At 36.4% G+C, this 65,630-nt stretch overlaps 14 protein-coding genes across 22 annotated transcripts; 6 read left to right on the forward strand and 8 right to left on the reverse strand.

The window, feature by feature from the left end:
* The first annotated feature begins 243 nt into the window (after nt 1-243).
* LOC108862763 (probable pectate lyase 13) lies at nt 244-4,030 on the forward strand. Its single transcript, XM_056986665.1, has 4 exons — nt 244-657; nt 735-1,632; nt 2,215-2,423; nt 3,659-4,030. Exons 1-4 carry the CDS (start codon nt 527-529, stop codon nt 3,873-3,875), a joined length of 1,455 nt encoding a protein of 484 aa, XP_056842645.1. The 5' UTR covers nt 244-526; the 3' UTR covers nt 3,876-4,030.
* Nucleotides 4,031-4,645: 615 nt separating this feature from the next.
* On the reverse strand, nt 4,646-6,607 carry LOC108862764 (serine/threonine protein phosphatase 2A 57 kDa regulatory subunit B' epsilon isoform). Its single transcript, XM_018636996.2, has 2 exons — nt 5,326-6,607; nt 4,646-5,181 (listed from the first exon to the last, which is right to left on the reverse strand). Exons 1-2 carry the CDS (start codon nt 6,493-6,495, stop codon nt 4,876-4,878), a joined length of 1,476 nt encoding a protein of 491 aa, XP_018492498.1. The 5' UTR covers nt 6,496-6,607; the 3' UTR covers nt 4,646-4,875.
* Nucleotides 6,608-7,908: 1,301 nt separating this feature from the next.
* On the forward strand, nt 7,909-9,881 carry LOC108860379 (probable cysteine protease RD19D). Its single transcript, XM_018634266.2, has 4 exons — nt 7,909-8,444; nt 8,879-8,998; nt 9,107-9,350; nt 9,440-9,881. Exons 1-4 carry the CDS (start codon nt 7,989-7,991, stop codon nt 9,712-9,714), a joined length of 1,095 nt encoding a protein of 364 aa, XP_018489768.1. The 5' UTR covers nt 7,909-7,988; the 3' UTR covers nt 9,715-9,881.
* Nucleotides 9,882-13,826: 3,945 nt separating this feature from the next.
* LOC108805092 (patatin-like protein 7) lies at nt 13,827-16,095 on the reverse strand. 2 transcript variants are annotated; one of them, XM_018577053.2, is made up of 3 exons: nt 14,470-16,095; nt 14,053-14,378; nt 13,827-13,978 (listed from the first exon to the last, which is right to left on the reverse strand). In XM_018577053.2, the coding sequence occupies exons 1-2, from the start codon at nt 15,670-15,672 to the stop codon at nt 14,064-14,066; spliced, it is 1,518 nt and encodes a 505-aa protein (XP_018432555.1). In that variant the 5' UTR covers nt 15,673-16,095; the 3' UTR covers nt 13,827-13,978; nt 14,053-14,063. The 2 variants fall into 2 exon arrangements, with proteins under 2 accessions (XP_018432555.1, XP_018432553.1); XM_018577051.2 differs by having other exon boundaries at nt 13,827-14,378; nt 14,470-16,094.
* A 1,627-nt stretch (nt 16,096-17,722) lies between these two features.
* LOC108861628 (protein disulfide isomerase-like 1-3) lies at nt 17,723-20,944 on the reverse strand. Its single transcript, XM_018635531.2, has 11 exons — nt 20,315-20,944; nt 19,890-20,019; nt 19,517-19,682; nt 19,288-19,406; nt 19,119-19,199; nt 18,830-18,991; nt 18,650-18,718; nt 18,479-18,559; nt 18,262-18,396; nt 18,129-18,185; nt 17,723-18,039 (listed from the first exon to the last, which is right to left on the reverse strand). Exons 1-11 carry the CDS (start codon nt 20,878-20,880, stop codon nt 17,872-17,874), a joined length of 1,734 nt encoding a protein of 577 aa, XP_018491033.1. The 5' UTR covers nt 20,881-20,944; the 3' UTR covers nt 17,723-17,871.
* Nucleotides 20,945-22,091: 1,147 nt separating this feature from the next.
* Nucleotides 22,092-24,047, reverse strand: LOC108861630 (uncharacterized). Of its 2 annotated transcripts, none has more exons than XM_018635534.2 (6): nt 23,348-24,047; nt 23,137-23,254; nt 22,946-23,052; nt 22,781-22,866; nt 22,525-22,670; nt 22,092-22,399 (listed from the first exon to the last, which is right to left on the reverse strand). In XM_018635534.2, exons 1-6 carry the CDS (start codon nt 23,896-23,898, stop codon nt 22,346-22,348), a joined length of 1,062 nt encoding a protein of 353 aa, XP_018491036.1. In that variant the 5' UTR covers nt 23,899-24,047; the 3' UTR covers nt 22,092-22,345. The 2 variants fall into 2 exon arrangements, with proteins under 2 accessions (XP_018491036.1, XP_018491035.1); XM_018635533.2 differs by having other exon boundaries at nt 22,946-23,055; nt 23,348-23,997.
* Nucleotides 24,048-24,115: 68 nt separating this feature from the next.
* Nucleotides 24,116-27,052, forward strand: LOC108861629 (pentatricopeptide repeat-containing protein At3g54980, mitochondrial). The gene has a single exon (XM_018635532.2). It carries the CDS (start codon nt 24,116-24,118, stop codon nt 26,681-26,683), a length of 2,568 nt encoding a protein of 855 aa, XP_018491034.1. The 3' UTR covers nt 26,684-27,052.
* A 1,055-nt stretch (nt 27,053-28,107) lies between these two features.
* LOC108861631 (AP2-like ethylene-responsive transcription factor SMZ) lies at nt 28,108-31,479 on the reverse strand. The gene is made up of 7 exons (XM_018635535.2): nt 30,909-31,479; nt 30,736-30,761; nt 30,241-30,271; nt 29,947-30,034; nt 29,655-29,806; nt 28,696-28,772; nt 28,108-28,461 (listed from the first exon to the last, which is right to left on the reverse strand). Exons 1-7 carry the CDS (start codon nt 31,316-31,318, stop codon nt 28,217-28,219), a joined length of 1,029 nt encoding a protein of 342 aa, XP_018491037.1. The 5' UTR covers nt 31,319-31,479; the 3' UTR covers nt 28,108-28,216.
* Nucleotides 31,480-34,311: 2,832 nt separating this feature from the next.
* On the reverse strand, nt 34,312-35,098 carry LOC130494945 (uncharacterized). The gene is made up of 2 exons (XM_056985802.1): nt 34,692-35,098; nt 34,312-34,608 (listed from the first exon to the last, which is right to left on the reverse strand). Exons 1-2 carry the CDS (start codon nt 35,028-35,030, stop codon nt 34,312-34,314), a joined length of 636 nt encoding a protein of 211 aa, XP_056841782.1. The 5' UTR covers nt 35,031-35,098.
* An 11,067-nt stretch (nt 35,099-46,165) lies between these two features.
* Nucleotides 46,166-50,249, forward strand: LOC108861632 (protein TONNEAU 1b). Of its 7 annotated transcripts, XM_018635536.2 has the most exons (15): nt 46,166-46,259; nt 46,665-46,896; nt 47,021-47,080; nt 47,225-47,347; nt 47,492-47,559; nt 47,698-47,723; nt 47,810-47,864; nt 48,387-48,496; nt 48,669-48,804; nt 48,934-49,022; nt 49,124-49,249; nt 49,462-49,577; nt 49,705-49,730; nt 49,809-49,942; nt 50,038-50,249. In XM_018635536.2, the coding sequence occupies exons 8-14, from the start codon at nt 48,410-48,412 to the stop codon at nt 49,916-49,918; spliced, it is 690 nt and encodes a 229-aa protein (XP_018491038.1). In that variant the 5' UTR covers nt 46,166-46,259; nt 46,665-46,896; nt 47,021-47,080; nt 47,225-47,347; nt 47,492-47,559; nt 47,698-47,723; nt 47,810-47,864; nt 48,387-48,409; the 3' UTR covers nt 49,919-49,942; nt 50,038-50,249. The 7 variants fall into 7 exon arrangements, with proteins under 7 accessions (XP_018491038.1, XP_018491043.1, XP_018491041.1 ...); XM_018635541.2 differs by lacking the exon at nt 46,166-46,259 and having other exon boundaries at nt 46,304-46,896; nt 50,041-50,249; XM_018635539.2 differs by lacking the exon at nt 46,166-46,259 and having other exon boundaries at nt 46,305-46,896; nt 47,021-47,088.
* Nucleotides 50,250-50,762: 513 nt separating this feature from the next.
* Nucleotides 50,763-52,810, forward strand: LOC108862296 (phosphoribosylformylglycinamidine cyclo-ligase, chloroplastic). The gene is made up of 8 exons (XM_018636382.2): nt 50,763-51,231; nt 51,335-51,429; nt 51,501-51,602; nt 51,668-51,727; nt 51,812-51,984; nt 52,058-52,160; nt 52,256-52,414; nt 52,501-52,810. Exons 1-8 carry the CDS (start codon nt 50,940-50,942, stop codon nt 52,672-52,674), a joined length of 1,158 nt encoding a protein of 385 aa, XP_018491884.1. The 5' UTR covers nt 50,763-50,939; the 3' UTR covers nt 52,675-52,810.
* A 73-nt stretch (nt 52,811-52,883) lies between these two features.
* On the reverse strand, nt 52,884-58,226 carry LOC108862294 (uncharacterized). Its single transcript, XM_018636381.2, has 19 exons — nt 58,167-58,226; nt 57,946-58,043; nt 57,602-57,671; nt 56,832-57,401; nt 56,531-56,710; nt 56,319-56,432; nt 56,157-56,215; nt 55,813-55,879; nt 55,625-55,676; nt 55,461-55,553; nt 55,209-55,292; nt 54,658-55,067; nt 54,445-54,506; nt 54,279-54,348; nt 54,004-54,084; nt 53,818-53,919; nt 53,451-53,575; nt 53,257-53,374; nt 52,884-53,146 (listed from the first exon to the last, which is right to left on the reverse strand). Exons 2-19 carry the CDS (start codon nt 58,014-58,016, stop codon nt 53,036-53,038), a joined length of 2,439 nt encoding a protein of 812 aa, XP_018491883.1. The 5' UTR covers nt 58,017-58,043; nt 58,167-58,226; the 3' UTR covers nt 52,884-53,035.
* Nucleotides 58,227-61,441: 3,215 nt separating this feature from the next.
* LOC108805197 (CDP-diacylglycerol--glycerol-3-phosphate 3-phosphatidyltransferase 2) lies at nt 61,442-62,973 on the forward strand. The gene is made up of 6 exons (XM_018577170.2): nt 61,442-61,888; nt 62,047-62,144; nt 62,225-62,275; nt 62,361-62,474; nt 62,552-62,608; nt 62,697-62,973. The coding sequence occupies exons 1-6, from the start codon at nt 61,777-61,779 to the stop codon at nt 62,895-62,897; spliced, it is 633 nt and encodes a 210-aa protein (XP_018432672.1). The 5' UTR covers nt 61,442-61,776; the 3' UTR covers nt 62,898-62,973.
* A 222-nt stretch (nt 62,974-63,195) lies between these two features.
* On the reverse strand, nt 63,196-64,998 carry LOC108805196 (glutathione S-transferase L2, chloroplastic). Its single transcript, XM_018577169.2, has 9 exons — nt 64,739-64,998; nt 64,585-64,644; nt 64,432-64,492; nt 64,261-64,347; nt 64,052-64,150; nt 63,873-63,975; nt 63,699-63,775; nt 63,512-63,619; nt 63,196-63,431 (listed from the first exon to the last, which is right to left on the reverse strand). Exons 1-9 carry the CDS (start codon nt 64,933-64,935, stop codon nt 63,333-63,335), a joined length of 891 nt encoding a protein of 296 aa, XP_018432671.1. The 5' UTR covers nt 64,936-64,998; the 3' UTR covers nt 63,196-63,332.
* Nucleotides 64,999-65,630: the final 632 nt, after the last annotated feature.

Here is a 65,630-nt window from a genome sequence, read left to right on the forward strand (position 1 = left end):
ATCATATCCATATATAAATTAACTTTACTATGCAGTTTTCAAATATTTTTTAATTTATATAATTTATTTGTTATAATATTAAAAATCATTTACTAATTGTATATGAATTTTTTTTAATAGTAAAGGCAATGCCAAAATACTAGTTAACCTTGCTTATTAACCTTGCTTATTTTGGACAGAAAGTCTAAATTAAATAATAACTCAACGCCAAAACAATCGAGAACAACAAATCCAAAAGCTTAAAAAGAAAACCAACTAGCCTTGTTTCCAGCCAAGGGTAGAAGCAGAGATAGAGAGAGAGAGAACACAGCTTCTTCTTTCTTTCTTTCTTTCCCTCTTTCTTCTTCTTCAAAGCTTCTCTCCCATGTGGATCCAAAAACCTTCACTTCTCCCATTCCCTCACATTTCTAAACCAACATTCTCCTTCTGACACTCACTCACCACCTACAAGACTACAACTTCCACACCAATGCTCTGTTTCCTTCCTGCATACTAGAAAAAAAAAACTCCAACCTCACCAGTAATTATGCTGCTTCCACGCTTCTCCACCACCATTATCCTCCTCTGCCTCTTCCTCTTTACACTCCTCGAAGCCACTAATCTCACTCTCCCTCACCAACATCCTTCCCCTGACTCCGTCGCTCTCCACGTCTTAAGGTAAGACAAAATCTCAACATTTCTCCAAGAAAAAAAAACAAAGTCTCATTTTTTCTTCTTTATCTCCACTCTCACAGTACTATCAATGCATCACTCTCACGGAGACAACTCAGCTCCTCCTCCTCCTCCAGTTGCCGCACCGGAAACCCAATCGACGACTGCTGGCGCTGCACCTCCTCCGACTGGTCCTCCAACCGCCAACGCCTCGCCGACTGCTCCATCGGCTTCGGCCGTGGCACCCTCGGCGGCAAAAACGGCAAGATCTACGTCGTCACAGACTCCTCCGACAGCAACCCATCAAACCCATCCCCGGGAACCCTCCGCCACGCCGTCATCCAAGAAGAGCCCCTCTGGATCGTCTTCTCCTCCAACATGCTCATCCGCCTCAAACACGAACTCATCATCAACAGCTACAAAACCATCGACGGCCGCGGTTCCGCCGTCCACATCACCGGCAACGGCTGCCTGACCGTCCAGTACGTGCAGCACGTCATCATCCACAACGTCCACATCTACGACTGCAAACCCTCCGGCGGCGCCGTCATCGCCGCGACTCCGACGAAGTCCGGTCGGCGAGGCAGGTCCGACGGCGACGGGATCTCCATCTTCGGGTCCCAGAAGATCTGGATCGACCACTGCTCCATGAGCCACTGCACCGACGGGCTCATCGACGCGGTGATGGGGTCCACGGCGATTACGATCTCGAACAACTACTTCGCGCACCACGACGAGGTGATGCTGTTGGGTCATGACGATAGTTACGGTCCGGACACGGGGATGCAGGTGACGATCGCGTTTAATCATTTCGGACAGGGGCTTGTTCAGAGGATGCCTAGGTGTCGGAGAGGGTATATACATGTGGTGAATAATGATTTCACTTCGTGGAAGATGTATGCGATTGGTGGTAGTGGTAATCCCACGATTAATAGTCAAGGGAATCGTTACATTGCTCCTTCTGATCCTAGCGCCAAAGAGGTAAAAACTCTTTCATTTTTGTTTTTAAAATTATCCATATCGAAAAATCAATTCCTTTTTTAAAGTAGATTTTGCTTATAATTTGTTTCAGAACATTTTAGGGTTTTAGTTAGTTTTGTGGAAAGATTTAGGCTTCCTGAGTGACGAGTTAACTTTTTCGAGTAAACCAATGAGGAGCTCTCATTCGTCGATTCTGGTTAGTAAAGATAGTACTCTTATGAATCCAGCTCATCTTTCACATGGACAGTTGTGAATTCTTTTTTTTAGGACGTAGGAAGAAGAAAATATCTGAAAATATCGTACACTACAACTACAATGTTTAAGTTTGTATGTAATAAAAAAAAGGTTTGTATGTAATGAAAAGTATACAACACATAGTAAAAGAATCTTATTTTCAAAAGATTTGGTTCGAAGAGGAGTGTGGGACAGTGATGGGTATGTATAGTGCATGACAGCCATGTGGGCTGCTGCTTCTCACTGTCCACACACTTTTTTCTTCATTACACTTTTTAGCACCACGCTCTATGGCGGAGCGTGAATCATGAAGAATGCTGAATGTGAGAGTTTTTTTGGTTGGAGCAGGTGACGAAGCGGGTGGATTCAAAGGACGATGGAGAGTGGTCGAATTGGAATTGGAGAACGGAAGGAGATCTGATGGAGAACGGAGCTTTCTTTGTGGCGTCTGGTGGAGGAGTGAGCGCATTGTACTCTAAAGCTTCCAGTGTGGAGCCTAAAGCTTCCGCTCTTGTAGACCAACTCACTCGAAACGCTGGCGTTTTTGGCGGTCCCAGGTACTTTTTCTCCTTTACTTTTTATGTACAAAACATTTTTTTAAGTTGATGCATGATTTAATGTTGGTATATAATTAAGATTAGTTGTGAAAGCGCGTGATTAACGCATTGATTTGCTAACGTTGTCAAGTAATCAACATAAGAACTGTATTTTTTACTATTTTTGTTGTTGGTGTTTGTGTGTTTAGTTTAGCTCTTTCCTTTGGAATCTACATATCATTAATAATCATAGTGATACATACTCCCTCTGTTTTTAAAAGATTCATGTTTTAGAAAAAAAATTTGTTTCAAAAAGATACATTTTCTACATTTTCAAGACATTAATTAATGAAAAATTGTATATTTCCAAAAATATAATTGTATTTATTAAAATCTTATTGGTTCAAAATTTTGGGGAATTGTTAATTAATAAAAACAATGCATTGGTAACTAAAATTTTATGTTTTTCTTAATAAGTGTGAAAAATCTAAAACATGGATCTTATAGAAACAGAGGGTGTATAGTTTTGTAGGTTAAGCTAATAAGTGATCTATTGGCAAAAGTCAGTCTAAGAATAATAGGATAAAAAAACTGGTCCTTTCTCTTTTGAAATTCTAAACTACATTTTCATGTACGATTATTCCTTAAAATAGTGAGACTGAATATAGTCAGTTGAATTAAGGGTAATTATGCTAACAACTTAACCAACTCATAGGTTTTGGTAAAAAAAAAAGTAGTTTATTGAGAATAGTACTATTATTCAGGCTTTAGAATTTGGCAGTATTCCAGAATTCAAGTAGATGCACGTGATCGTCTGCGCAGAGAACCGACCAACTTGACTAGTGTCTGAATTAAACCCCACTTGCCATTTTTTATATTTTAATTATTTTAGACTATACTCTTTCAAGTTTTTGTTTGTCCATTTGGAATATGGGCGGTCTAAGTGTGTCATAATTAAAAAATTTAATTAACGTATTGTTGATGCATCTACATTTTTGATTCATGACATGTCAACATTTTGTCCCCTAGTCAGTTTATAATACGAAAAGGCCAATAATTTTTTGGGAGTTAATGATGCAATTATGATGGGGAAAATGTAGTTAAGAGAGATGGGACCCTTACGTAGAAAAGGATGATTCCTTTTTAATCGCATTCATGTATCCTTTTGACTTTGTTTCTGTATGTTTGGATTTAGCATGATGCGGTCGATTTTATTACGCATAATAACTTAGAATGAAATTTTTTGGGGGAAGCAGGGATGATCAAGGTCAGAGTGGCGATTCTTATTCTGGTTATGGAGGTGGAGGTGGAGGTGGAGGTGGAGGTGGTGTTGGTGGTGGTGGTGGTGGTGGTGGTGGTGGTGGTGGTGGTGAAGGCGGCAGCAGCGGCAGCAATGGAGGAACCAGTGCTATTGGCGGAACAACGAGAGGAAGTAGCACCGGCAGCAGCGATGACAACAATGTCTTCGGATGATCTTCGGAAGCGATGCACCGCCTCGACCACGTTTAACGTGTGTGTTTTCTTTGATAATGATTTGTGTTTTGTCATTATCAACTCTATTATTGTTGTAGTCCGCAAGGATAACTAATAGGATTTGGACCCTTCAATTGATTGATTGGTTGTTGGCTTGTTGGTGTACAGTTTCTCTCCATTATTTTTTTTTTTGGGTTCACAACATTACAAAACTAGAATGAAATGTGACGGGTGAGGGGTAACATCAAAGACGAACTTTGTCTCCTCATCAAGTCAAATGCAATGGTTCAAGTTGTAGCATCTTCATCTATCTGTGACTCCACTATCTTATACGCTTTTCATTTTCGAAAAAAAAAAGCTTTTCATTTTCTTTTTCTTTTTTGAAAATGAAAATGTGCTTTTCATTTTCTTCCACAAGTATAAAGTGTTGTGTGTAAGCTGTAAAGCGTTGTTATGAGGTTCTTGTCAATTAAAATTTGTACATCAGTACATGGTTTAAATCTCTTTAAAAAACATAATGCAATATCGACTAAACTAAAGTGGTGGAGGTTCAATGGTAAAGGTTTATTTGGACAGGTTAGAAACAAAATTGTTGTTTATACTTGAGGTTTTATTGAAATACTTGGTATGGAACTAGTCGTCGGCACTATACACCACACCACGACAGCACGGTTATAAAAAAAAAAACTCGAGCATTAATATAGTATATGCTTGTAAAGTGTAAACCCCTTTTTTTTTGTAACACGTAAAGTGTAAAGTGTAAACCCTTAATTGCTACCAAGTTATGTGGAAGCAGCAGTGAACAGTACTAAACTTATCTTCTATGACATGATCTGGTCCGCGACATCTGAATTCATATTCCCGGTCGCTATGCACAAGAGACCCAAGGAAATGAAACGAAAAAAAAAAGAACAAATAAACAAATTATTAGAGTTTCTAAAACATTACTTTTGCAAAAGAAAGAAAATAGCTAAAAAAAAGCCATCATCAAAACGTGATTTTAATTTGCAGCTAAAGAAGCAGCCTCCTCAAGTCTCTTCCACGTCATCTCTCTTTGTTCCAACAACTCCCAAGTCTTAGCTTCATTCTCTTGATAATGTTTCTCACACTCTTCAAAGAGGTCATTGTCCATCTCCATAAACATTCTTCTAACATTCTCAGAGAGACCATGCACCGCCTGGTTCCAATGTCCTTTCATGTTCCTCTCCAGTGCTTCAAATATTATCGGAAAAATCACGTCCTTGTTCTCAGCAATCAGGCCAACGATATGCTCATTGTTCCACAAGAAAAGAGCTCTCTCTGCCACCTGCAAACCTCACATTTCTCCACTTAAATAATTTTAAAAAATATAATTTGGAGATCTATGCATATGTACAAACTTCTACAAATTTAAGTGGGCAAAATTAATGTTGTGGTTGTTACCATCCCTGATAAGACAAAACATACAAACCTGGAAGTGTGAGCTATTAAGACATTTCCCAATCTGTGTAAACAAAGGAACAACACAATGCTGAAACTCTGAAGGCTCTGTAACATCCAAAACCTCTTCAAGCTCTCCCAGGTACAGAACCTCCTTATTACAATTCGTAAGCGGCCAGTACTTCAACAACCCACGTATCACAGTATCAGCGAGTTTATAATCTTTCTCCACAAACAGCGTCACGCAATACGACAACTGCTGGTGGTAAACAGAGATGCTTTTAGACTTGTGCAACGGCAAAACGGCTTTCACAAGAAACAGCCTATGCTCCTCTCTCATCGGTACTGTAAACCCATTGATCACACTCGCTATAATCTCCAACAGCTCTCCTATCCCAATACACCTCTCAGTCTCATACAAGAACTTGTAGAAGATGTTGTAAACAGAGCATCTTATAAAAGGTCGGTGAAATATAAACTTCCCGTAGATCCTGTGGAGAACAGTTTTCAAATATTCCCTCTCTCTAGGATCCTCGGAGTCAAAGAGATCGAGTAGTCTCGAGACAAACGTGTGGTTGATGAATATTTTAGCAGTCTTGGGCTCTATCTCAGAGGAGACGACGTAACGCAAGAGAAGCTCGTAGACTAGCTGCAAATGAGGCCACCACGGCTCGAGATAAGGCTCTTCCTCTTCTGGATCGTTGCCTTCGGGAGGAGCTCCCGTGTTCTCGTAATGGGCAGGTGGGAGAGATCTGAAAATGTTGGCGGAGACCATACGTATAAGCTCGCTCTGCATGGTCTCGTTGACTTTACCTGAGGAGGAGTGGAGAAAATCCACGAGTTCGAGAAGTGTCTGTCTTTTGATCTCTTTCTCACGTGGCATGATCAACGCGTCGGAGAAGTCGCATTGGCAAGAACACATGTGTGACTTTTTCATGAAGAGGAGGGGACGATCTGATGAGGACACGTCTTTTAATAACGGGAGGACTTCGAGGGTTGGTGCTGATGTGAACATTGGGTGGTTTGGTGTCTGGGAAGGTGATGGAGCTGGTGTCTGGGACTCGCCATTTGGTAAAGGAGATGCGGTGGTGGCTGTGGGGCGGCTGCTGCGGACGACGTTGGTGTTGTTGTTGTTGTCTTGGTTGTGTTGATCTGATTTGTTGAACTTTTTCTGGCTTAGTTTCTTGATTTTGTTCAACATCTTTGGATTCTTTGATTCAAAATGCAATCTATCTATCTTTGAAATGAGATTGTTTCTGTTCTTCTTTTCTTTCACCAAGAATTGAAGGAGGAGATCAAATTTGGGGGAGATGTATTTTTAACCATTGTTCAATAGGTTAAGAAATTAACTTCGGTAATCATGTGTTTTATCTGTTCTTTATAAAACAAATTATATTTCCTATTAGCTTGCTAGAATCTTAAAATTTTGTATTTAATATTGTTGTTATTTTAGTAAATTAATAGTTACATTAAAACCCAACATAAAATAACTATTTGAAAAATATAAAACTAAAATGAAAATCGAAAATGCATTAGACCATCTCCAACCTAACTCTATTTTTTCCTCTATAATTCTCACAAAATAGAGTAACTCCATTATAGAAGAGTAAGTTTTATTCCAATGGTTTACTCTATAATAGAATTACTCTATTTTTGTAGAGAAAATAATATAAACCTATTTTTCACTCTATATTTGGAATGAAATAATGGTTTTACTCTATTTTCTCCAAAAAAATAGAGTAACTTTATTATATAGTAAACCATTGGAACAAAACTTACTCTATAATAGAGTTACTTTATTTTCGTAGAAATTGTAGAAGAGAAAATAGAGTGCCATTGAAGATGCTCTTATAACTTTGCATAATAAAATTTAAAAATTACATATTTTCTAAATATTTCTTTTTGCCAATAATAGGTTAATATAAATTTTTATTTCTTGATTTACGATTGTCAAAATTTTGAAATTAATTTCTCATACAGCATCATAATACAAAACAAAACCCATTTTTAGAACAAGAGAAAATACTCTTTCAAATTTGCAACTCTATTTATTTGCGGAATTGTAGAACCATTTTCCAAACTTTATTTTGAACTAATATACTATTCTGGTCAAAGGTTTAAATTCTGAGTATACTATGCAAATTACACAAATTCACACTTCTCATTTGAATAAACAAAACTAGTAAATGTTAATTCTACATTAGTATTCAAAATTTAATTATCATAAACATCATTGTTTTCCCTTTTGTTATTATTATGTATGATAGTTAAGAATCAGGAGGTTTTCAACTATAGTACTTCTTAATATTTTTGGATAATTTTTTTAAAAATACTGTTGATGTCTATTTAATAAAACAATAGTAAAAGATATAGGGGGCAAATTTGACCCAAAAAAAAAGATATAGCGGGCAAATTGGTCCACCGTAAAAAAAAAAAAAAGTATTAATGCAATGCCGGTACCAAAATCTCAAAGATCATCAAGAGACGAGAGAGCAACGTGTCACGCAGAATCATATGTAACTCTACATGCACACATCCCACGTGTCTCCTATTTGCATGTAACTCCAACACTTTCGCTACCTCAAATTCTTATAGTCATCCCTCGCCTTTTGTATACAACACAAAAGCCATCGGCTCTATTTAAGAGGTTACCCAAAGCCGCCTCATAATAGGACCCATCGATATACAGCGATCATGGTGGCTAAAACCTTAGCACTGGTTCTAACATGCACGGCTTTCTTCTGTCACGTGGCAGTTTCCTTAGAGGACCTCACCATCCGCCAAGTCACAGAAGATCGGCTTCCCAATCTCCTCGGGTCACATACGGAGAGAAAATTCCGGATTTTCATGTCGGACTACGGCAAGAGCTACTCCACGAGGGAGGAGTACGTCCACCGCCTCGGGATATTTGCTAAAAACGTCCTCAAGGCGGCTGAGCACCAGATGATGGACCCCAGCGCCGTCCATGGTGTCACGCAGTTCTCTGACCTCACGGAGGAGGAGTTCACGAAGATGTACACTGGACTAGCTGATGTCGACACCGGCCATGGTGGTGTGGTTGGAGCAGAGGCACCCAAGTTGGAGATTAAGGGATTGCCCAAAGATTTTGACTGGAGGGACAAAGGTGCAGTTACTGAGGTCAAAGATCAAGTATGTTCTCCTTTTCTATGTGATTTGCATATGTTCCTAGAACTTAAATATTTTTTTTGCAACCAATTAGTTGTTTGATATGTTAATTTGTCTCAGCCAACAAAATAAGCAAATGGAATATCTTAATTTATGATTGTGAATCTCATATCAAGTTTATAGATATGTCGGAGTCATCCCTTAGATTTAATATTACATATGATTTTTAACATGAGCTAATTAGGGAACTAGTTACATTCTACATTATGTTATTTGTGTTTATTTGTAATTGAGGACGTAATAGTTATTGGTAATTAGCTTATAAGAGTATATATTAATTACATAGGTAATTGATATTAGAGGGATTTTGATAATACACTTATTAGCGAGTAAATAATATCTATCATACAGAAACATATTTATTTGTTTTTGAGCATATTTTAACTGTGGATGTGAAGGGTAAATGTGGATCGTGCTGGGCTTTTAGCACAACAGGAGCTGTTGAAGGAGCCAATTTTGTCTCCACCGGGGAGCTTGTCAGTCTTAGCGAACAACAACTTGTGGATTGTGATAAAGCGGTCTGTGTTAATCTGTTCATTTAATTATTTTTTGACCATACTTTATCATATATGTATTTGGCACTAATTTGTTTGAAAACGCTGAAAATTTGGTATATATGAGTATAGTGCGATCCAAAGGACAAGAAAGCATGCGACAATGGATGTGGTGGAGGACTCATGACAAATGCATACAAGTATTTGGAGAAGGCAGGAGGTTTAGAAGAAGAGAAATCATATCCTTACACCGGCAAACGAGGCCATTGCAAGTTCGATCCAAAAAAGGTTGCAGTAAAAGTAGTGAACTTCACGAGTATACCATTGGACGAGGACCAAATCACAGCACGTTTAGTACAACACGGTCCTTTATCAGGTGATTTAGCAAAACATGTTCGTTAAAAACAGTATTTTTGTGTGAATCGAGCAAACTCTTGAATGACTTTTTTATGTTGTTGGACACAGTGGGAATAAATGCTGTGTTCATGCAAACATATATAGGAGGAGTGTCGTGTCCGCTAATATGCAGCAAGAAAAGGTTAAACCACGGGGTACTTCTTGTTGGATACGGGTCGAAAGGGTTTTCAATCTTGCGGCTTAGTAATAAACCGTATTGGATCATCAAGAACTCATGGGGAAAGAAGTGGGGAGATAATGGGTACTACAAGCTGTGTCGTGGCCATGATATGTGTGGGATTAACTCAATGGCCTCTGCAGTGGTTACACAAGTTTCGTCATAGGTGGGTCTCGTCTCTCTCCTGAAGGAGTGCCATGCTCTTGCTCTTGGTTGTCTTTCAGATTTTCAAGTTTTAAAAGTGAAGTTGTGAGTTCTGAATATTGGGAGTCTTGTATCAAACAATGGGGTGAAGTGATCACCAGTAGTTCTTGAAAACGTTCCTTTCTAATATTGTAGTCTTGTAGTAAACAATGGGGTGAAGTGATCACCAGTAGTTCTTGAAAACGTTCCTTTCTATATCACAAGCTTTATTTGTAGCTGGGTGAGATGGAATAAGGTCCTGACGAATATTCAATGGCTTTATGTAATTAAATTCCAGAAAATGGAAAGGTACAAATCAAGCCCAGCCCATATATTGCTTTAAGAATACAGTTTACATGGGAACTAAAACAAGAATTTGCAATTGAACTGGATAACGTAGGGATAGTCGGTCTCTTGATCTGATCAATATCTTTTCTTCTTAGATAGAGAGCATGCTAGTATCAAACCTAGATTCCTTTATGTGTATCGTCTTCTCACCTTTAGCCTTTGTACATTGCTTCAGTCTTCATAGTCGTCTTATCTTTCACCCTAAAGAACTATAGGCCTTTATCCAATATCCATCTCATGCCTAAATCAAAATACTTACTCAATCCCACTTGAGAAGACTTCTCTCTTTGAAACATTTGAAACCATGTCAATAGTCAAATATTTTAAAGACAGATTTTTTCTCCAATAAGTTTTGGGTGTCGCCACCAGTATGAATTGCTTTCAAACCTTAATAAGAAACTCAGTTATATATTGAAGAATTGTGTCTTTGAAGTTTGAAACATTTGAGATTTTTCAAGTTGACGAAAAAAAGTTCTTAAAATTTTATTTGTTCCGTATACCATGACCAACGTTAATGATACCATGACCAATGTCAATGATCAGAAAAAAAAAATGTCAATGATCGGATCACTAGTGGGATTGAAACATTGAGTTTAGTTTTTGAAGATGAAAAAAAAGTTTGGTTTTTGACACGTTTTCATCACCCGTTCCATATACCACGACCAAAGAGGACTAAAGAACTTTGTCAGCACAAGCTCTTGCAGTTGTATTCTCTAGGCAGATACATAATCTGTTTCACATACTTATGTAGTACACTACCTATGGAATTTGGCATGCTAATTATCTAACCCGTTTCAGTTAACTAATTTCCCATGTAACATGCTAAAAGCCTAAAACCAACATGTATATAACGCTGCAAACACAGATTAGATCAGTGTACTTGTCGATGTCCAAGGTCCTCTATTTCTATTAATGCATTCACTAAAATTAAAAGATAACTGAACAGTTTGTTAAGAAAAGTATATGATTTACAAATATGGTTAAGAAATTGACCAAGTCAGGTTTCCATATTTTGATAATGTTGACACAGATTAGATCAGTGTACATGTTCATGCCCAAGTCCTCTATTTCATTAATGCATTCACTGAAATCAAAAGATAACTGAACAGTATTTTAAAAAGAAGTATATGATTTACAAATATGGTTAAGAAATTGACCAAGTCAGGTTACCATATTTTGATAATGTTTATTGATGTCGTGTCGTGTAATAAGACGTGAGAATGGGTCCCATGATGCCTGTCCGGTGCTGGGCAAGAGTATCCCACTAAAAAGATCCTTAGGTTTAACCTCTCTTTATGTTCCTTTTTCCTTTACTTTTTTCTTAGTGAAATCTCAGATAAGTAAAGACAAGAAAAGCTTATTGACTAAAAACGTAAAGTGCGAACTGAAAGCCCACTTTGTTAAAAAACATTCACTTTCGGCGTTCTTTTGATGCGATTAGTAAAACTTACTTGACAAAAGCTAAACTAATTTGTGACATAGAGTGCTAGTGTCTCTTTTTTTGTGTGTTTTCTTTTTCCTTGTTAGTCTTTAACGTTTGCTTCAGAGCTCAAACCAGATACATATATCTTTAGCATTATCATGTTTGAACTAGATACATGCAAATGCAACATATTTAACTGTTGTTAATATATAACTTTGAAAACATGTTAAACCGTTTTCATAATCTGAAAACGCCGTTAAATTTACTCGGCTTAAAGGTGATTTTACGTTAAAAGTCAGATTCACTCAGCTATGCAACTTTTGTTTGGAGAAGTGAATCATTTATCAAGCAAGTCTTATGAACTATGGCAACTAAACTATAAAGGATAAAAACTTAGCAATTTAATAGTACAGATAGCTCATAGCTTCACCTAGGACGTATATAAGAAACATACCTAATTAACTTATTCTTCTCTCAAATGCAAAAAGGTAGACCAAAGGGCCAAAACGTTGTGCTTAGAAGAAAAAAACATTTGACCTAAAATTCATTGAACCGAGTTTAACCAATTTAATCAAATCAAACCTTTTGTAACTATACTAAACCAATCAAAAACATATTTTACAAGCTTTTAATATTTTTATTGTATTTTTGTAGCTATTAATATTTTAGTTGACAAGCGGGTAACGAAATCAATATAATAATCAATGGAAAACAGAAAGCATAAACTAAAACATTCAAATTAGGTATAAGATGTTCATAATCAAACTAAGCCAAACCATAATAATTTTGGTCTTGACTTTGTTACGTTTCTCTAAAATTTAGCTAACCTTAACTTGAACCAAGACTGCAAACTCAATAGCCGAGATTATAGACAAACGATCGAATGATTGTCCCCATGAAAAATGACATCACGCAAAGAAGCAACCAAACTAAAGATGAAATTTGCTACTGAATGTATTTGGACCGACGCATAACTGATAGGAATGAAAGATTTACAATATTTTTTAAAGTTATATAGTTGTAAACAAATGAAAGTATTGTATCGAGTGTCGGTGGATGCGACCGAACAGACAATCAAAGACGTGGGGCTACTCACAGATACTATGACGTTCTTGCACCGTCCCTCCCCTCGACGCACGTACACGCGCAAGAAGAGCCTAACGACAACATTTGTTTTCTTTTTGGAATTTATAAAACGAAAACAACTCCTAACCAAATTTAAATGAATGTGTGTTTGAATCTCTTCAATGATGTGATCACATAACATAACGAATCTTCTTCATACGTTCTTTTCAGTACAGGCTCCCCACGTCCAAATGAAATTAAATCAGTTTAACCAACGAGTTTTTATTGGTGTTTGCATGTAGCTTTTACACATTAAAATGAACCGGACAAAATTTAATAGCACAATTATCTCAAATAGCTATTTTTAACTTTTTGTCACAAAATAGTTCCAAAAAAATAAAATGAGTAAATTATTTTTTTATTTTATTTTAAAATTTTAATTTTAATTATTTAATTTTTTGAAATTTGAAACTCATCTTCAAAATTTACCCATTAACTCTAAACCCTAAGTTTAAATTGGTTAACACAAAGAGTATAAATATATATTTTATCATTTAATAAAACTTCATTTGATTATTTTTCTCTTTGAATGATATTTTGTGAAAATAAACTAAAAAGGTTATCCAAAGAAGTTTTTCAAATTTTTAATACTCTTTCTGTTTATAACTAAGTTTCATTTTGACCTTTTTTACATAGATTAAGGAAATAAATGAAACATAATTAAGTTTTTATTAATTTCATATGTTTAACCAATGATATTTGAGATAAATATAATTATTTATAAGATCAATGTAATCTACAATTATTTTTAAGTTGAAAATAATTAAAATTAGCATTGAGATTTTAAAGTGAAACTATTGAACAAAAGAATATTAAATTGACATTTAATATGAAACATAATAAATACTAGCAACTCTTATTAATGGTATAAAGTTGTGACCCTTTGTTTACTGTCATTAATAGAGTAGTCTCTCGAGATCCGAGTGTTTTATTGGATGACTTTCACATATAAATGATCAAAAGAATTTGATTAGTGTATATACTCCGTACGACACATAAAAAGATTCTTCTCGTTAAATTGCATTCTGTGTGTAATTATTCTGTCAGTTCATTCCATGGTTTTTACATTTCACTATTCAATCATTTGGAATGAAAGCCAAGAAACAAAGCAAATAAAAATACACAATCTTCTAGATTAATTTGGTTGGTTAAAGTGGTTAATAACTTATGTCTTACCTCTAGTTAGTGGAAATGTCAAAGAAGAGAAGAATCATTATAAAACACACAGAGAAAACAAAATTACAGGAATCATGTTTTGATTTGCAGCATGAATGAAGGAGCCGTGAAGCCCTTATACAATATGATTAGATGTTTCCCCTTTTCATCTCAAATCTATACAACAAATCATAACCTGAGAAGAAAGAAAAAAACATAATACTAAAATCTCTAAATATAATAAACCAAAAAAGAAAAAAGAAGAACAACCTTTTTCTTGTTCATCGTTCTCTTGCGGTCACACCGATATCCCTGTCCCTTGTCTTCTCATCTGCCCTATGAACAGATTGCTTGAACGCTACGGTTGGTGCAATTCTGCTATTTCTCCTCTGATGCTCAAGAACTAGCTCCCCAGCTAACCAGTCAAGCTTCTCGAAATTGCTCTGTTCATCGATTCTTTTGCCTCCAAACAAAACCGATTCCACATTCTTTTGCTTTAGCATCTCCTCCGCTACTCCAACCAGCATTTTCACATTGCTCCCACTCGGGTCTGTGTCTATGTTTGGCTTACAAGGTCCTAAACTCGACCCATTCGCCTACAACAACAACAATACCCATCACTTAGTAACCTACATCAATTATGACACCAAACTAACATAAACCATATGGTTTTTATATATTACATACCTGAATCCGAACGTAGTTGCTGCTGCGGCAGTGACCAAAAGCCATGGCCACAGCTTGATCAACCGTGTCGGCAGCACCGTCGTTCGAAATAAGAGCGGCGGGGCGAGACCAATGCTTAGCCGTCCACTTGATAATCCGATCATACTCATAGCTAACATCAAGCAACTGACCCATGCCAAGAGACAACACAAGCAGATCCTCAACCCCACGCACGAACGGAAACTCCTGCTTGTTATGCAGCACGTGCGTGATCGCAGCCGCCGTCGGATTACTCATAGCTAAACCACCACCTATCGCAACACACTTAGTCTTCCCATCCACCGATTCTATCTCCACCGGATCGAACACCCCCGGCTCGGCCCAAGTCGCTCTACAGACCTCCCAGAGACGAAAATCGTACCCGTCCGTCTCGAGCGCGTCGGCGCGTGAGAACAGAAACGGAGCAGAGCTTTTGAGGTCGTAGCAAGGTATGAGCAACGGTTTGAGCGTGTCCTTCAGAGTCAGCTCAGAGAAAGACTCTTTCATCACTCTCTTCAACTTCGCCGTACCCGACGACGACGACCCGGTTCTCATGACCCGTTTCATTAACGAAGAAGAAGAACCCGACCCGTAAAGACCCTTCGCGTTTTTCGTGAGGAACTGCCACGTGTCCTCCGCCTTGAAGATCGGACGGTCACCGTCCCTCGACCCGAACAACATCGCCGTGAAAATCCCGCCGACGCCGGAGCCGGCGGCGACGTCGAAGAAATCGGCGATGCGGGCGTTCGGGTCGCCCGACTTGGATTTGAGAGCGTGTTCGAGATAAGCCAAGGCCTTCCCGGGTATAATCCCTCTCATGCCTCCTCCGTCGATGCTCAAGATGCAAACTTTACCTCTCTGGTTCTTGACCGAACCGAGAACAGAGTCAACAACAACAACCGGAGGATTCACCGGTTCGGGTTCGGGTTTCGGGTCCTGGTTGTCGTACCCGAAGAGAAACTTGCTCTCGAGGATGGAGAAAATCTCGTAGCTGAGTTTGTCGGTATCCACGCTCGGCTCCTGCATATCCGCCAAGAGGCTGTTGTTGTTAATGTTATCATCATCGGCCGAAGCCTCCGTAGCCGCCGCCGCCGCAGCGTCTCCGCCTCTCTGTTTGATTAAGTGTTTGACGGAAGCCGTCGTGGTTCTTCCTCCGCTTGGTTTATTATTGCGTACTCTTTGCATGATGATTGATGGAGCAGAATCAAATCCAGTATTCGACAAGAAAAACCAATTCTTTTTTTTTGAAACACGAGAGATTCAGACAAAACCAGTCGTCTTTGGTCAAAAAAAAAACAAAAAAAGAAGGTTTCGCCTTTCTCTTATTTTGCGCGGAATCTTCAAATTTTCAACGGGAGCTCGTCTTTTTGAAGAGAAAAGTAAAAGATTATATCTGAATCAGCTTTAAAAGGTTGAATCTTTTACTTTTACTGAAGAACAAATGAAACACTGAGAGAGAGAGAGAGAGAGATGAAGAAGAAGAGGAATAGAACAGGAGTTACAGAGGATGTCTGTCTTTGTATCGCACGCTTTACTTAAACCCACCCCCACCAAACTCAGATTGAAGAGAAAGGAGGAGGGCAGAGAAAACGCGGATTAATACAAATTGGAGAAACGAGCAATAAATATTTATAATTATTATCTTTTTTTTGTTTTTATTCTATAAACGCAGATAAGTGTTGCAGTTTTGCCATTAAAGAGACTTGAAGTTGCATTCACTTTTATAGAGATTTTTATTTCTATTTTAAATGATATACAGTTTTTGTTTGGTTAAATGCTGATATGTTAGCAAAAATGTTAGAATTAATGCACAAATTTTCATACGGAATATCATTTAGGCAATTTCACATATATTAAAAATGATTAAAATATATTTAATTTTCTATTAACTACATATGTTAGTATTTGAAATAAATAAAATTATTTATTATACCAATGTATTTTATAATAATATTCAGTTGATAATAATCATAAAATGAATTAAAATTTTAAAATGACACATTCTATGTAACAAAGAAAAATGTTAAAATTACTCTCTTTAAGGAATTTAAGAAACATAGTGAGTATTAATATGAAAACCTCCTGCTTACTCTAATAATACTAAGTTTTGGGCTTAGTGTTAATGTGCTATATTTTTACATATAGACATGCTAATTGCTTTTTTCATATAAGACTTCAAAAAGTAATAATCAATTGTTTCTAATTTGCTTACCAATGAAATCATATAGACCGAAAAAGAATGTAAAACTTGAGACGTTACTTAGATTTGGAAAAGAAAGGTGTACTTGCAAGTATCACCTAATCTTTACGATGCCTCTCTGTCTTTCTTGTTTTAACATAAGTGTAACCGCTATGGGTATGATAAAGATCAATGTAGACCTCCAAATGCAACGCTTAATACGTTAATATTTAAATGTCCTTTTCACCAATTTCTCTTACAGATGAAATGCAATCGAGAGAAATGAAATGCATACAGTGAAAAACAACTAAAAATATATTTTGACCTTTACGGAAAAGAGATGTATAGTAGTATCTTTTAGTCGAAAAGAATCAATCAGAGACGTGTGTGGAGGGACTCTGAAAAAATATTTAACATTTTTAATAATCATTATATTATTTAGTATATGATGATAAAATCTGACAAGTCAAGAGTTTTATCGTGTTCTCTAATCTCTTTTCCAATATTATCTGGAGTCTCTATTATTACTTATTAGCTATGTCACATTTTTTGTTATAATCAAATCGATTAATCCGTTTAATATAAACGTACACCTACACCATCAGAGTTCTGGATGGGCATAATGGAATTTAGGTTTAAGCTTTTATCTGATGTGTATCCTTTGTCTGTTATTGAGGGACCATCAAAAGATCCGGATAATTCAAAATATAAAACCGAAATCTAAAAGCCAACTTGTTTCCGAAGAACAAATATTGGTTTTGTTTTTTCTAAAAATGGCGTGAAAATGTTAGAATGATAATAGATGTTTTTATACAAGAAAATAATTAAATGTGTAAATAAAATCCGTGACAAAAGAAGAAAGTGTAAATAAAATCAATAAACCATTATTTCAAATTACAAACAAATAATTTTTAAAGTAAAAACCATGAGAGAAGGTATTCCTATTGAGAGGACACATCCAAAAAAAAACAATGCAAAGGAAAGCAACTGGCCTTCTCTCTCGGTCAGTTAGGTTACTGTTTAATTCGAGCCCAACAGCTCAGATTAATCTTTGACTTGAGAAACCAAAATTCATTTAGTTATTCATTTCATAACATACAACATAAACACCAACAGTTTTTAAAAGAACAATACATTTTCTATCATGTATAGAAGACTCATCATCTATAGCCGGGGTTACACATTCTTGTTCCTTGCAAGTATCATCACAACTCATCTTTGGCTCCATCACTCTCGATCTTCTCATCAGCTTTCTTGGTCGTGATGACCTGTTCAGGTGTCGCTGAAGGTTTCGCAAGTTTAAACGGGACTGATGCGTGCTTCTTCAGGAACTTGTACAGTTCCACTACTGTACGGTCAACATCCACAGTGATCTGCTTTCAATACAAGCAACAGTTATAACAAGTAAAACACTTGCAAGTTGTGAAACAATGTTTGATATAAGCGAAAAATATTTGCTAACCGGATCGAAGCTCTTGTTTCCTCCAGGGAAGAACAGGATTGTTGGGAACCCATCAGCCTGAACGTCAAGAGAATGAGTCAAGCAAAAAAAAAAATCGAGTCTCAAATTTGGTTATCACTTGTTAATTAGTTACCTTTGCTCTAGGATGCTCATTGGTGGTACCATCCATCTTGGCTACAACAAGTGAGTCGATGCCCTTCAGATACTTGCCAAGCTTGTTGTAAGTCGGCTCAAACGATTGACAGTAGCCACACCAAGGAGCATATATCTGTGATAGAACTCACGCATTAGGTGGTACTTAATGATAAGATGTGTATACAAGACTCATAATGTTTCAATGTGGCTATTACCTCGAGAAGAACATCCTTTGACTCGTCAAGAACAATCTCATCAAAATTGTTTCCCACAATGATCTTAACATCACCGTCATTCTGCTTTGAATAATTAGAAGCTAGTGAAAATCAGTAATGATGTAGCATGCCATATGTGTGTGTTGAAGATTGGAATGTGGGAAGGCTTACGGTTTCAGGTACTGGATCTGACTTGTAGAATGGCTTCAGTTTGTCTGCTAAGAAATCTTCCGCAAGTGTCTGTTATAAAAGATAATATTAATCAGCAATAATAAGTCGTTGTTTTAAATAATTCACCAAATAATGAAACAAGACGTCGTAAAACCATAAAGTTTCACAAGTAGAGCTGACCTTGATGTTCTTTACGGTCAATTCACCGTCCAGAATGAACTTTCTCATATCTTCATTTCCAGTGTATACAAGAACCTTGGGGGCAGTGCCGGTAACACCAAAGAATCCAGAAACTGCTTCTCCGTAATCCTCATTGTCCATTTGAACGTAAACAAAGACAAACTGCAAATAAACAGAGAGGATTGCCCTTCCACCACATCAATAACTATAATAACCATCCATCCACCTTCTCCTTCTGGTATATAATAATTCCAAGAGCACCGAAAAGTAAAAATATGTAAAAAAGTACCTTTCCCTTGAAGGACTTTGCGACCTCCCTCAGAGTGGGAAGGTGTTTCTCTGATTCATTTGCCGTAGCGAAAAGAATGAGCTGTCAAGGTTTTAAGAAATAAAAGTCAATCTCATTAGTTCATAGCAATGAATACGGGGAATATTCAAAAAGACAGAATGGTCTTTACTTGGTTTTTCACTGAGTTCTCGAAAATCAGTGATGCGCCTTCCCTGGTGAAGTTGATGACCAACGGAACTTTGTTGGCTGACACAAACTCTGATATAGCCGCCTTAGTGAAATTTGCATCTGTCAGAAAGTAGGACAGTGAGTGAAAGAGACACATAGAGGAATAGAGGAAACCTAAGCAGCAAAAGAATAAAGAAGTGATATGTTTAGGGGGCTGGTGGGTCTTTTACCAAAACGGGCGAGTTTCTCCTCCTCCTTTTTCAGCAAAACTAAGGCAGGACGCTTGACATCGTTTTTGATTTCAAATAGCTTAGCAATATCAGGGCTTGTAGTTTGGTAGAAACTGAGATCGTCTTCCAATCTGGACGCAGCAGCCAGTTCTGCACTCTCTGACCCCTGAGCAAGAAAAATGGTAAAAGAAAATGTCAGAATAGGGTACTTTCACACTTATGAGTGATACATCCTAAAACTCCACAGGGAAATTTTCTTAGCGATTAACATCTCCATTTCTTTTTCTTTCTCATTGAGGATTTGTTTTATAACTCTGATAAATCCAAGAGGGAGAGCAGATAAACCACACACTGAATTCTGAAAGTTACATACCACCAAGGAGTCGAGCAAAGCAAGGACAACTTTAGGTTCAGCAGACAAAACACGCTCAGCCTCCTCTACTGTAGTAATGTTGTGGATGCTCGGACTGGCCTTCTTCTTCATCCAAGTCACAATCCCATCCCTGCAAATTTAAGTCTTTTTTATTATTATACTGAACAATCAAAAACTAACAGCTGAGAAACCAAATCAGTTAGAACAAATCCAAGATCAAATGTCCTCTATCTATTGCACCAATCTCATAATTGACCTTCTTCCCACATTCATGATCAACTCCTCAAATCAAACACATAGAATATCTATTACATCAAAGCTAAACCTGATGATCACATCTCAAACTATTCATCTTATGCTATTAGTTGGCTAGATCTAACTCAAATTTTCCTGACATCACTACAAAAACAACAGCATTGACTTACTTAGTCCTTTCTCCTTCATAGGTCTTACGCATCTCTCCGTCCACAAACAAGAACACAGTGGGGAACCCCTGAATCTCGTACTTCTGAGCCAAATCCCCTTCCTCCGTCGCATCAATCTTCGCCAGCGCAGCAACTCCCTTCAACTCAGTCGCCGCCGCGGCGTACTCCGGAGCCAGAGCCTGGCAAGCGCCGCACCACGGAGCGTAGAACTCAACCATCGCGAAGCTACTGTTCCCGACGAACTCGGTGAAGTTGTCCTTGGTCAGCACCGCCACGTCTTTCTCGTCGACGATCGGAAACTGAGGCTCCTCCTGGTGGTGGTACTCGCCGCCTCCTTCGTGCTCTCCGTGATGGAACTCACCTCCCTGCTCGAGATCCTCGTAGTTCTCGAAGTCACGGTACTGATCGTGGTGCGCGTGATGTTGTTGTTCCTTGGACTCCTCCGCGGCGAGGAAAGCCAGCTCCTCGTCGAGATCTGAGCCGTTCGGTGCATTCTCTGCGCGGGAGATGGCGAGAAGAAGGAAAGAGAGGAGGAAAAGGAGAGAGATGCTTGTGGACGACGCCATTGATGTTACGATCGGATCACGAAATGGATTTGCTTAGCTTAGACCCGAGTGAGAGAGAAGAGAGGGTTTTGGGTTTTTATATTAATCAAATTTTTAATTTAATGCAAAAATAATCTCTGCCACGTGGGAGATCCGCATTTGTCGCTCGAGAAGAGGCATCAAATGAGTGAGCGCCACGTGGCTAGTGTTAGTCACCGTTGACTAAGAAGAGGTGGGAAGGTCGTGCCTTCAATGGTCAGACGTGCGTAGTGCAACCAAGGAAGTGTTATTATTTTTCTAAGTGGATTGACTTTGATACCAAAAGTTTGTTAACTTGCTTGATTATTGATTATATACTTAAAAAAGAGTGTTATTACAATCGTAAGTGATCTCTTATATTACAGCTAGGGGTGGGCACGAAGCGGATATCCAGAGTTTTAAGGATATCCGTGATTCGATCCGTGCCTTGCGAATATTCGATTTTTCGATCCGATTCGATTCGCAACTCTTCGGATATCCGGAACACCGGATATCCGCGAATATCCGAATTTTTACCGGATATCCGATTCGATCCGTAAAGTAATAAAAATTAAAAAAATAAATAAAAATAAAAGAAAAAGAAGAAAATCTAAAATAAAATAATATTATTTCATAAATTTTTTTTAAAAAATTACATACTTTCAAAATTTTAATAACTAAATAATTAATTTAGTGAATAAAAATATTATAAAACTTATATAAAGATATAAAAGTATATATATTATATAATTTTATAAACATATATACATATATATGTATATAACGGATCAGATCGGATATCTGTTTCTAAAAATATTAGTATTTGTGATTTGCTTCGTCTTTGACGGATATTGGATTTTAGTATTTGCTTCGATTCGTTAAGTTACAGATATTCGGATTTTTCGGATCGAATCGAAATGAATAACGGATCGAATTGAAACGAATAACGGATCAAATCAAAATTTACCGATATTTTGCCCAGCCCTAATTACAGCAGCTATTATCTGATTGATTCAAACTGAATAAGAATATTTATGGCATATTCTTTCAATCATGAACACAAATGGAAATGCAAAATGAACATTGCATCGGTGTCACAGTGATCATCGGTCTACACCAATCGTTCCGACCGATCAAGTAGGCAAAAAAAAGTGCAACTAGATGAGCCGTATGACTTGGCGCGGAAGGGTACAGTAAATGAATTGAGTGAGTGATACATGAAAGGATGTGACCCATCATTGACTTAAATATACAATACAGACCGTTATTCGTTTTACTCTGATTACTAGGGAAATGAGAAGGAAAAAAAAAACACAAATCTATCAAAACGAAACTTGATCAAGCATCATGTAATCCGAAGAAGAACACGTTTCTAACTCCAGGTTTTGTAGCTTGATGAGAGACGCATGTTGACATCAGTAGAACATGGACCAGTTATAACACTTCAGCTATATGAATGAAAAAGGCCTTACAAGTCCTTCAACGGGAACCCTTCTTCAATTCCTCTCTCCATTATCGTTCTCTACACCCAAACATAACAACAATACATTCAGTTAAGTACACATGGATTCATTCCAAAAAGTGTACAGTCAATTTCTATCTTTGATTAGCTCCAAGGCAACAATGATGTAAGAGTAGTAAGAATACCTGGATTAACTCAGTGATCATTCCAGGTCCTTCCTTAAACCTTTTCTCCTTCCATTCAATCTCCTCTGGTTTGCTACGAGCCAATGCCTTCAATGAACCAACCGGTACTTTAATCGTCCCAACGTGCTGCACAATCCTCAGACTACCTGCGCACAAAAGAGTTCTTATGATATTTAAAACATACATCATCTTACCTCAACAACAATAAGTAAGTGAACTGTTCAGAATATATCATAATGGTTATAGAAAGATATACTTGTAACGAAGGCTTCTTCCCAAAGCTCACGCTCAGACCACGAAGGTGCTCTCTCGCAGTATGGTATCCCTTTGCTTAAACACACTCTGACAAGAATTTAGCGAAAAACTTTTACTCATTGATCATGAACAGACCGTAAAGATGTTCAACATTTTTCTTTCTTACTCGATGACAACCTCTCTTATAACTCCTGGGAGCACACCATCAGTTACAGGTGCAGTCTGCACTTCAAACCCGCCCAAACTCCCACCGTAGAGACTGCCAGATGATGACTTCTACAATGAGATCCAAACATCAAATCATAGGTGCCCTTGAACAAAACACTAAGAAGAAACTCAAAAAGCTTTTCTCTGTACCCTGCGGCAAACCACGAAGAAGTTTGTGACGCAACCCTCAAGCAAATGATCACCATCATTCGACAAAAGAAGCTCAGTAGTCGAAAGAGGTCTAAACTTCTCAAGAGGCTTCCTCAGCCTACCTAAACCACAAACCACAAGCTTAATCCCTGAAACTAAGCTATCAACAATCCTTGAATGAGCAGAGAGCCAGAGAGAGAGAGCACAATACCTTACCCAGTCTGAGTACTTAGCAGCAGCAACATCTCTTCCACGACCAACCAAAGCCAAACTCGCAGCCCTTTCACCAACACCTAACGAGTACCCACCTATATGCAACCACACATCTAGACAATCCACAACCTTCTCATCGTCTAACCTACTCAACTTCTCCTCGTCACCAGTAACAAGAACCGTCACAGCTAACTCTTCTCCACAAAGTCTCCCCCTTTCCTTGGATACAACGGATCTCATAGCCTCGCTCATAGACCCATTCACTAGATCGTAAATACTCGACTCACGAACCGAACGATTCATCATCAAAAACCGCGACGATGATGACGACGACGACACCGAGCTGAACAAAAGATCGGGCTTTGAATCCAAAAGGATACGAATGGAGCTGGAGAGTCTCTTCATGTGTCTCTCCCAGAACAAGAATCTAGTGCCACTTTCTATCGTTCTCGTCGTTGTATAAGCCCCGGGGAGAGACTGAAGGAAAGTAGCGACGGGAGGAGCCTCCAGAACGACGCCGTTGTGGTAGAGAAACCTGCAATTCGACATTTCACCTTCTCTCTTGTGTCAAATGAAGCACATCTCTTTAACTAGATATATAAAAAATAATTTAAAAATGGAAAAGCCCAAAACGACGTCGTGTGAGGCTTCATTAGATTTAGACTAGGGTTTAAGCCGTTTCGTTCTTCTCCGATCATCTTCTTCTTCTTCCTCTTGCTCAGTATAAGCTGAGATAACACAAAAAGAGGTGAAAGGAAGAAAAAAAATGAGATCTTTATTAGCTTTCAGAAAAGTCCGACCACCGTTTCTTCTTCTTCGTTGCTTGATATACAACAAACCCTTTTGCTCACAGTCTCGCTTTCCTCCCTTAGAATCTGACAATCCAAGCCCACTAGCTAACGGATCCGCTCCCGACGACAATCTACTCTCCTCCTTAGTAGCGAATCTCTCGACTACAAAGTCCGAACATCAAGACGAGGCGCGTGTAATCGACGCGCTTCTGGACCGGAGGAACGACCCGGAATCAGCTCTCCGGTTCTACAACTGGGCTAGACCGTCGACGTGGCGCGGCGGGAGCTTCGAAGCTAGCGACTCCTCCGCCTTCTGGTTACTCGTTCACATTCTCGTTAGTTCTCCCGAGAGCCACGGACGCGCACGTGACTTGCTCCAGCGGCACGTGTCCTCGAGCAGTCCAACGGCAACGCCGAGAGTGTTGGTTAGTAGTTTAGTAGAATCGGCCAAGTCGTTTGGGTTCGAAGTAAAGTCGCTTCCTTTTAGTTACTTGTTGAATGCTTATTCCAAAGAGAGACGGACTGATTGTGCTGTGGAGTGTATCGAACTAATGATAGAGCTAGGTTTGGCTCCTTATGTTAGATATATGAACAGTACTTTAAGTGCTTTAGTGAGAAGGAACTCGATAAGCGAAGCTAAGGAGCTGTATGGTAAGATGGTTGCTACTGGTCTTGTAGCCGGTGATAAAGCCACTGCTCATTTACTGATGCGAGCTAGTTTGAGAGAGGAGAAACCCGAGGAGGCTTTGGAGGTTTTTAAGGAAGCTATCGAGAGAGGAGCGGAGCCTGACGGTTTGCTTTACAGTCTCGCGATTCAAGCTTGCTGCAAGACGTTGAATTTGGGTTTGGCGTTTGGTTTGTTGAGAGAGATGAAAGAGAAGAAGTTTTGTGTCTCGCAGGAGACGTATACTTCTGTGATTGTGGCTTTGGTGAAGCAAGATAAGGTGGAGGAGGCGTTTAGGTTGAAGGATGAGATGGTGAGCGATGGGATACGTATGAATGTGATCGCAGCGACGAGTCTGATCAAGGGACATTGCAAGAACGGGGACTTGGGTGGTGCGTTGGATATGTTTCGTGAGATGGAGAAAGAAGGGCCGTCTCCGAACCGTGTCACGTTTTCGGTTTTGATAGAGTGGTTTAGTAAGAACGGGGACATGGAGAAGGTGCTCGAGTTTTACAAGAAGATGGAAGCTTTGGGTATAACTCCTTCAGGGTTTCAAGTCCACTCGGTGCTCCAAGTGTGTTTGAAAGGTAAGAGACCGGAACAGGGACTGAGACTCTTTGAAGAGTACTTTGAAACCGGTGTTTCAAACATCTTCATATGTAACAGTATGTTGTCCTGGCTATGCAAGCAAGGTAAGATAGAGGAGGCCAAAGACTTGTTGAGGAAGATGGAGAGTAGAGGTCTTGGACCTAATGTAGTTTCTTACAACAACGTGATGCTTGCCCTCTGCAGAAAGAAAAAGATAGACTTGGCTCTCACTGTCTTTTCAGAAATGCTGGAGAAGGATATAAAGCCTAACGACTACACTTACTCCACTTTGATCGATGGGTGTTTCAAGAATCGTGATTTTCACAACGCTTGGGAAGTCATCGGTCAAATGAACTCTTCTAATATTGAAGTCAACGAGGTTGTATACCACACGGTTATCAATGGCTTGTGCAAATCTGGACAGACTTGTAAAGCAAGAGATATGTTGGAAGATCTGATGAGAGAGAAGCGGGTTTGTATTGGTTGCATGAGTTACAATACCATCATAGATGGATTTATCAAAGAGAGTAATATGGATTCTGCGGTTGCAGCTTACAGAGAGATGTGTAGCAATGGTATTTCACCAAACGTGGTGACTTATACCTGCATGATGGATGGGTTATGTAAAAACAGCAGAATGGATCAAGCACTGGAGATGAGGAAGGAGATGAAGAGTAAAGGTCTGAAACTTGATGTTCCAGCTTACGGTACTCTTATCGATGGGTTCTGCAAAAAGGGTAACATGAAAAGTGCGTCTGCTCTGTTCTCTGAACTCTTTAAAGAAGGGTTGAATCCAAACGAAGCTGTTTACAACAGCTTGATATCTGGATTCCGTAATCTTGGAAACATGGAAGCAGCGCTTGATTTGTACAAGAAAATGTTGAGAGACGGTCTAAGATGTGATCTGCGTACGTACACAACACTGGTCGATGGATTGTTAAAAGAAGGAAACTTGATCATGGCCTTTAGTTTGTACACAGAGATGCAGGGGTTGGGTATTGTGGCTGATGAGATCATGTGTTCGGTGATTGTAAACGGTCTTAGTAAGATAGTACAGTTTGTGGAAGTGGTTAAGATGTTTGAGGAGATGAAGAAGAATGATGTCACTCCAAATGTTTTTATCTACAACGCGGTGATTGCAGGACATTTTAAAGAAGGGAATCTTGATGAGGCTTTTAGAGTTCATGATGAGATGCTTGATAAGGGTCTTGTACCTGATGCCGTTACATTTGATATTCTAGTGAGAGGGAAATATGGAGAATCTCAACCTGTTGGTGTAGAAAGTTTGTAGCCACATTGTTTACTTATTAGATAGATTTTGGCTTCTCAATAATTTCTTCAGATTTTGGCTTCTGAATAAATTAGTCTAATATTTTCCCTGCTTTGCTTCTGATAAGCAATGGGTTTGCTTTGTCAATTTTGATGGCATAGATGATGTGCCTATAAAGGTCAAGCTTTGACCTTGGAGCTTATTACACTGTTGCATTCCTAGGCTAGTGTTGTGAGTCTTGTGACTGTTGTCTTTCCTCGGAAACTACTTTTTCTGGACAGAATATTTCCTTTCATGTAAGCCTTGACAAAGCAAAACTCTATGTACAAACCTATTTTGGGATTCTGATATTGTGGAACCAAGAAAATGTTAAATAAGAATGAGAACACACCTTACTGTGCACAACATATAATATCGATGTATATGTTATTACAAAGTACATTTCATGCACAGAAATAATGTAATAATGGCAATTGAGAACTGGAAAGAAAAGGAAAGCTTTGTATGAGAAAAATTTAACATTAGAAATTATTGTAAGGAGTTCAATTATTTTCATAATAGATGAAAAAATTGATCATAATTCTCATATTAAAATTTTGCATATTGCCAGTTTTTTTTTGGGTCTAAATATTGCCAGTTTTTTTTGTCGAAAATATTTTTAATAACCTGTAATTGGATTTTCATTCTATAAATTGAAATTCCACAAAATAAAATCTCGAAAAGGTTAACTGCTGCCTATTTCGATGAGAAATATGATAATAAATTTATTACATTCGTGCTTGTATATATCATGTATTCTATTCCACGATTCTTTCTTAGAGCTTACCCCATTATCTTAGTCCACAATCCCATTAGTTTAAACAATTATAACTTTTTTTCTTTTTTAAAAAAAAAACAATTATAACTTATTACGTACATGTTTTCAAAACGTTCCCATGTTCTTTTTTCGCTTGGCTGTTTCCTTACTATACTTGTGAAGAACATTAAAGTACTCGTCACAATTCATAACATTATATTTTTCTTAAAATCCACTATTGGTGGAAGCCCCCTTGGTCAAGTGGTTTGACTAAAGGTTCAATCTGCATAATTTGGTATTTTCTGGGGTTTAAATCTGCATAATTTGGTATTTTCTGGGGTTCAAACCCCAGAAAATATCAAATTATGCAGATTATAGAGAAATAGATTACAAGAGATCTTCAGCTTGGGGCAAGGCGTACCATCGAACATAGATCTCATTGGACGGCTTAGAGTGGTGCAGTCAGGCATGTATTCTCACAGAATGGTAGAATTGTCGACTGTAAAATCGTCTTTGTAATATTCTCATCATTGTAATAGCATAATTAACCGATAATAATCGATTCAGACGTTCAAAAAAAATCCACTATTGCAGTCACATCCTCGTGGTAACTAAGTTTGGCACATACTCGACTTGAAGTTAGAACAAATACTTTCAATATTTCTCACTCATTAAGTAAAGAATCAAATTTATGTTCGATATACAAAAATCAGAAGAAGAAAAAAAACAAATTACTTAAAATAGAGTGTAGATCAAATTTATGGATCAAAACTAGTAGTGGAGGAAGAGGATGTGGTCATGGTGATGAAAGGGAATCCTGATGATGCTGCAACTGTCTTTAAAGGGGTCATGGTCGTCACTGGCAAATAGATCGATGATTGCTTACTGAACAAGCCCATCGTTGATTGGTTGATACCTTCATAGTAGTCCCTTGTTGTCAGCTTTGCATTTTGCGACGATGATGAAAGACCAAGGCTTAGTTCAAGATCGTTGTGAGCATTTCCTGAAGAAAAACAAACAAAAGTTAATGAATTAGATATGGTGATCTATATTATTCGTTACTATAAGTTGCTAAAAGACCAAGGCAAAAAAGGTTAGATGGCTAGGGTTTGCTTGATCTAATCAAAAGTAAATTTGATATTTATGGTAAGGGTTATATAAATTGGTTTCACCCAACTTCATCAATCAACCTTACAGTAGTTATACGTAAACATTGTGGCCCGCACTTGTCAGTTACCTTTAATATGAACACCAGACTTCATGACTCCTCCCTTTCCCAACTCACTGTATTTGATCGCTGCTGCATCCCATCCCCTGTGAATTTTCATGCACATATATATCTCAGAATTATATACAACATAAGAGTAACTCTTGGGTTCTACTAATATCTAACAATTCAATGAGAAAACTAATTAAATTGAGTAGAAAAAATCGTATACTGCTGAAATTTCATAACAGTTTTGTTTAGTGTGGCCAATTTTTAAATAGATCATGTTAATTAACCATGTAGATATCTTAACAAAATGAGTAAGAATGGTACTAAGATTAGTATTAGATTGTATTTTATAAACAAAGTCTGAAATATAAAGTTCTTTTTATAATAACTATTTATTAAATTAACGGAATTCTTTTTGAAATTACTTTCAGTTATTGAATCTATAGTAATATAATTTATAAAGGATCATATTAAAATTTTGAACAAAAAAGACGATGATCATACTAAATAATAAAGACATGTAAAATGATCATCTGACTGGATCAAGCTGAAACAAAAAATAAATCCTTCAAAATGTATAAAGAAATTTAAATTTAATGTAATTATCTTATAGCAACTGTGAAGTTTCGTAGAGCTAGAAAAAGAAGTGAGAGCTAAGGCTTTTCAATGGCAAGCATGCTGTAGAATAAAACAAATGGAATATGGATGAACAGAAGATAAGTGGTTAGAGGAATATTGCCATTCCGTTCATATTCCATACGCCGAGTTGAAAGTGTTTTCCAAAATTCTATATCCTATATATATAGTAAAATTCAGCCAACTTACTTAAGTAATCATGCAATACTTGTAAACTTGTTTGAGTCAAACCTCTTAAATTCGTAACTAAGTATCTCCAAAGATTGCACGTGTGTAACAAAATATTTTCAATGTTTTTAATGAAGTATTTTAACATAAGATTAGACAACTAAGAGTAATTGTACCTGTTTTGGAGGAGATGAATCTGATCTTGATGAGTTTTGAACTGGGTGCATTTTTGAAGAGTCAAGCCTTTGTATTTAGAACTTCCTCTTCCGAAACTCGCACTCTCTCGCCTAAGTGTTTGCACGAACTCCACTTTATTTAAATTCTTCATCTATATGTAATTGATAATTCAAGATCCATAATTAACTTGACTGACGAAAAACAAAAGTATACAAACAAATAACCCAGATTCATATATTTCAAGGGACGTATTTATCACGATTATATATAGTATACACTTAGACGGTTAACCTTATCGAGGTCTTGTTTGTAATCCTCCACGACAAAGTTGATATCTGCGTCGAGACCACGGAATTTGATAGCAGCTCGGTCGTAGGCCCTGGTATATATATTCATATTCATTTATTAATAATCAAATATTTTTCTAATTCATTTTCAACGAACAATCATGTGTATATTTTGACAAAATCAAAACATAACAAAACAACGATTAATGCACAAATAATATGTATCTTACCCAATTTTAGCAAAATAAAATAATAATATGTATCTTATGTCTGTATTTGTATATCAAATTTCTTTTACCTTGCTGCTGCGTAGGCAGTATCAAACCCACCTGTTTAAACAGAAGATTGGGTTAAAACATTAAGAAAGATAGATTAATAAATTATCAACAAGTTGTGTTGGATAGAACAGCAACCTCGTTGCAAATATGAGGAAGAGGGTCTCAACGAAACATAAAATGATTAAATATTGAGAAGGTATCTCAATATTTAACCATTACATATGATTTTCTATTTATCTCTTTTTTAAATAAAATTTCCATTTTTCTTTTGTTGAAACCCTTTTTCATATTTGCAATGGAAATGAGCTGTAATAGTTTACTTATGTTTTGTCTTTTACAAAAGAATTTTTTTTTTTAGCATTTAGCACTAGTTAACGGATGTTGTCAGACAAGATATAAAAGTAAAACTTACCACAAAATATGATAAGTTAGAAATTCATCGTTTATGGCTACATATAGACACACACACGTACTTAAGAAGACCCAATAATTAAATTCTTTTTTGATGTACTTACCCAAATAAACTTGCTTTCCGCAATCCCTACAAATCGTCAAGTCCAAGAATCAAAATTAGAGAGTCATATAGCAATAATTGAGTAAAATTGATTATTAAAAACAAAACATAACAAACTAATATAATTTTTAATTAATATTTTTTTTTAAATTAATAGTATAATTTTGGTTATACCAAATATGAGATTCCCAACGACCGGTGCGACGGTAAAAAGTGACGCCACGATACTGGGAGCTTCGTGACCTTGGTCCTCTTCTGCTCTTCTTTACCGCTTGCTGCTTGTTCCTCTGTAAAGACGACAGTCTCAACCAGTGACCGTCGTCTAAGGAGAACTCAATGTTCCGGCGAGCATCAGCCACGGGGAAAAGATCTCCGGTTTCTTTAGAAGGAGGAGGAGGAACGACATCATCGTCACGTTTGATAATTCCAAAGGTGATGAAAGCTTTGCCGGCGGCGGAATCTTTGGAAGATGAGGAGGAGGAAGAGATGTTAGATTCTTCTTCACCGGCCGCTGAGACTAATGGTACTTTCCGATCTTGATCTTCTCCATAGTTAGAGAACATACCAAGACTGAGATCCAACATGGTCGTGTTCAAACGGGGTCGTATTGTAATGGTGTTTTCTTGTTCCGGTGAGATTAGAGAGAATAGATGAGAGAGAGGATAAGTGGCAAAATGGAGGGGGGAGAGAGAGAGGGTTCTAAAAGAGGGAAGAAAAAGAACGTGGGACGTGTTCACTGTGAAGGTTGCATTGGATACACTTGCCCTTTATTGGCCTTTTCAACTTTAATTTTTAAAATTTTAAAAATAATAATAAAAATGTACTTGCCTTGCCTATGTATCCAATATTTATATGTTAGTTTTATTGTTGCTAATTAAATATTATGGGAGCCGCAGAGAGGCTGTACGATGAGGTTTACGCCTTGATTTTGTAAACTCAACGCTTTAGTATAATGTAATTTTTGTTAATGAACTCGATCTAGTTCAAATCATGAACATATAATGCCATCAATTAGGTAAAGAAGTTAATGTTCATGAGTATAAAAATAGGGAGGCTGTTGTAAGTTGTAACCTTCTAGTTCCACTACAAGAAAATACGCTGATACTGAGGGACTTTTTCCTCGGTATTTCGTCGGAATAAACGTATTCCGACGAAATATCGAGGAAAATGTCTCTCGAAAAAAATTCCTCGAAATTTCATTTTTCCTCGAAATATCTTCGAAAATTTGTGACAGAATTTCGAGGAAACATAATTCCGAAGATATTTAGAGGACTGTTCTTCGTCGAAGAGGTCCTCAGTATATATTGAGGAACAATTTCCTCGGTATATACCGAGGATTATACTGAGAAAAAAGACATACGAATGTTTTCGAGGAAACAAGTTCGTCGGAAAATTTCGAGGGAAGTTTTCCTCGAAAAATTCCGAGGGACTGTTTCCTCGAAAATGTTCGAGGGCTGTTCCTCGGAATATATTGAAAATATTTTTTTTTTTAAAAAAATATTTTTTTTTAAAAAAATATTTTTAAAATTTAAATTCGAAAATATAAAATTAAAATTTAAATTGAAAACATATTATTTAAAATTCAAAGTCATACAAATCAAAAGAAAACATTTCGAGTTTTTGAAAGAAATTAAACTACGGGTTTTGGAAGTCCGGGTCTGGCATGGTCGGGAAGTCCACGTTGGCGTTCGGGTTCATGCTCCTCATCATCGCCATCATTTGCTCGTTCAGCTTCCTCTGTGCCTCCCAGCCCGCCTCTTGACTCGCCACCATGGACTCCAGCGCAGATATGCGAGCATCCTTGTCCCTCATCTGACTCAGAAGGACTTCTTGATCAACATAGGACGGTGGTGGTGTAGAAGCAGACGAAACCGAGGGAGACCGACGAGCCAAACCGAACAAACGGTCCTTCTTCTTTGGAACCGACTGAAAAAGAAAGTGTCAAATTTAAATAATATAAAAAATGGATTGAACTTTAAAAAATGAACTTACCGCTTCAACGATTTGGTTGATCCGAACCCGAGGCAAGCCGGTCGATCCCGTCGAATCGTCATCATCGGTTTGAAGCTGAGACACTTCCTGTTCCATCTGACTGTCGATGAGGGTGACCACATCCCTCACAACACCATCATCAATCTCGCCGGTCTTCTTGTTGGTATACGCCGTCTTTATTAGGCGGAGATGATCAACCGGCTCCCCCTCATTTTCTTCCGCCTTGAAAAAATCATAAATTAAACAAAAATTAGTAATTAAAAGAAATGCACAAAAAAATATTAGAATCTTAAATAATATAATAAAAATCGACAAGCTTACCAAGCGATCCCCCAGACTGGCTAAAGATTGAGCACCCAAGTTATGGATGTACATGCCCTTCCCCTTACGGTCGCTCTTGCGGTTGGTGGAGTTGGTGGAAGAAGTTGCTCTCACTTCGTTCTTACTCCAATGCACACCCAACTCCTGCCAGACGACGGGGTCCATCCCCTTTGGAACCTTTAAAAAAAAATTTGTTAAATAAATAAAAAAATATTTTAATAAATTAAAAAATTGTTTCATAAATAAAAACGAACATCGGCATTCCAGTTGAATTGTTGCTGAAAATAAAACACAATTAGTAGAAAATTAATATTAAAGATTAAGAAAATAAGTAAAAAATAGAATATTTACCAAAAACTGTTGAAACCACATATGCTGCTTCTCGAGAGGGAAGTCGGTGAAAGTCGGATGTCCATTGTCGAGGGACGAGTACATCATACTGTTGATCCATCCGCTGATCCCGTTCCCGGATCGGTCGAACCTAATAAAAAGAATTAATTATTTAAAATGAATCAAATTTTAATGAAAAAAATAGGTTTAATTACCATGTCTGACCCCGTCCACATGGATACTGAGTGAGATATGGAAGATGGTCACGACCCGACTGTCGAACAAACTCCGCAACTCTCAGAAGTGCCGGATGAGCAGGAGCAGGAGCAGGAGTGGGTGCCACACCGGGAGCGGGAGGAGAATGAGAGGGAAATGGAGAGGGAGATGTCTGGTAGGAGCTGTAGGGCGATGCGGAACCCGAAATGGAGCCGCTCCCCGAACCACCACGACCACGACGCTGTCGAGAGCGGGTCTGTTCCTCTTGAGACCTTTATATAAATAAATTTTATTTAATATATACAATTATTTATTTAATTTGTTAATATATTAAAATTGTTTAATAATAACAAAAAAAAGTTTAAATATATAAAAAATAGTTTAAATATTTTAATAAATTATTAAATGATTACAAAAAAGTTTAAATATATTAAAAATATTTTTAATATTTAAAAATTGTTTAATAATTACAAAAAAGTTTTAATATATTAAAAATTGTTTAATAATTACAAAAAAAAATTAATATATTAAAAATAGTTTAATAATTACAAAAATAGTTTTAATATATTAAAAATAATTTAATAAATAAAAAAATAGTTTTAATATATAAAAATAGTTTTAAAAATCAAAAATTTCGAGGAAATTTCGAGGAAACCCTAATTTCCCTCGAAATTTCCTCGAAATTTCCTCGAAATTCATTTAAAAAAAAAAAAAAAATCTACTCTGATTCCGAGTCATCATCAGCAGATGAATCTGAATCTGGATCTTGGTGAAACTCTCCAATAACTGGTTCATCATGTGCGTGAACGACGGCTTCCTCTGCGAAGTCGGTGAAATCTACTACAAGGCCAACTCCTGCTACATCTTCTGCTGCACTTAAGTTACTGGATGTGATTGGTTGTAGTGGGTCTTCCAGCTCAAAACTCCCCTGAACTCGGCCTCTCGGGTTGAGTCTGGTAACAGTAACCCATGGATCATCTCTGTTCCTTATCCGGGGGTACTTGATATAACAAACCTGTAACATTTTAAAAATTTTAGTACAAGTTTAAATTATTACACATGATGACCAATCATTCTGAATAATTAACATTTACTTACCTGATCGGCCTGAGAAGCAAGAATGAAAGGATCATAATATTGCAGCTTTCGTCTCGAATTAACTGATGTAACACCAAATGCATCTGTTCTCACACCTCGATCTGGAGTGATGTCGTGCCAATCACAATAGAAAACAGTACAGCGCAATCCAAGCATGCCCAAATACTTGATTTCCAAAATCTCATGTATGTGTCCGTAGTATACATCATCTCCCGATGCAGAACAAACGCCAGCATCATAGGTCGTACGCGAACGTTTCGTCTTTTCAGTTGTGAATGCATATCCTCGAGTACAAAATCTCGGATATGACTTCACAACATAGTTTGGTCCAACCACCATCTCGCGTATCCAATCGTCAAATGTTTCACCTCTGGCCAAACCAGCAGACACCTATTAATAGCACATATATATGAGTATAAATATGTGATAAATGATTTTTTAATTTGTTTAAGGCACTCACATAAGTAAACATCCATCCATCAAATTCTCTTTGCTTCATTTCTTCTAGTTCTGCCTCTGTAGCGTATCTATATTCGAACCGTTTTTCTGCCATGAAAATCTTGTGATGACAAAAATGTAATTAATTAAGATATAAATGTTAATTTGTTAAAATAAAATTTTGTAAGTTAAAATCCCGTTCGCCTCTATCATCATGCCGAGCAGGTCTTCTGTTTTTGGTCTGAACTTCTGCTGGAAAGTAGTACTCAGCAAAGTTTGAAATTTTTTCATTGATCATCTGTGCGACTATAGAACCTTCCACCCTACTTAGATTTTTCACCATTTTCTTCAAATGGAACATATACCGCTCATACAGATACATCCATCTATACTGCACAGGACCACCAAGTTCCAATTCTCTTGCCAAGTGAATAACAAGATGCTCCATAACATCAAAAAATGAGGGAGGAAATATCTTCTCAAGGTTGCACTGAATCACGGCTATGTTAGTCTTCAGATTTTCAATACCTTCAAGAGTCACTGATCTGGCGCATAAATCGCGGAAGAAAGCACTTATCCCTGCAATTGCTTCATAAACATTTCGTGGTAATAGTTCATTGAAAGCAAACGGAAGTAAGCGCTGCATCAACACATGACAATCGTGACTTTTTTAGCCAATAAACTTTCCTTCCTTTCTGTCGATACAGTTACGCAAATTAGATGCGTAACCGTCTGGAAACTCCACATCGTTTGAAATCCAATCAAAGAACGCATCTTTTCCTTCTGCATCAAGTCGGTATATGGGAAAAGGAGCCCTACCATTCTCATCAACATGAAGTTCTGAACGAGCACATATATCGACTAAATCCAGTCTTGACTTCAAGTTATCCTTTGTTTTACCTTGAACGTTAAGGATCGTGTTCATGAGATTGTCAAAAAAATTCTTCTCAATATGCATGACATCTAAATTATGCCTTAGCAAATGATCCTCCCAGTATGGCAGATCCCAGAATATACTTTTTTGTGCCAGTTATGTAGGTTTCCAACAACATCTACCGGAAAACGCGCATGTCCACCGATGTCTGGCGTCCTTTATGCACCAGAATTTCTTAGTTGTGTCTTCAAACCTTTCCCACTAATTTCCGCAGGTGGACTGTCAAACACCTTCTTGTTCTTCGTAAACAAATTCCTACTCCTACGATATGGATGATCAGGTGGTAGGAATCTCCTGTGACAGTCAAACCAACACGTTTTCCTTCCGTGTTTTAGTTGGAAAGCATCAGTGTTATCTTGACAATGTGGACATGATAGCCTTCCATGCGTTGTCCATCCAGATAACATACCATATGCTGGAAAATCACTTATTGTCCACATTAGTACTGCCTGCATTTGAAAGTTTTCTTTACACGAAATATCGTATGTTTCAGCACCTTGAGCCCATAGTTGTTGCAACTCATATATTAGTGGCTGAAGAAACACATCAAGTGATCTCTTAGGATGCTCTGGTCCGGGAACGAGAATGGAGAGAAACAAAAACTCTCGTCGCAAGCACAAATTTGGGGGTAAGTTGTATGGTGTAACAATGACTGGCCATAGAGAATATTGTCTTCCACTCTTCCCATACGGGCTGAAACCATCAGTACATAATCCAAGGTAGACATTTCTTCTCTCATACGCAAAGTCGGGATACTTTGATTGGAAATGTTTCCACGCTTTTGCATCTGAAGGATGTCTAATCTCACCATCTGTTGAGTGCTCTGCATGCCATCTCATTCGTTGCGCTGTGCGTTCTGAAAGATACAACCTCTGCAACCTTTCCGTCAAAGGCAAATACCACATCCTTTTATATGGCACTGGAACTCTTCCACTCGTATCTTTATAACGAGGCTTCCCACAAAATTTGCATGTAGTCCGCTGATCATCCGCCCTCCAATAAATCATGCAGTTATCGCTGCATACATCTATTACCTGATAAGATAAACCAACCCCAGCTACGAGTTTTTGAACCTCGTAGTATGAACCTGGAGCTACATTATCCTCAGGTAGAATACCTTTAACAAAATTAGCTATCGCATCCACACAGTCTTCAGCCAAGTTATAATCTGTTTTAATGCCCATCAGTCTCATAGCAGATGATAAAGCTGAATGACCATCTCTGCAACCTTCGTACAATGGTTGCTTTCCAGCATCCAACATTTCATAAAATCTCCTAGCTTCTGCATTGGGTAAATCTTCCCCTCTAAAATGATCATTTATCATCTGCTCAGTACCTACACCATAATCTACATCCGCCCTAATTGGTTCTTCTAATCTAACCGCCGGCTGAGGTTCGCTAGTACTACCAAGTTCATAATCAGTTTCCCCATGATGATACCAAATTTTGTAACTTCGTGTAAACCCACTCAATAATAGATGAGTCCAAACATCCCACTCTTTAATAACTTTTCTATTTTTACAATTAGAGCAAGGACATCTTAACTTACTTGTTTCTGCTTCCGGTTGTTTACGAGCTATCCTCATGAACTCGATTATACCTTGATTGTATTCTTCCGTAAGCAATCTCGTGTCCGGATCCAAATGAGGTCGATCCATCCAAGAACGAAAATAATTTGAAGAAGACATGTTTTTTTGGAATCAAATTCGTGAGACTAGGAGAGAAGAAGAAAAGAAATGGAGTGAATGAAGAGGAAGAGGGGTGGCTGTATTTATAGATGAAATCCTCCCGGCATACTGAGGAAATTTCGAGGAAATTTCAAGGGAAACAGACATTTCCTCGAAATTTCCTCGAAATAGTTTAAATCCCCCAACGGCTCTCCCAACGGCTCTCTAACGGCTACAAGATGTCGTCGAAATATTAGAAATATCCGTCGATTTTTTCCGACGACCATGCTTTCCTCGGTATTCCCTCGAAAAATACCGAGGAAGTTGGTCTTCCTCGAAATTTCCTCAAAAAATAGTGAGGAAATTTCGAGGAAACCTCATTTCTTGATTTCCTCGGTATTTCCTTGATATTTTGTCAGAAATTTCCGAGAAACTCATTTTCCCTCGGTATTTCCCTCAGAATCATCGTGTTTTCTTGTAGTGTTCTAATCAATGTGTTGCTGGTCTATCAGGTTTCTTTGGGTTTCAGGTTCAAACCAATTGTAGTGCGAAATGGAAAATTATAGGCTGTAACTGGTTTTCTTTTTATGGAATATGCTGAATAATAGGAATGAATTTTTGTGGAATAGAAAAAATTGGAATGGTAGATAAAATGGAATAAAAACTGACATTTCTAATGGAATAATGAATTCTATGCATTCCATTGATTCACGAAGGTTTTAACTCATGAACAAAAGGAATAAGTTTTACAAAAGATTTATTTGTTTTTCATTCCGAAAATGAAATATGTGAAATTGGTTTAAACAACAATTCATTATAATTGGTGAATATTTTCTGGAATTCGATGAAATGATTCATTCCAAACAATTTTATTGCAGAAATTGACAATCCAGTTACAGCCATAAACTTAAAAGTCCGGAAATTTCATCGCAATACAAAGAGTTCTAGTTCTAGGTACAGACTTCGTATATATGTTACAAAATACTTTTAATTTCCCGTACAACATTATTACTTGGTTATCTTATATATTTTACATCTTTTGAGTTTTGTTCAATTCATGTAAAATTTTTTAAAAACTCCAAGTACCATTTAGAGTTTAATTTAGTGATATTTTAATATCAATAAAATCCAAAGTCAAACCTTAAAAGAATGTATGTATATTGCGGTTGGTTGAAGAGGTTTATAACTTTCTATGTTTGTCTAATTCTTTAAAATATCATAGTTTCTATTGCCAAAGAAATTGTTAATGCATGATTGATTAATGTAGAAGTGTCTGTAATGTTATAAGTTATCAAATTATTATAAGTTCTTAATTGGCAAGTGTACGTTATTTAAGTGCGGTAGTCTTATTGTCGACAAAAATAAGAGAGGACAGAAAAGTAAGATATATAGTGCCGTCAATAACAAAATACAAAAAGTCAACCTATGAATCTTTCAGCATCCTACTAGCAATATTAGCAATTAGCCGATTTATTGCCTATGTTAGTTTAAATTTTAAAACGACAAAAGCAAATGTTTACTTACTTATACTTAACTATTAAATTAATTAGCATCATATGCGTGGATATAATTATGTCGATCATGGTAAATCATAATCCAAACAATCCGTTCATTTTGATGTATGCAATTGCAATAGTAACTATTTGTCCTATTTTATGTTCATAATAACAACAAAATTAGCAGTACCATAGCCTAGCTAGTGGCAATAATGTGGTTTTAGTTTAGTCACTTGTTGGTGAAAACCCTAAGCGTCAAGAAAGAAAAATAGAGATTTTTTATAGTTTCAAGCCGATGATCGGAGACTTCTTTAGTTTCGATATCGGTTTGTTTAATTCGTTTGATATCTCTCGTTGGATCTGTTTTATTTCTAGACGCTGTTTTATTACCAACTTATCTTGAATTTGACAAGATTTTTTTATTGTTCTTTTGTATGCTTCTTCCAATTGGTTTGGAAAGACAAAACTTTCAGTTCAGTTGAACTGTTTAGAAAAGGTAATTGACAGATCTACTACGGATGGTGGCGACGGATCTTACCGGCTTTAATTGTTAATGGTTCTTTACTCTGTGGTGATAGAATTTTTGCTGCAAACTATGGCTACTTAGAAAGACAGCATGAAGTTCTATAGAACGGTAATCTCTTTGACTTTGCTAATAGAACAAAATAGAGAGTTATCTTATCTCGGTGGCTCCTACTAGAGTAACAAAAAGAGAATGACAATTTTTTTTAATTCACTCTCAAACAGTTTTTGGATTAATATAAAGATTATCTCCTTTGAGATTCATCTATTCCAGAAACAAATATGAAGCTTTTATATGAAAAATCTTTAGTCATTCGTATGCAAAATAGATGTGTTAGTTTATTTTGGATCCCTACTAGTGTATCCCTTTCTATGTTGTTTTGTTTGTTCTCATTGTTTAGAACTTTTTGCCTTAAAAACTTAATAATACAATTCAGTGACAAAAAAAAATTACTCACTTGTTATACAATGATGGCATATGTATAGCATTATCTGATTAAGATGCATGCAGCATGCAGCGCTAAAAGAACAGAGAGGCTACCCAAGACGAGGGATGTCGCTAAGGTCTTACACAAACTCGACTAACAGATCCCTCTCTTCTCAGCATTTGGTACGGTGTATTAGAAATTAAAATCTTATCAAAATTAAGTTAGCTAATTAATCTTTGTATTATCCTACCATCAGTTCCTCCTTTCTCTTACTATACTGGTTCATAATGAAAAACCTCATACATTTTGGTTCATAATGAAAAACCTCTCTGAAGCTATTTTTTTGCGTTTAATTAGGTTAACCTTTTTAACAAAAAGTAACATTAATAATCACAAACGTCCACTGACCAGCAACTAATGATTATCAGTGAAATTATGTTCTCCATAATAACGTATTTAACACAATTTATCGCAGAACTTTTGCGAATAGCGACAAATCTTGCGTTGTTGTTCTATTGTTTTCTTTCTATAGTATTGTTTTTGTGCTTAAGGTATATGCCAATAAAACTATAAAAAAATCCCAAACCTTTCTTATTCTCTACTCATGAGACTCATGACAAAACTAAGAAAATTAGACATGAAGAATTCATATATGCATATTTTGATTTTCAGAAATGTGATTAACGATGAGGCAGAGCAGTAGTAGACGGGAAAAGTGACATCCAATAAAACACTTTTTTTTTTCCAATAAAACACTTACCAAGTATTTTATGAAATGAAAACAATTTTGTAAAATTGTATAAATCATGATCAAAGTATAAGAAAGGTTTTCAATCACGAATCATATAAAATTCAAGATATTCGCTTCCTCCCTTCAAGCATTCAATTGACAACAAATCTTATCAAGTACTCAACCGGTCCACATATATTATACGTTGCTTTATGTAGCGACCTACCATCACCGTTCCTAAGTAATAATCAGAGGTCAAGTTTTTCTTTCTAATTCATGTCGTTTTGGCATTTAGCGACATCAATTATTGTACATAGGTCCCTCGTGTGATTCCAGTATGAAAAAATCTAACGGTCAGGGATTTTTTTTTGTACTTTGTGATCTTGGATCTCGCCCTACATATCTACAACGTGTGAAATATTTGTTTCTTTGTACGCGTCACTTAAAGATTCAGGACAACCCTTTCTCTATCGTCTTTTCTTTCGTCAAGATCATTCAGCCATTTTTTGAAAATAAAGACTATTAATTAAGATCTACAGTATCATCTTTTTTTTTTTTGCTAAAAACCACAGTATCATCTTTGGAAAAATATCAAATAAATTAGTCAAGCGAGCAGATTTCGTGTTATATATCAAAGATTTATATTCTCTTTCAAGAAATTCAAACTATTTTATATAAATTCTTACTGCCTTTTTTATCAACAAATTCTTACTACCTATTTATTAATTTAACCATCGAAGTATATACATAAATTCAGCTGGGACTGAATAAATAAAAAGATCCAATTATTAAGAATAAATAAAGTTAGGACTTGGAAAACAAACCTAACAAAATATCAAAGAAGTGATTAAAACTGGAGTTATCGTCTTGATTTACTACCATACACGAAATATATATATTTCTTTTGACATCAGAATTTATATAATAATTATATATATATATATATATAAAATAAAATATCATAACTATCATTATAATCATTTTGTTTAAAATACATTAACTATTTTGGAAATACTTTTTTATATTAGGAGTATCAAAATGAGTTATAACTCATGACTTGGTTCAGCTCAACTCGATTTTTCATGAATATACTCTCTATTTTTAGGTTTATTTAATAAATGAGCTGAATGATTGAATTTAAATTAAATTATGAGTTATATGAACGATCTTATGTAAGAAAATAATTGTTTCTATAATAATCATATTAATTTCTAGAATTAAATGTAAAACCAAAAGGTAATAAATATATATAAAATGTAAAAGATATTGATATCAATCTTCACATCATATATTTTTAGAATTAAAATATTTTCTTAAAACGCTCATGCAGAATATATATATCTTTACAATTTGAATTGATGAAGAGTTTGAAAATGAATCATTACAAGACTTTTATGTCAAATATATTTTTAGATCACTCATTTAGCTTTGATTTAATATATTATTATGTCTTGATTTTATTCAGTACTTAATATAAATTTTAAATTATATTACAAAAATATTACTCTATATATTATTTTTAATTATTTTAATTAATTTTATTAATTTTATTATATTTATATTTGATCGCGAGTTACCTTGTTTAACTCATGATCTAGATGATCTGAATTCAGGTTTATATATTGAAACTCATATAATAAATGAGCTGAACTGAAATAGTTCATGAAAGACTTGAGCTGAGTTGAGTAAGGTATCTCATTTTAAGACTCCTACATGTTTGATACGAAATTTTAAGAAGATTGTAAAGTCTTGGTAAATGTTTTAAAGCTATTGTGGGTTAATAAACAAAAACTAAATTTAAAGTGTAATTTTTTGCAAACCATGTAATATTTTTAAATATTTATTTTATTAATTCATTCGAAAAGCATTGAATTTTAGTATTATTTGTTAAGACATACAAATCTGTAAACTAAATTTGGAGTATAGACTTGAAGAAATAATCAACACATATTATTAAATTTTAACCATTTTTACACATTCATCCATCAATCTTTTTGCAGTGGGATTGAATCTTCAATTCCAACTAGTTGGAGGAACAGAAAGATAATCTAGACCACAACATAAACAATTGTTTTTCAATAGAAAAAAAAATAAAACAATTAAGTAAATGTATATAGTCAATGAAATAAAGAATAAGAGAGAGGGTGTGATGTTTACACGTCGAGGTCCAAAATCAACAATGGGTCCAATATGCCAACTAGCTGCTATTTTATTTATTTTGAGTAAGAGAGAGAAACCTTAATGGAGACAGAGGGACAGTGGGGTTACGTCAATTGTCACATATTCAACCACTCACCAATCTACATCTCTTATTCAATAATTTTGATAGATTTGATGATAAGCTGTTTAAAAATCTCAACCGTTCAATTGATCCACATCTGCAAGAAAACATAGTTTAAGGAATCTATCCTTTCCTTATTTGGTAAGACTGTTATTGTTCTTTTTCCACCAGGAGATATCTCTATATTAGGTAAAATCGTAAAAGTAACTTTCAAACATTTATATAAAGTAACTTGCAGTGCAAAATAAACTAAACTCTTAATTATTTTTAATTAACCATAATCATAATCCATTTTGAAGTCACGCACTCCCAACGTTTTAGTTTAAGCTCTAAAAATTGAGATGTTTTTTACGGATCTAACTTTTTTTATGGTTGTGTCAATTATGCTATTATTAATTATACTAATCTAGCATAAATAAACTTTCGTTTCCATCGCATAGTACATTATCTATGTATAATTTTAACTAACTAACCATGCAAATAGATGTACGTGTTTAATTACAATATCCATGCCGTGGGAGGATCTAAATTTTTTGACAATGTATGCGAGTGAGAAACGATTGCTCAGATTAATAAATATGGGGGTCGGTTGTTGGTACAAAGATAAATCTTTTAAAGAGCGATAGAGAAATGACTGGAAACGCATGAAGCACGTTATAACGTTAAATAATTGAGGATTCAATTCAACCATTTACTTTGATGATAATTAATGTCTTTGTCCATCAATGAAAATAACAAATTTTGGTTTTAACGTTTTTCGGTTTAATGTTTTGACGCATATTTGGTTTATAAAGGTGTGGGAACAGTTTTGGGCGACGTGGTGGCTGTCCTTCCTCGTTTCCGAAAGACAAAGCTGATTCTTCTTAATCAATCAAAAAAGTTTAAAATACCTCTCACGAAACCAACACGTGCTCTTAACCATTCCTTTCAACTCTGACAATTCGTGGTACCTCTTTTGGTTCCTACTTTATAGTAACACTAACACACATAATGACTTAACTCGAGCCGTGTAGTCTTCTAATTCAAAAAAATGTTCACACTAGGATGAGTTAACATGTTGAAGGATTGTATTTAATTTGTTGTTGGCGTAGTTGAATATAATTTGCATATCACTACGCTATCGTTGAATTGGATGCAAATGATTTAGTTAGCCCAATTTGATCTGAAAATCATATCAGAGAGTCACTGCTCCACATAGCATCTGAGCAAAATTTAAGACGTCAAGAGATCAAAAAAGAAAATATTTTAACGCAGATTCAGCTACTCGTAAACCATTAAAATTAAGTGCCAATTATCCACTATTGATCGTCCTAGTTTAGATAATTTGTGTCTCTTTTGCTTGCTAAGATGTCTTTGTTGAATTTGGTTTCTCTCTAAAGTAGTTGATATTAACATAAAATAAAAGGTACTACAGTACATCATGCACACATTGTATACTCTACAATACTATAGTCATGATCAGGGCGTGCCTGAATACAAGTTCATCAAGCATTGGCTTGAGGGCCGATCACTATAAAATTGTTTTTGGGGCCAATTTCCCAAATGAACCAGCTAGCAGAAATGGTTCAAGTTGCAGTGGTATGAGACATAGACCATGGCGTCCAGGGATCGAGCACTGAGTGATAAATTAAGTTAATGGGCCAATTTTTTTTTTGCTTCTAATTTGACAAATTTCAGGCACAGCTCTGGTCATGATGCACTCCGAAAGTGCAGTAGCAAATTAGCAATCTGCTGAAAATCGTAGCATACTTACACCTATTTGGATTCATCTAGATATATAGTACCAAACCTCAAATGAGACTTATAACAATTTTCTCATTTTGTCTGAGAATCACTGCCTTTTGAAGACAACCTAATTGATCTCAAACACTATAAGATTTTTCTTATATGTCATATCGGTTGATCCGGTCAGCTTCAGAAAAAAATACATTTAGTGCTATAGAGTAAATAGCGCAAAAGTGTATCATTTTGTCTAACCAAAATTCGAATATCTTCCGATTAATACCAGAGATGGACCGATTGTTTGTTATATCTCACTATGTTAGCCATCTAAACTGAAGCTTAAGTTTAAAAGTCCAAACTAGCCAACTAGCAATAAATTTACTTTTAAGGAAAAATCCATCTCAAAATCAATGTGGATACACACCAAATCCCAAAAGATTATCACGTATTTTGTTATTTTTCGCTTTTAGTTCCCATGTCTTAACTCGTTAGTTGGCATCTTTAGATTGTGTCATCTACGTTAGTAACCACTTTGGATTAGACACTCAAATCAGTGCACCAGTGATGCAAAATAGCATCTGACCGTGGTACTCTTTCTAATTAAGTAGGATTTGTGGAAACGCACCCGAAAGAGTTAATTCATCATGCAGTATTTTACCATAGTCTATATATGCTGCATACATCATATTTTTATAAATATATACATACATGATTGTGGTATAACTAAATTTGTTGACATATATAGTAAGCTCCAGGGTGAATAGACGAATAATTGCACTCTTCATCTAGTCCCTACGAATATTGTACGTGGAAAGTTTAAGAGGGTATCAATCTCACATATATGATATAAGGATAAAGGTACATATAAGGTTCGTTTAAGCCTGGAAGAACTTCTCCCATTTTAAGTAAAAATTGATCAACAGTAAAGCGAACAAAAACAAGTACCACTTGTTCTCAAAGTATAATTTAGAGACAAAGAAAGTTATAGTGCATGGATCTTCTAGAAGTATTCTGGTGAATGATTAACTTGAAAAGTGATTTCTTATGCTATATGCATATTCGTTCTTGGTCACTTCAAACTGAATGGCACATGCTCTTGTCACTAGTCCAATCTGAGTGTGAAAACGAATTCTCTTTTAATCACCTCATTGTTCCTAATGTTTCCATTTGTGTATACAAAAAAAACAGTGAGTAATAGTTTTGAGTTTATAAAACTTAATTAAGCAACTTATACTCATCAAGTTCACATCTTGGTAGATACTCAAACACAGCTATATATGATTGTTTCTCATATTTGGTTTGCGTGAGACCTCATCTGTACAAAAAGCAGCGAGGATGTCTACCATTACAGTTAAGTGCATTCTTCCTTGGTCATATGCTTGACAATATTGGACTAAACTTGACATTTTTAATCATCTCCCTAGATAAAATCCACGAACTCTCAAATGTGTTGGTGTATCCTGCAAAGACCCAATTGAATCTTGAATAATTCCTCTTCCAATGCCAAATAAATTATTTCTTAAAGTAACAAAAAATAAATTAAATCATATCCACATTAATTTGGGGGAGTAATATTCTCAGATTCAAAATTTGGGCTAAAATAGAAACTAGTGATCTTTTAGGGATTAGATGGAAAATAAAATATTTTTTGCTGTTACATAATTATTTTTTCTTCAACGTCTTTTTTCGCCCATCTTCAAATTCTTCACTAAAGTTTCACACTTTTGATTTGATTTGGTGGTGTAACAACGGAAGATTACACTAGAGACTGGATGTCAAGAGCATAGTCACTCAAAGCCTAGAGAAGAAGGGTGTTCTCTCCAAGATCCGGGTAAAGTTTCACTTTTACGTTTTTCCAACACTTTTTTCGCAAAGTTCCGGCCTTTCAGTTCAGATGATAAACTGGTTGAGAACAAGGAAGGTTTGTCTCCGGCTTTGTTGGGAAGCTGTAGTGATCGTGCAAGGCGGCTTCATGCTTCTCCTTCAGGTCTTTAACCAAAGTTTTTACCTTTTATCTATTTCTTTCTCACTTCAGTTTTTGCTTTTATGAACATTTAGGTTGTGTAGTTGAGTAAGGAAAAACTCACTTTGAAATGTTGAATGAAATTCAGGTAAGTTGCTATCTGCGTTAGGTTGTGAATATCAAAGTGTATCAACCCGAGTGCAATTTGGTAATCAAGTACTTTTTTTCCTCTGTTGCTTTTGTTTGTCTTTTCATTTCATTAGCTTGTAGATGATTGTATTTTTTTTTTTAAACAATGCTTTCTTACTAGTCTTGTCGTCGTCATCATTGTGATTGAAAACCTTTTTTACAGCAAAATGACTCTTGGAAGACTAGATAAGGCGAATTTGTTAGCAGCAATGGCTATGGGCTCAACAGAAATGGAGATAGCGGACCACTCCTTCTCGATGTTCTCGAAGGATTCTTCAAGTTCGAGGTGTTTTTTTTTTCTTTGTTCCTAGTGAAGGAACTCGATTTGACAATATAATAGTCTATGCTTCGAGTTCTCTATACATCTAAGGAATCATGTTTCCTAGTAAAAACCTTTTTTTATCATTTGTCTTTGCTGTGTTCTGCTCAGGTTTAGTGATCACGTTTTCAGTCTAGAAACTCTCTTTGCAGATCATCTGCTTCTGATAGCTTAGGAAGGTACACATATCTCCCAACACAATCTTATGCGCACACAACCAAAAAAAAAAAAAAAAAGAGAGAAGTATCTGTACTCTTTTCCTGTTGCTTACCTGAGTCAGACTCTGCTTGATTGTTTTATGTTTGAATAATGAGAAGACCCGGTTCTGCATCCCAAGGATCAGGTGAGTCATCTTCATTTCCCCTATTTACTTGAACTAATGTGTTAACATAGTATATGTTTCTTAATACCAAATAAGACTTTTGCCAGATAAAAGAGGGCGGGTCTAGTTACAGAAAAGATGAATAAAGATGCACATGAAGAGGTGATGAGAGGCTACATCAGCACTAGAAAACATTCAGCTTGATAGGAAAACATGTTTTGGTTGGACCTCTCTTTGTTTTGAGATCATGAATCAACAATATGTTGTTGCCATGAGGAAATAATTGAAATATATATATATATATATATATATATATAATTATTTTCTCAAACTTGACAAATGTAGTAGCAGAAAGAAGCTGTGCAACTAAAGAAGTACAGTAATGCTGTTATATTGAAAAGATCCTTCTTCTACAAACTAATTACTGAGAAATCATTTGCCTCATCAGAGAACACATACTTGAATCTTCATGATTAGTTCTACTAGTATCTGTTTATTGTTGTTGTTTTAGAGTTCCAGAACAGAGAGATTTGAGTACTCTTAGAACTAATCAAAATTTGTCAGTAGTGAGCTATTATTTCTCTTTTTTTTTTCTTTTTGAATTTCATTTATCTCTATTTTCTTCTTCTCTTTCTTCATTTTAAACTTAAAAACTTAAAAAGTAACTACTTTTGTCTGAAGCAGGGGAAGCGCCTCCTGTTTTCGAAATGGACGATTACACGAGAGAGATGATGGATCTCAAGACATTGGTCACTCGAACCCTCGAGAAGAAAGGTGTTCTCGCTAAGATCCGGGTAACCCCTTTTGCTCCCTCCTCTCTTGACTCGAACAAAAGAAAGAAAGAAACTTTCTTTGGGCTAAATAGGATCCCAGGAATGTCTTAGATATGCCCCATTCATGTGTTTAGAAATAAAAGTTGTAACCTTACCGTCAGTTTTTGAGCAAGTCTTTTTATCTGCTTTCTAGGCTGAGCTACGTGCGAGTGTGTTTGAAGCAATAGAAGAAGAGGATGGAGTGATTCAGAACAACCAAGGCGGCTTGCCTCCAGCTTTGTTGGGAAACTGCAATGATCGTGCTAGGCGTCTTCATGCTTCTCCTTCAGGTTTTTTTTTTTTTTTTCTTTAAGGGTGACCTAAACTTTTGCTTTGCTTCGCTTTGCTTCTATGTTAAACCAAGTTATGAACAACATTGAGGCTTGAATTGATCTCAAAATTGTTGAATGTGAATACAGGCAGGTTGCTATCTGCGTTGGTATGTGAATACTTGGACTGGGCGCAGCTTAACCACACACTCAAAGTTTATCACCCTGAATCTAATTTGGTAATCATCAACTAAAAATTATCCTTTTCTTTGAATGTTTTTATTGATTCAAATGAACATTTCTCACTTTTATCTTGTGATCTGCACTCCTTCTGTAAAAGCCAAAAGATTCATGGAAGTCTGAGTTACGCGACTTTAGTAGCAACAGTGGCTATGAGCTCAACATAAACGGAGATAGCAGCAAACCACTTCTTCTAGATGTTCTTGAAGGGTTCTTCAAGTTTGAGGTACTTCTTCAAGATGTTTTCACTTCTTATTCTGTAGTATTAGTTTAAGAGTATTCAGTCTTCTTCATAAATATTTAACAACAAGTTTGGTGATATCTCTTCACATCCATCCAAGGATCATTCGTCTTTGCTGTGTCCTTATCTCAATCAGGCTTAGTGATCAGCCTTTCATATATGTGTTTTATGAGTATTTCTTTCGGAACATAACGCAGGCTATAGGTGGTAGTAGTTCAAGGAGAGATTCTGAAACAGAGTCCTCAACAAGCCTTGACTCCAGGATCCCTCCTCGCTCATCATCTGCCTCTGATAGCTTACCTCCTCAACGAAGGTACACATATTTCATCAACACTATTTTTTATGCCAAATCAAACGTCTTCACTATTTTTTTCCTCTTTTTTTTTCATCAACACCATGTTATATATGCTTGACTTACTCATCTTTAAATTAATAAGCAGGTCAATATTTACATCTCAAGCATCAGGTGCGTGATCATTTTTTTTATCTATTTCTTCTTCAAGTCTCTCTGATAATACTAACCATTTCAATGTTCTTGGTTCAGGCCCTACTTCTGGGTACAGTTGGAGATATGAGAGTGAAGATGGGACAGAAGAGGTAATGAGAGCTTCTTCAGCAGCGCTGGAAAATCTGCAGCTAGATAGAAAAAACTAGGAACCTAACATCATCATCTTGGAGGTAAATCCTCCTTCCAAGGCCTCTCTTCTTATATACCTTGACAAGTTTCCAAGACTGAACTGAAAAACGTAACGATTCATTTGGTTGTGATGTAGTAGGAAGGAATGTGAGGGATGGAACAAGTGAAGAAGCTGGGAAAGATTAACATGCCTCTTTGATGTGAATTTAGTACGTTGATATATACATATATGTGTGTGTGTGTGACTCTTTGTGTTTCTTTATCTATTGCCGTTAAGTGTTTGCAACTCTGTTTATTTATCTGTTTTGTATTTGCAATAGGAGTTGACTGAGAAACGATTGGAAGTAAGATTACATATAAAACGCTAGCTGCCCTCAAGGGTGTAAACATGTCCTGTTAAGATTTTTTGTTTTAAGCCTCAATCAAAGCAAAAACAAACAAAAAATAGAATGAAAAATATTTTCTTTTGGGACAGAAAAATGGAAAAGTTTGTTATAATATGCATCTCTTCTTACCTGATACAGCAATAAACCCCACGGTGTATAGTTTGAATATGGAGGCATCGGAAAAGTACTCGGTAAAATTATTTTCCGAATTTATAATTGAAAATTTTTGATGGTTATTTTCTTCATATTTGAGAGTAAAATATCAATTGTCGAGATAATAAAACAAATAAAAAAGATTAATTAAAAACAATTTTATACGAAAATATTATAGTTTTTTGTACTCTTTTCACATTTCCTCTAACCTTTTTGATCAAAAGATTAAATATATAGTGTTTTTTTACACCAAATAAAAAAAAACAAATAATGGGGGTGTGTGTGTCTTTAGGGTTTTGGTTTTAAACCCTTTTTAATTTATTTTTTTATTTCGGCTTCAGGCACAACCTCTGCTCAGTCTCTTTCTTGCGTCGCCTCATTCTCAGTCTCTCTCTCTCTCTCTCGGGACACAGTCGCAAATCTTTGGACCTGTTTTCATATCTTGTCCATTTGACCTGTGTTGATTATTACTCTTTTAACTCTTGTTGTTGTTTAAGCCATGGAAGCTCAAATTTTGCAATCTTCTTCTCGCTGCTTCTCATCCGGCTCCACCACTCGATACCGTTTCTCCTCCGTTTCATCATCATCTCCGAAGCCTCTCTCCGTCAACTTTCCTCAGAGAACGAGAACAACAACAACAAGTGTTTTATCCTTGTCCAAGAAAGATGACAACACCGAGAGTCTCAGTTACAAGGGTTCAGGTGTTGATATCGATGCCGGGACCGAGCTCGTTAGAAGAATCGCGAAGATGGCTCCTGGAATCGGCGGATTCGGTGGTCTCTTTCCGTTAGGTACACTTCTGTATCAAAAAGCTTCAAACTTTCATTTTGGGAATGTTGAAAGTTTACTTTTTTAAAAAAACTTTCGTTTTGGTTGTGTGTGTGGGAGGAGCAGGTGATTCTTATCTCGTAGCTGGTACGGATGGTGTAGGGACTAAACTTAAGTTGGCCTTTGAGACTGGAATCCATCACACCATTGGAATCGACTTGGTATAACACTCATTGATGATCTCTCTTTTTATATTCTCCTCCAATCACACAACTCATTGTTTTTGTTGCAGGTTGCTATGAGTGTGAATGATATTGTTACTTCCGGTGCAAAGCCTCTCTTTTTCCTTGATTACTTTGCTACTAGCCGTCTCGATGTGGACCTTGCAGAGAAGGTATGGTGGTTTGCTTCATCTCTTTCCTCCATATTGATGTACAGCGTTATGCTATTTGTTTCCAGGTTATTAAAGGGATTGTTGATGGCTGTGGGCAATCAGACTGTGCTCTCCTAGGTGGAGAGGTATGTGTTACAGCAACCTAAGCTTTTTGAAAGTGTAGTTTATGCATCATGCCTTTCATAATTTTTGGTTCGGTTTGTGTTTAGACTGCAGAGATGCCTGACTTTTACGCAGAGGGAGAGTACGATCTCAGTGGGTTTGCAGTTGGGATAGTGAAGAAAGATTCTGTTATAAACGGGAAAAACATTGTCGCTGGAGATGTACTTATTGGCCTCCCTTCTAGCGGTGTTCATTCCAATGGTTTCTCTTTAGTAAGAAAGTAAGGAAGAATGCAAGTATTTAGGCGTAATATCAAAATGACTTGAAACTAAATGACCACCAAATGTTTCTAGGGTCGTGGCTCGAAGCGGTCTTTCGCTGAAAGATGAACTTCCAGGTGGATCAACTACCCTTGGAGAAGCTTTAATGGCACCCACTGTCATTTATGTGAAGCAGGTTTGTTTTGTATTTTCGTAAGCAAAGAAAAAAATTGATCGCATAGGTTACCAGTTCCTTGACTATCTCCTTTTTCTCTCTTCATATATACGTAGGTACTTGACATAATTAGCAGAGGAGGAGTGAAAGGGATAGCTCATATAACAGGAGGAGGTTTCACAGACAACATTCCCCGTGTCTTCCCTGATGGTTTGGGTGCTGTTATCCACACTGATGCTTGGGAACTTCCACCTTTGTTCAAATGGATCCAACAGGTAATGTTATTCAAGTTTGAGTTAACAGCTTTGTCTTTTATTACATGTGCGTGAAATTGTTTTTTTTTTTTGTTGCGTTGTTGAAGTCTGGGAGAATAGAAGACAGTGAGATGCGAAGGACGTTTAACCTGGGAATAGGGATGGTGATGGTGGTTAGCCCAGAGGCTGCCTTGAGAATACTTGGAGAAGCCAAGAATGGAGACTATGTTGCATATCGCATTGGAGAGGTTATAAACGGTGAAGGCGTTACCTATCAATAAGACCGTGTTTGTGTTTTCTACCAATCACTATTGTGTTCTCAATAAGACCATGCGAATTGTGTTTTCAGAGTTTGTGTCAGAGATGGGACAGAGGACCTCTTTGTTTCCCATGTTTCAAATCCATTTTTGTTATCCTTTCGGTTTTGCAATGTGGGTTTATAATGAAATTGATAATTACGAAGTGTCGTGAATAATGCAAATGGTTGGTATGAGTTCAAATTTTTTTTATATGCTTAGCAAACCAACAACAAATTGAATGTGTATTTAAAATATGTCCAAAACTTCAAATCGAAATTAACAATTTTACCACCTAATACTTGAAGATTTAGTGGGAAAAGAGCTTAAAAGGTTTTATAATACCCTAGGAAGCGTCTTGGAGTTTAACGTCTTTTGTTTCAGCGTTGGTTTCTTTTCCCTCTGCATTTGGCTTCTCCTCATTAACATGCTCCGCAGTTTTCTCAGGTGTTGTGTTCTGCAATTGCAGGTAATTTGATTATGGAACGTAGATGATTATGATGGTGAATGTCATTTAACCTATTTAGTCTTGAAAGACAATGTTTGAGGTGTAAGAAGAAGACTAACCTTGTTCTTGTCTCGCCACCCTAGTCCAAATGGACGTGCTAGCAAACTGATCCGGCTTTGAGGAGGTTCCGGTAACTGATCATTAATGTTTCTGGTAGACGGACTTTGGTTTCCTGACCTGTGTGTATTCCATACGTCATATGTGTAGGTGTCTTGTAAACAAAATTTACTTGTCTCAGGTAAAAAGAACAAACCGTGGTGAAGGTTGTGCTTTGAGTTGGCCAGATTGATACTGCAAAGTGGCTTCAAGCATGGACTCTGCCATCACCGCTCTCTTCTCCATCTCAGCGAGTGCAGCAACTGCTTCCTCATATTTTTCCTACACCAATTATTTTTTTGTTTCTCTAAGATAGTAACAAGAGACATAAACAGGAAGACGAGATAGAGTAACATTTGGAACATACAGTCAAGGGCAATACGGATACAGAGATTATTTTCCTAAACTAATGTGTAATGGGAGGCGTGTCACAACTGTAACCAGAGACAGTGCAAGCTCTTTCATCTGAATAGACTAATCACAGCACATTTTGTGTTCGTGAGAGTCAGCGCGAAGTTTTTTACCTGCAAAACTTGAGCAGCATATCTCTGCGCTTCTGCATCCTGCTCAGCAAATCTTCGTGCATCTTCTGTTACCTTTTGTTCTTGCTCCACTCGCATCAAGACCTTCATAAGTATCAACTACTCTCAGCATTTGTATCAGCGATAAATAAATAAAAGAACAAACAAATTGATCATGAAAATGCAAACCTGCAGCATTGCACCTTCTTGTTCCTGCTTATCAGAGAGGTGCCTTTGAACTTCAGCCAGCTCTTGCTCTAACTCTTCCACCTGACGTTCACATTCATAACAAGCAGCGTTAGACATCTTCATACTATGTCAAAACTAAAGAAGAAATAATGCATTCACAATTGACGAAGAAACCAGTGTTCGTATTTAGAAGATGCATAAAGAGACAAGTAACAATGCTAGCTCATATACTTCGTTGGGAAATGAACTGTCAAATGGCAAACTTATGGGAATACCTTGGCACTCAATTGACGCCGGTTATCTTGCTTGACAATCTCCATGAGAGCAATCTCCAACTCTTCAGCTCTACCATAGAATAGGAATATCGGGAGACATTACATACTGAGAAATAATGCGAGATAAAAAATTCTCTCGATTTATATATTGAGCAAAGAAACTAACCTAAGTAGAGCTGATCTTTTCTCTTCAAGCAACTTGCAGACTTCGGCCTTCAACCACATAACCTGGAAAAGTTGTCAATCAACATTCAGAAGGGGCTCCATCACTGTAGGTATCAAGTGATCTATCCTACCATTTTCCCAGATATAATCATCCAGAATTCAAGTATACTAAAGAGAACATCTTCAAGCCAACAGAATAGACCAGAACTATTACCTGCGCTTGAAGATCTTGAACAGAATCTACCTCCCCGTCCCCAGTCAGGCTAACTAACACTTCATCCGCATTACTTGATCCTGACTCGGATCGAGACAAACTCCCATTTGTCAATGAGACTTTGCTAGAATCCACCAAAACAGATTTTGGGTCTTGCTTAAAGCTATATAGTTTGGAGGCAATGCCCTTAGAATCCCTAAAAGCTTGAAGCCCCTTTGATCGTTCCTCAAGTGCAGCTATCACCGCTGGCCTATGCTTGCTTCGCAACTCCTGCAATCTTATTTCATGTACGTTTTGGTAACCCATGCAGGCAGTTAAAACGAGCTGGCTACTATCAAATGTTGATCCAGTCAGTGATTGTAGCAAAGTAACAGCGTCTCCCGCATCTTTCGTTGTAACTAATGCAGGACCTAAGGTGAAATAAAGCATAAGTTAGAGCAGTATCGATAATACAAAAAAAAAAAAAAGTATCGATAATACAATTGATGTATTTAGGAGGTCCACAAAACACATCACTTTAAATCGAAAATCCACAAGTTTCAATCAAGTACCATATAGTTCCATCAATGCGAGTGCTGTTCTGAAAAGCATAACACGATTTCCTTCAAAGAGAAGCACATCCCAGACTCTAAGAACTGTAATCACGTAGAGGAATATTTATAAGAAAGTGGGTTCTCAGTCCCAAATTTCAAATAAAAATGATAAAACATTTAGAAAGAAAACGGGTTATTGGTCGCTAATTGTTAGCTACTCTGTTCCAGTTCCAAACAAGACAGATTTAACTTCAATAGTTAAAACCTGACCACTTTCCCAGGGAAGCATATTCATGAAGATGGAAAGAAACCATGGCCCTGTAACCCAAGCTACTTGCACTCCAAGATAATCCAGATGATGAACTGTAGACATTAAGATTATGAGCATTAGAACTAACTGTGAATGCTTTGTAAGATATCTGTGAAATACTAACCCAATTTCGGAAATCTTTCTCGAACCAACTCCTCCAGAACTAGTTGATCAACCTGCAATACGAATACAAGATACAGCAACTTTAATTACACAGAAGTTTGGTGGACCTAAATGGTACATGTTATCATGATGCTATCAACAGTCTGCCCCAAAATTTGTGCAAATGTATTAAACAACTCATATGGTCACCTGGGACTCAATCATATCTTCTGAATAATAACCATTGAAGTATTCATCAATGATTCCTGTCAGTGCCCTAAAAACCACAAGTATTTAGTTAGCAGGGGAATCTGTTTAGCAAAAAAAAAAAAGATATAACGACGCCTAATCACAGTTAATACAAGCAGAATAAATGAAAGTGATAGATATAAAAACTAAACACCGAGTCGAGGAGTTCTTTTATTCACAAAAAAAAAGAGTGCGAGTGAATTTTACAAACTATACACAGAGCGAAGGAGTTCAATATTCACAGAAAAACATTTTAGGAGTTGAAAAGATGATAGATTCATCAACCATCAACTTTGTGAACATACCAAAACGCATTCTCTTCGGGCATTAACAGCAACAAAAGAGCAGCAAAGAAATTCATAGCCTGCAGGTTGTATATTGACACAAGAAATGAACTAGATATCAATCTTGATTTACCATGTCCGGTACTAAAATAATGAATCATGATACTGGTTAAGAATCCATACCTGGCAGTATCCAACAGAAGGATTATGCCTGGCATAAGCAGTAAGCAAACGCCGCAGAGCATTTCTACCATCATCATCTAGTGCAGGATGGCCTGGAAACGTCCGAGGCAAGTCCTGTAGTTGTTATAAGCAACGGCGTTATAATCAACTTCAAGCCAACATTGCACCAGTAGGTAGAGAGGGTCAACGCTCAGTAAATTTTACGGTACTACCTTTTCTATCTGTCCTTTCCACTTTTCCACAACAGCAAGGGACTCTGTATTTGCACCTTTCTCATCAACATGCTGCGTATCCTCCTGATCTATGCTGTTTCCAGAACTATCTTCAGCAAGAAGGTTTTGGTAATAATCTTTGCTACGTCGTTGCTTCACACCAACAAATGCTTGCCATAGCTGAAAATATGGAAAGATTATGATTGAACAAGAGCTAAAGCTAACGAACAACAGATGAAGCTAGAGCATGACAACAAATAGAAAGAGAAGGCAGCAATGTAGACATGACAAGATTTGTTACCTCCCCCCTCAGAGCCATGGGTACACCACCTCGGATGAGTACTTCAAGTTCTTCCTTCCAGGGACATGTAGACGCTGAGAAAGAAGTAGCATCACCAGCCACAGGGATGCCAGAGACACTATTACCATCAGAAGACGAACCATCCTGAACATCCGTCCTTTCAACATCATAAAACTCGTCTTCAGAATCATTCTCAGAAGCTCCCTTGGTAGATTTGGCATCATCAAATGAGGGTGAAGATTTTCCCTTCGGATCCTCTTGCTCGCCTTTCGATAAATCCACCTTCTTCTTGACACGGACACTCATCAACTCTTCAATTGACCGCAGAGACGGTCTAACCTCAGTCCATAACTGAACTCTGTGAACACTCTTCTCCATGTCAGGGAAACCTTCTTCTCCATTCGCATCATCAGGAGTTACATCCTTAGCACCTAACTTGTCATCTTCCTTTTCTTTCCCACTTTCACTAAACTGCGCATGACTATTTTCAGAAGATGGCTCATCAGTGGAGTCAGCATGATGATCTTCCAAGAAACTGCTCCACCTGTCCGATCTTTCTTCTTCTTCCTCCTGCTTGTAAGCAAAGAGTAACTTATGAGTACTTATATAGTAAAATAAGTAAATGAACTACTAACTTGTACTACCATTCCAAAAAGAAATGATCACAATATTTTGGTATGTATCTAAGGAGGTGTATAGTTAGTTCTACAGGCACATAACAGCACTCTCTGTATAATAGCAATGTCGGTGAGTGAGAGAGCAAATCAAACCTTGTAAATATCAGCATATTCTCTGTATCTCTGCACATGTTGAGGTCTCACAGGGAATCCATACGCATCCCTGTTCATGCCACATCAATAGTCACCGTTATTCTTACTTGGAATACAAATCGAACTCGAAAATCAATAGCATTATACTCGAAATCAAGATCAATCCACACCGAAACACGCACCGATTGCTAATAAACAACACGAATCAAGCAAACAGTAAGCCGAAATTACGAATCAGGAGATATTACATTCCGCGAAAAACGCGCAGAGTTCATGAATCTCTTTACTACGACACATAAATACGCGGGAGAAACGTAGAGAGGAAAGGGAGGGGAGGGGGAAACCTCTTGTGCTCGAAGGCGACGAGTGGATTAGGAGGCTTGGAAGCGGCGGCTACGGCGGCGGAGGTCCTCATTCGTTAATCGGAGGAGATGAGATCTATCTGTTGAGAGAAAAAAGAAGATCCAAAAAGCTTTAGTTGATCATCGTTACGCGACTGAAGTTGAAAGCAAGGAGAAAAAAGAGTTTGCAGTAGAGAGAGAGGGGAGGAGTAGAGAAATCTCACATGGAGGGAGCGAGATTGTCGACGAGGTTTACACGTGACCTTTTTTGACCGCGTCGATTCCTTGACGCAGAGTCCCAAAACGTCTCATTTTTTACTTTTTCATTCCTACTTTTTAACCACTTCCTTGTTTTGGATGTAAAAATTGCGAGTGAGTGAATTCATGAGTTGTCGTCCAATATCTTGGTCAATTTTTGTCGAAAGATATGTAACAAAATTAGGCTATATGTTATTGTTTTTTTCTCTTACACTGGTGGAAATTATCTATTTAAATTTAATATCCTTACTAAGGAAAACAAAAAGAAAATACTTCTAAAATAATTATTAGTTACAAGATTTCAGATAATAAAGAAAACACCTAACTTTAAATTTAGTAACTAAAACTGAAAGTCAAGCTAAAAAATATATCAAGTAGTTTTTTGTAATACTTAATAACCGACACACAACTATGGTTAACAAATTCTGGTTACTGTTTTTATAGTTAATATGTAATTTTTAAAAAAATTGATATGTTGAAAGAGATAATGTTAATTTTAATAGGGTTAAATCATTTCTGATTATTTATTGTTTTTTAGAATATAGTATTTCATTTTATCTTCAATACTATTAAATCTTTTATTGATTATAACATATACTTGTTAGTTGATAAAATAAAATTTTGAATCATAATTTTAAAATTAAATTCCTCAATTACGAATGTTACAAATCAATGATCGAACTTCAAACAGGCTCTATCTGCCTTCTACAACTTTAAAGCTAACTTGTACTTAACATATACTTGTAGATTTTTTTTTGTTTCAAGAGATTTAATATTTTTAAAGAGATTTTATAATATTTCATTGGTTCTAGCCTGATTCTAACTAAATGTAAAAGAAAATAATGCAAGATAATAATTGGGATGGGGATAGTAATGGTTGTCGACTTGTCGGTAAAGGACAATTGCTTTTAGAGTTGGTAAAGTAGTTTATAGGGAAAAGGTAGTCTTAGATTCATATAGAAGAGAGATTTGTATAAATCCATCATCTGAAAAAGCTCTTCACATGCTAGGTTTAGTAGAACGCAAAAAAGTTTATATCTATACTATTATTTGATAAAGTTAATTTACTTATTTATCATATTTTTATGATTTTAGAACGAGTTATTAATTATAATAAACAATTTTAATTATACTGACTAAAGTTTTGATATCTATATAATTTATTAAGTGACTACAAATTAATATTATAAAAATTATCTCAAAAGTTAAATGTAAACTTTTTTTGAAAAAGATAATTTCATGTATTTATTTTGTGTTTATTTACATCTTTCTTTTTTGTTTGCTAATTTTTATAATTAATAGTGTATATACACATATAATAATTAGAATTATCATCATACTAAAATATTTAAAATAGTTTTATAAAAAATAACAAAAATTGATTTATATTTGTTCGTAAGCAATAACAACGCCGATAAGGACCCGGGTTCGAATCTGTGGCCACGGAATGCTTTACGATCTCTCCAAATTTAAATTTAAGCGCGGCGTTGGTGTTGGGCCTTTGGATAATGAGTATTAGTGACGGCTGGTTCCGGACCAGGGATGACTACGGGCCTAAAGATTGCGGAAAGCTACGGAAGTGACTACGGACCTATGAGTTGCGGAAAGCTACAGAAGTGTCTACAGATCTACGGATTGCGGAACATCCTTGTTTAAAAAAAAAGCAATGACAATAAATTTGATTTACATTTGATTGTCAATGTGATTTTTTGTGATATTTTCATTTGTTTTTAAGAGTTTCACATAATTGTATTAAATTAAATTTCTGTAAAAGACTATTATTTAAAGAAAAATGCGATTCTATTTTTTATAAAAATATACTTTCCAAAATGATTTGTTTTAGTTATAATTAATAAATTTTGAAAGTCAAAATAAAATTTGAAAAATAAAAATAAAAATTTATAATAAAAATATACTTTATAGGAAAATAACAATCTCTATTTTAAAGTGAAAATATAGATTGATTATACCTTATTTTCTCAATTATAGCATTCAGAAATGAAAATAACAATAGATATAAAATGTTCTTGTCTTATACATTACATATTAATGTTTTGTTTGTCAACATGGTTAATTTGTTTGAGTTTTTATTCAATTATCATAAGAGATATTTCACAATATAATTATACATATATCAATAATTTTATTTACATTGATTAAATATAATATGTAAAGTTGGATTCAAATCAACATTCTTGTGCTTTTATTTATTTTGAAATTCCATAGGTTTTGGCAGTTCCAATAAATTAGTTTAACAATACCACTTTATATTAACAACTATATATTTGTTTAATTAAATAAATCATTGTTTATAAATAAATATAATAAAACTGATTAAAGATAACACCTTATTTTAAAATAAAAATATTAATGTTGTTATTCAAATAATGTTTTTAAATTAATAAAGTTAAAAATTAAAAATTGAAAGATTTATAAAATAGTAATTAATCTCTTATTTAGATTTTTGATCTTTAAACTAATTGTAAATTTATTAATAAATATTTATAAAGGAATCATGTCCGCATTTGTGGACAAAGCACCTAGTCATGTAGTATTACGGTCTATTCCCTATATTAACTACGACTTAATATCAAATGGACTTTCAAAGTATCATGTAAATTTGATAAATATTAATATCTATATTAGTTTTGACGGTTATTACTTCTTAGAGAAATTTGTCATAAACTATTTCCATACGAATAACGTGAGATATCATTTCACGTATTAATAGACATCAATTTGCTTACATTGTGTTGTGCCGATTACATTTCAAAGCTGTTATTTTAGTATGCCAAACTAAAAGCAAGACGAGTTACTCTGGTGGTATACGGTTTGCAGTTACAAGTACGGTCTCGGATTCGATTCGCACTGACCACAAATTTGTTCTGGCACCCAAAACTGAAGACTGTTATCTGGCCATAATCCACCATCGGGTGTATGTCCGCACCGTTAAGAATTCGATCTCTAGTCTTGACCACCACGGTGGATCAGGACACTAGGTTATAAAAAAAATATGTCAAACTAAATTTTCTGGTTTAGAAAATTTCTTGATTTTATGTAGAATAAGGAATTAATATCGTAAAAAAAAAACTCTAGTATTAGTAAAAAGGTATCATGAGAAACTTAGACTAATTTTTTCTCTTTTTGTAATACAACTGATATTCATATTCAACAACGTCACATCATCATATAATATAGTACAAGATATTTTGATAGTCGGCAGATTTGACACACACATACACACACAAGGCCCAAACTACTCCACACTCCATAGCTAAGCAAAACATAACAAAACAAAATAAATTGCCATTTGCTTCAATAACAATGGTCGTCGATACATCAATTTTACGGCGCACGATACGTCCCCATCTCGTAACTTTCCTCGCTGGCTCACGTTAGCATCTCCACACGCTGCATTATCATTGGCAGTTGTTCGGTTCCATAAAGGCGTAACGCTCCGGATTCGAGGGAGGAGGTGTCGCCACTCGCCACTCGCCACTCGCCACCGCCCTTGCGTTTGCTTCTCTTGTCGATTCCTCCTCGGAATTCTACAGATCAGGTCTCTGCTGGGCGGATATGGGTGAAGAAGAAGACTCCGTGACGGTGGATCAGAACAGTTGCAAAGTGCTTACATTGCCCACCTTGTTAACCCTTGGCCGTGTAGCTGCCGTTCCGATCCTCGTCGCGAGTACGTTTCGTTCACTCTCTTCGGTTTCGAGTCTGAATTATGATTTTTTAATCAATCAGATCTAAAGGCAAACACTGTTGATAGCTTTTGTATCGACGTTTGATTGATTATATCTGAATTGGATCCTGATGAATGATGATGATGTATATTAAACGCAGCGTTTTACGTTGATTGTTGGTGGGGGAGAACTGCCACAACAAGTCTTTTCATTGCAGCCGCCATTACAGATTGGCTTGACGGATATATTGCACGGAAGGTACTTCACTTTTTTTCTTTTTTGTACTTTCTTCTTTACCACACTTGAAGTCGTGAGCTTAAATGTTGTGCACTTTTCAGATGAGATTAGGTTCTGCTTTTGGTGCTTTTTTGGATCCAGTGGCTGATAAGGTGAGTGAACCTCTTTATATGCCCTTGTTGTAGTAGAATCAAAAGGTTTTGTCTTTTTTTTTAATTTGTGTTATGGGTTTTGCAGCTTATGGTAGCAGCAACATTGATATTGCTGTGTACTAAACCTATGGACGCTCTTGTCTTAGGACCAGTTCCATGGTTAGTGACAGTACCTTCCATTGCCATTATTGGTAGAGAGGTAAGATATATAATGTTTACTGTTTTATTGAATATCATTCAAGTAAGTTGCACTTATCAGCGCTTGGTTTATTCTAGATTACTATGTCAGCAGTAAGAGAATGGGCTGCGTCTCAAAATGGCAAGCTTTCCAAGGTAATAGTGTGGTCATATTCATATGCATTTAACTAAGAGCTCCTTTTGGTACTTACTAATATAGATGGCATTGGTAATATGTGCTTAGGCTGTTGCTGTAAATAGCTTGGGAAAGTGGAAAACTGCAACGCAGATGATAGCGCTAACCATACTGCTTGCAAGCCGAGATAGCAGTTTTGAGAGGCTATTACCTTCGGGTATTGGGTTGCTCTATGTATCTGCAGGGCTCTCTATATGGTCTTTAGTTGTTTATATGAGACAGATTATGAGAGTACTGCTAAAGAAGTAGCAAAATTTTCTTTCTTTGGCTTTTGCTTTCAGTATATACACATATAATGGAAGACTTGCCAGCCTCATTTTTTTTACCTCTCTTCTTGAAGAAAGCTGAGTAACTTCTCTCTCTCTCTCTATCTGGATACAAAACGAAATTAGTTGGGCAAGCACTCTAGGACTCTTATGATGCTTTAGTTCTGTTTTCAACTCTGGGCACTGGGATCTTTACTATACTTGGCTTTGTACAATAGCTCTGAATCACATTTCTCCTAGCCTCGCCGAAGAAGCAAGCACGAACTTATGGGAAGTGTAAGGAGAGAGTAAGCAAGCAGTTGAGATTATGAAAAACAGTTGTTGCCTGTGTCAATGTAGATGCTTTTACATTCTTTTTCCGGATACAATATAAATAATAATATTAAACAAATCTTTGATGACTCAAACTCTCATATGCTTAGGGACGTGCTTCTGCTTGGGCTCGTTTTTTGTGTCTCTCAACTATCTCTTGTGGATCTTGACGGGTTTCTGTGTAAGCTTCAATAGTGTTCATCTCCTGCACAAGAAGGCGAATATCCAGAGATTTGTTCTTTAAGATGAAAAAATAGATACGAAAACTGAATAAAAAGGTGTAACCTCAATCCAAAGGGCGAGGTTTGGCCGACCAGATGTGATGTCCACATTCATTACATCCTTAAAGATAAGATGGAATCTCTCTATGAACGGAATATATGCAATATCAACCTGTGTGTATTAATCATTCACCATTTTAGACTCAAACATCAGATATGAGTAGAAGAAACTGAAGAAAATGGACAAATACCAAACTAAATAGGTCAAGGAAGAAAGGCCCTTGTTTGAATTTGGAAAGAGCCTGCTCAATGCAATCAAATGCAGCATCTGAAGGAAAATATAACACAAAGATTCATCAGTACATATGGGAAGAAAATGTTTGGAAACACCAAAAAGGGAGATAATATCTTGTAATAAAATTTACCTGCTGCATCACTGTCGGCACCTGATAATGTGGATCGTACGGCCTTGGAGAAGGAGTCGGTGTAAGAGATTAACTCATCAGCGAATGCTTCCTTCTCCACACTCTATTGTTATTCCACATTATGTTATTATCTCTTTCTAAAGCAACTACATTAAGCGCAACAAAAATAAAGAACTCACAGTGGGTGCAAGTGAAGGCCCTTTGAAATTGGTGTCGATGTACTTAATCAGGTCAAGGCTCTCTCCCATCACTCGGTTATTGTGCTCTAATGCAGGCACCTATCATTAAAAAAAATAGAGAACAAGATAGCTAGCTCCTATGGAGTCTTCTGGCATATAACAATCAAATCAGATCATGAAGCACAAGAGAAAAAAAAAAAGCTTTTCACCTTGTTAGCCGGGTACACTTTCTCCTTGTACCAAGCAGGTCTGTTCTTGAGATCAATTGGTACAAGTTCTATCTTGTCTTGCAAACCCTGCATAAACAACATAACATTGCTCTAGATCAATCAAACTAGCTTCGTATCTTAACATGGAATAAAAGCGAGATAAATGTAAACCTTGTAGTTCCGAGCAATCCACGCACGTTGCGCAAATGGGCAAGAATAAGATATGTACAACCTTTTCAAATCAAAAGAAACCAAAAACATTTCATCATCCGAGAATCTCTCTCTCTTTCTAGAAATGAGACAAAAGCAACTTAAAGTCCAAACCTTGTCGAGCCATCGAACACTTGAATTGGTTCAGAAGAGGAATCAATCTCCGGAACACGACTGCAAACCACAAAACTTGGAATCTCACTAACGATTGAGTCTTAATTTGTTTTTTTTTTTCATTAGGAAGCTTCTCAGAGAAGGAAGGATTTACCTTGAGTTTATAACAGCCAACACTGGCTTGGTTCTGCGTGTTCCGTTTGATTTACAACGTAGCTTCAGGTCAGTATCGAAGCTTGATCGGTGAATTTTCCGACCAAAGTAGAGAGATGAGGAAGGGAGAGAAACATCCCTCGAGGATAACGCAAGCGATGGATATGAGCACACGCTAACTCTCACTCCTAAACTCATACTCGATCGTTTTTTCTGTTCGTTTTCTCAGGACAAATGGATTTTGACTTCACCTTTATCTGACTGCCACAAGTTAGCCTGAGATTATAAACCAAACCAAACCGATTTGTTTTGGTTTAAAATTTATTTCAATTCACTGAATTAAAAAAAAAACAATTATCTCTCAAGTATGCATTTACACCCACTTGGATTAACTAATATACACTTAGGGGTTTAGAGTTAAATGTTGGGTTTTGAGGTTTTAAATTTCAAAAAATAAAAAATAAATATCCAATTTTTAAAAATAAAATAAAAAATATTTTGATCATTTTTTTAGAGCTATTTTGTGATAAAAATTTAAAAGTGCTATTTGAGAGAATTATCCAATTGTTATTTGTTAAAAAATTATAACCTAATCATATCAACTAAATATTAAAATGTATTTGATTTAACCGAATTTTGAGTCGCAATACCAAATTAATCCGAATTTTCATTTAGTTCCCTTTATAAAGTTTTTGTGTGAACCAGCTAACGAAAAATCGAATTATCCAAACTAGTTGTTCGGTTCAAACCAGCATGCCATGCCTCACCTAAAGTTCCAACCTTTCTTCTCTTCTTTTCATTATGCACAATAGACCTTTTCCCGGGCTATGCCCGGGTTTTTTCCCATATATTTAAATTAAATTTAGATTATTATATAATTTGTATTTGACTAT

The sequence above is a fragment of the Raphanus sativus genome, chromosome 5, assembly GCF_000801105.2.
Source record: "Raphanus sativus cultivar WK10039 chromosome 5, ASM80110v3, whole genome shotgun sequence".
Taxonomy (NCBI): Eukaryota; Viridiplantae; Streptophyta; class Magnoliopsida; order Brassicales; family Brassicaceae; genus Raphanus; species Raphanus sativus.

Excerpts from the sequence above, each read along its gene's own strand:
- LOC108862763 (XM_056986665.1), top strand. The coding sequence starts at position 527 with ATGCTGCTTCCACGCTTCTCCACCACCATTATCCTCCTCTGCCTCTTC. Across the intron at positions 1,633-2,214 it reads CTGATCCTAGCGCCAAAGAG|GTGACGAAGCGGGTGGATTC; the intron begins GTAAAAACTCTT and ends TGGTTGGAGCAG. Across the intron at positions 2,424-3,658 it reads GGCGTTTTTGGCGGTCCCAG|GGATGATCAAGGTCAGAGTG; the intron begins GTACTTTTTCTC and ends TGGGGGAAGCAG.
- LOC130494945 (XM_056985802.1), bottom strand. The coding sequence starts at position 35,030 with ATGGTGGTTGGACCAAACTATGTTGTGAAGTCATATCCGAGATTTTGT. Across the intron at positions 34,609-34,691 it reads TTGCTTCTCAGGCCGATCAG|GTTTGTTATATCAAGTACCC; the intron begins GTAAGTAAATGT and ends AAAATGTTACAG.
- LOC108861629 (XM_018635532.2), top strand. The coding sequence starts at position 24,116 with ATGAGATCTTTATTAGCTTTCAGAAAAGTCCGACCACCGTTTCTTCTT.
- LOC108862294 (XM_018636381.2), bottom strand. The coding sequence starts at position 58,016 with ATGAGGACCTCCGCCGCCGTAGCCGCCGCTTCCAAGCCTCCTAATCCA. Across the intron at positions 56,711-56,831 it reads CCATGGCTCTGAGGGGGGAG|CTATGGCAAGCATTTGTTGG; the intron begins GTAACAAATCTT and ends CCATATTTTCAG. Across the intron at positions 55,677-55,812 it reads AAGATATGATTGAGTCCCAG|GTTGATCAACTAGTTCTGGA; the intron begins GTGACCATATGA and ends TTCGTATTGCAG.
- LOC108862296 (XM_018636382.2), top strand. The coding sequence starts at position 50,940 with ATGGAAGCTCAAATTTTGCAATCTTCTTCTCGCTGCTTCTCATCCGGC. Across the intron at positions 51,430-51,500 it reads ACACCATTGGAATCGACTTG|GTTGCTATGAGTGTGAATGA; the intron begins GTATAACACTCA and ends TTTTTGTTGCAG. Across the intron at positions 51,603-51,667 it reads ATGTGGACCTTGCAGAGAAG|GTTATTAAAGGGATTGTTGA; the intron begins GTATGGTGGTTT and ends ATTTGTTTCCAG.
- LOC108861628 (XM_018635531.2), bottom strand. The coding sequence starts at position 20,880 with ATGGCGTCGTCCACAAGCATCTCTCTCCTTTTCCTCCTCTCTTTCCTT. Across the intron at positions 18,560-18,649 it reads CAGATCCAGTACCTGAAACC|AATGACGGTGATGTTAAGAT; the intron begins GTAAGCCTTCCC and ends TATTCAAAGCAG. Across the intron at positions 18,397-18,478 it reads CAAAGGATGTTCTTCTCGAG|ATATATGCTCCTTGGTGTGG; the intron begins GTAATAGCCACA and ends GTTCTATCACAG.
- LOC108860379 (XM_018634266.2), top strand. The coding sequence starts at position 7,989 with ATGGTGGCTAAAACCTTAGCACTGGTTCTAACATGCACGGCTTTCTTC. Across the intron at positions 8,445-8,878 it reads TTACTGAGGTCAAAGATCAA|GGTAAATGTGGATCGTGCTG; the intron begins GTATGTTCTCCT and ends GTGGATGTGAAG. Across the intron at positions 9,351-9,439 it reads ACAACACGGTCCTTTATCAG|TGGGAATAAATGCTGTGTTC; the intron begins GTGATTTAGCAA and ends TGTTGGACACAG.
- LOC108861631 (XM_018635535.2), bottom strand. The coding sequence starts at position 31,318 with ATGTTGGATCTCAGTCTTGGTATGTTCTCTAACTATGGAGAAGATCAA. Across the intron at positions 30,035-30,240 it reads ACTGCCTACGCAGCAGCAAG|GGCCTACGACCGAGCTGCTA; the intron begins GTAAAAGAAATT and ends TATATATACCAG. Across the intron at positions 28,773-29,654 it reads ATTCATCTCCTCCAAAACAG|GGGATGGGATGCAGCAGCGA; the intron begins GTACAATTACTC and ends GAAAATTCACAG.
- LOC108805092 (XM_018577053.2), bottom strand. The coding sequence starts at position 15,672 with ATGCAAAGAGTACGCAATAATAAACCAAGCGGAGGAAGAACCACGACG. Across the intron at positions 14,379-14,469 it reads GCAACTACGTTCGGATTCAG|GCGAATGGGTCGAGTTTAGG; the intron begins GTATGTAATATA and ends TTGTTGTTGTAG.
- LOC108805196 (XM_018577169.2), bottom strand. The coding sequence starts at position 64,935 with ATGAGTTTAGGAGTGAGAGTTAGCGTGTGCTCATATCCATCGCTTGCG. Across the intron at positions 64,493-64,584 it reads GTGTTCGATGGCTCGACAAG|GTTGTACATATCTTATTCTT; the intron begins GTTTGGACTTTA and ends TGATTTGAAAAG. Across the intron at positions 64,348-64,431 it reads GGATTGCTCGGAACTACAAG|GGTTTGCAAGACAAGATAGA; the intron begins GTTTACATTTAT and ends TTGTTTATGCAG.
- LOC108862764 (XM_018636996.2), bottom strand. The coding sequence starts at position 6,495 with ATGTTGAACAAAATCAAGAAACTAAGCCAGAAAAAGTTCAACAAATCA. Across the intron at positions 5,182-5,325 it reads TTAATAGCTCACACTTCCAG|GTGGCAGAGAGAGCTCTTTT; the intron begins GTTTGTATGTTT and ends TGAGGTTTGCAG.
- LOC108861632 (XM_018635536.2), top strand. The coding sequence starts at position 48,410 with ATGGACGATTACACGAGAGAGATGATGGATCTCAAGACATTGGTCACT. Across the intron at positions 49,023-49,123 it reads ATCACCCTGAATCTAATTTG|CCAAAAGATTCATGGAAGTC; the intron begins GTAATCATCAAC and ends CTTCTGTAAAAG. Across the intron at positions 49,250-49,461 it reads AAGGGTTCTTCAAGTTTGAG|GCTATAGGTGGTAGTAGTTC; the intron begins GTACTTCTTCAA and ends AACATAACGCAG.
- LOC108861630 (XM_018635533.2), bottom strand. The coding sequence starts at position 23,898 with ATGTCGAATTGCAGGTTTCTCTACCACAACGGCGTCGTTCTGGAGGCT. Across the intron at positions 22,867-22,945 it reads ATAAGAGAGGTTGTCATCGA|AGTGTGTTTAAGCAAAGGGA; the intron begins GTAAGAAAGAAA and ends AATTCTTGTCAG. Across the intron at positions 22,671-22,780 it reads GGAAGAAGCCTTCGTTACAA|GTAGTCTGAGGATTGTGCAG; the intron begins GTATATCTTTCT and ends TTTTGTGCGCAG.
- LOC108805197 (XM_018577170.2), top strand. The coding sequence starts at position 61,777 with ATGGGTGAAGAAGAAGACTCCGTGACGGTGGATCAGAACAGTTGCAAA. Across the intron at positions 62,475-62,551 it reads TTGCCATTATTGGTAGAGAG|ATTACTATGTCAGCAGTAAG; the intron begins GTAAGATATATA and ends GGTTTATTCTAG. Across the intron at positions 62,609-62,696 it reads AAAATGGCAAGCTTTCCAAG|GCTGTTGCTGTAAATAGCTT; the intron begins GTAATAGTGTGG and ends ATATGTGCTTAG.